Genomic DNA, 72,089 nt, shown 5'->3' with positions numbered 1-72,089 from the left:
TATCGAGGTATCACCTCAAGCTGAACCCAGAAAAGTGCGTCTTTGGTGTGGAGGCAGGAAAATTCTTAGGATTCATGCTCACAGAGAGGGGGATAGAAGCAAATCCTGACAAATGTGCGGCCATCATCGCCATGAAGAGCCCAACCTCAGTAAAAGAAGTTCAACAACTGACGGGACGAATGGCAGCATTATCAAGATTCGTATCTGCGGGAGGAGAGAAGGGCCACCCTTACTTCCAATGCCTCAAAAGGAATAGCCGTTTTGCATGGACAGACAAGTGTGAAGCAGCGTTTCTTAAGTTGAAGGAGTACTTGGCGACGCCACCTGTGCTTTGTAAGCCACAAGTGGACGTCCCCCTCCGCTTGTACTTTGCGGTGACTGAGTGGGCCATCAGTTCTGTACTTGTCTAGGAACAAGACCAGGTGCAGAAGCCCATCTATTTCGTAAGCAAGGCCTTACAAGGCCCAGAATTGAGGTACCAGTCACTAGAGAAAGCGGCGCTAGCAGTGGTATTCTCAACACGGAGGCTCCGCCACTATTTCCACAGCTTCATAGTGGTGGTAATGACAAACCTCCCTATCCAAAAGGTACTGCAAAAGCCAGATGTAGCAGGGCGGTCGAGTTGTCAGAGTTCGATATCCAATATGAACCCAGGGGGTCCATTAAAGGGCAAGTCTATGCTGACTTCGTGGCAGAACTTTCACCAGGAGGGGACTCAAAAGATATGGAGTTAGGGGCACAGTGGATGCTCTCAGTGGATGGTTCCTCCAACCAGCAAGAGAGCGGTGCTGGAATTATCTTGGAGGGGCCTAATGGAGTATTGATCGAGCAGGCTTTACGCTTCGCCTTCAAGGCAAGCAACAACCAGGCGGAGTACGAGGCGTTGATTGCTGGCATGCTTTTGGCTAAAGAAATGGGTGCTCGGAGCCTCTTGGCAAAGAGTGACTCACAATTAGTCACAGGGCAAGTAACGGGGGAATATCAAGCAAAGGATCCACAGATGGCTGCATACTTGAGGTACGTCGAGGTATTGAAAAGAGCCTTCACTGCTTTTGAGCTGGTGCATGTCCCCAAGGAACAAAATGCCAGAGCTGACCTGCTTGCCAAACTGGCCAGCTCAGGCAAGGGGGGAAGGCAGAGGACCGTGATACAGGAGACACTCAAGACGCCGCGGAAGTTCGTTGCAGACAACAGGGTGGATGTCCTTCATATTAGTATAATGAAAGGAAAATCAAGGAGTCATCGCTCCCTGAGTCAAGACACGGCGAGGGCACCCTGCATCAGTACTTACGCAGCCTCGCCAGATGAAGAAAGGAGTGTACATGTGTATGCTGTGGAGGAAGGCGACACGTGGATGACCCCTTATAGGCGATACCTAGCGGATGAAATCCTCCCAGCGGAGCCAGAAGAGGGCAAAAAGGTTAAGAGGAACGCCACCAGGTACACCCTGGTAGACGGGATATTGTTCAGGCATGGGTTTACGCACCCTATCTTGACCTGCGTAAGCAGCGACGAGTGCACCAGGATAATGGCCGAACTTCACGAAGGTATTTGTGGGAGCCACGTGGGAGGAAGATCCTTGGCGTCCAAGGTAATACGTGCAGGTTTCTTCTGGCCGACAGTAAGAGAAGATTGTGTACGATAGGCCCAGCGTTGCAAGCAGTGCCAGAGGCATGCCGATTGGCACAAGACGCCGCCAGAGGAGTTAAGATCCATATACAGCCCATGGCCTTTCCACACCAAGCAACAGGCAGACTTGGTAGTTTTTGGCTAAGGCAAGACTTGGTATTTAAGCAGTCCATTGTGACTCACCTCTCTTACCTGGAAAACTACCTTCTTTAACTTCCCTCATTTTTCTCAAAGTAAAACATTTCTAGACACAAAGCTCTAGTCATGTCTTCTCATTCTTCAAAGTGTATGGAAAGTGATATGAAATCCATCAAATCCCTTTTGAAACAACTTTCCAAGGATATTCAATCAATTTCATCTAAACAATTGGAGAATGAGGCCAAAACTAATAAATTGACTAAAGGAAAGGATGAGAAGTCTCAAATTTCAAAAAAATTACATTCTCATGCATATAACTCTCAAGTTTATGAATCTTTTGGGGAAAAAAGTCTTGGGATAAATGAATATCATCAACCACCCCCTAGGAGAGCTAGAAAAGAGAGACAAGAAAACCTAAAGGAGGTTAAGGTAGAGCTACCTCATTTTTATGGAAAAGAAGATGTAGAAACATATCTATATTGGGAGATGAGGGTAGAGCAATTGTTTGCTTACAACCATGTGAGTGAAGAAAAGAAAGTATCCTTAGCTACCTTAAGTTTTCAATGTGATGCTATGTATTGGTGGAATGCCCTAAAAAGAGAGAGACATATCCACAAGGACCCTCCCATTATATCTTGGAATGACCTTAGGGGAGCCTTGAGATGTCGCCATATTCCCTCACATTACAATAGGAAGTTGATGGACAAGCTCCAAGGATTTCATCAAAAAGATATGAATGTAGAAGAATATTGGCAAAAGATGATATCATATATTGAGAGGGCAAGGATTAACGAAGACAACCATATCACCATAGCTAGGTTTCTAAGTGGTCTCAAACTTGAGATAAGAAACAAAGTTGAACTTTTACCTTATAGAGATTTAAATGACTTGATTCAACTTAGCATTAAAGTTGAAAAACAAATTTTTAGAAAAAAATCAAGTCAAAAACAAAGTTCATACTATGTATCTTATGACAAGGATGAGTTCCATAGAGGGGAAGAACATATACAAGAAACATCTCTAGGACTTTCCCAAAACCTAACCAAGCATACCTCTCACACTCAAGCTAGAGAAATTCCATGTTTAGAATACCTTGGCAATGATCAATTAGCATCTCAATGTTTCAATGAAAGATCTATGATCTTAAGGGACAAAGATGAGAATAGTTTATGAGAATCAAGTAAAGAAGGCTTTTATTGATGAAGGAAGAGGTCATTCGCCTTCACATCTAAAGTTCTTCCTTCTAGTCTTCTCAAAATTAAAAGAAGACATAAAATAAAGATGAGGCCCAAGCCCAAAGCCCAAGCCCAAGCCCAAGAAGGCCAAAGCCCAAAGAGCCCAAGTCCATCCCATGAAGGGCAAGGCCAAGTTTTAAATAATAAAGAATATTGTTTAGAAAGGTGCTTAGAGGGAAACATAAGACACCTCTTTTGTAAAAGCATCTTTAGGTCTTTAGTTTAGGGAAATAATAGGAAGCTTAGGGGGTGTGAGCTTAGTAGAGTGGTGTAGACATAATAGGGAGGTGCCAAAGTAAGAGAGGAAGTCACACCTTCCTCATGACTATAGTTGGCGCCACTTTCATTTAAATTTGAGGGGAATTTTGAATTCATTTAGCTTTGCATTTCAGCACCTCTAGGTTATAAATTAAGGTGCTGCCCTTGTATTTTTCAGATTTGGAATTTGTAGTATCAAAACTCTCCCAAATTGGTGATTGAGTGTAGTGAGAACTTGTCTTCTCCTCTTCCTAGTCTCATCTTGAGTGCCTTGGTTCTCTCAAGTGGCGGCATTGCACACTTATCTTGGAGCATTCACACTTCAAGTGGCGTGTTCATCAACCAAGAACTACAACCACATAAGTCCTCTTTCTTCTCCATCTTCTCATTCCATTTCTGTGCCTATTTGAATTCCTAAACATGTCTTAGGTTCCTTTCTTGCTTTCTATTCGGTGTTCTTGCTTATTTTCATGTTTCAATCGGTTCATCTTCTTTCTCCTTGGATTTGTTCGGTGCATTTCAGTTTTGAAGCATTTTAATCGGTTCATTTCATTTGTTATGCAATTTAATCGGTTCATTTGCCTTTTCTTCCAATTTAATCGCTTCAATTTGACAATACATGGAACTTCCTGTAAGAAATTATGTAAATTAATTTCTATAAAGTGACTCACATGACTTAGAGTTTGGGCTTTGGGCCCAAATATGATTTAATAATAATAATAGAATAAAGGCCCATTGGTTAATGTGAGAAATATATATCTGATGATATACCTAATGGAAAACCTACATCTGATGGAGATTGGGTACTAAAGGCTATAGGGTTCTGTCTCTGCAAATAATAGTTGTCTCACTATTAACCATCACGAAAGTGTGTGACAAGAACGGAATTGCAAGAGATAGATTGGGATAAAGGAGATAAAGTAACTGCTCAATTAGGATCACTCATGGATCAAGGTAAGTGCCTATTCCTTCTTGATTATATGATTGTGTGAGAATCATGATATGATAAGATTCATTTGTGAACATAAATTGTATGTGTTCAATTTACGTTTATTCATGTTTTGACTTACATGTGGTATCAGAGCCTTGTTGCTCATGTTGTGATTCTCCATTAATGCTTTTCCAAAATAAAAGAACCCTAATTTTAAAATATTTTCAATTTAAGAACTCTAATTTTAAAATTAGGATTTATAGATTAAGGTTTTCATTCCTCTATAATAGATCCCTAATTGTCCTAAACCATCAAAATTAAAGAACCCTAATTTTAATTAATCCCAAATTAAAGAACCCTAATTTTAATTAATCCCAATTGAAGAACCCTAATTTTTAAAATTAGGGTTTATGGATCAACGCCATTAACGACGTAAAACCTTTTGAACCCAAACGCAAGAAAGTGGCTGCTGCTGCTGCAGCACGGTGACTCATTGTGAGAGGGGTGGTTAACGGCATCCCTGCAGCTTAAGAAATTTTGCTTCATGAAAAAGAAGCAAATTTGATTTAGTGTGCCTTAGGTTATCAATTTTATTAATATTAGTGAACCTATGTATGAATTATTCTCTGCCATCATGAAATGCATGAATTATTTGTTGCACCCCATATTAAAGTTTAATCAATTATTACTTTTCTGTAATTTAGGTTATGTTATAATGTAATTAAATTTACATTTAAATTAAACTTTAATTAATTAATTAAAAGTGAGTAACGAAAAATTATTTTCTGTTTTATGTATCATGTTTTAATGTAATTTTATTTGCATTAAATTAAAGTTTAATTAAAGTTTTAATGAAATTTTATTATGTTTTAATGTAATTTTATTTGCATTAAATTAAAGTTTAATTAAATTTTTAATGAAATTTTATTATGTTCATTAAATTAAAGTTTAATTAATTGATTGAAAGTGAGGAATGGAAAATTATTTTTCCGCTTTATGTATTTAATTTTAAATTGAAATTTTGGAATTATTTGTATGATGGATTTGTAATCACCAAAGTGATCAAATCTTTAAGTTTTATTTAATTCCAAATTATGCATGATGAAATTTTATTTCAATTAATGATATTGTTTATGGAATTATTTGTATGATAGATTTGTAATCACCAAAGTGATCAAATCTTTATGTTTTATTTAATTCCAAATTATGGATGATGAAATTTTATTTCAATTAATGATATTATTTATGGAATTATTTGTATGATAGATTTGTAATCACCAAAGTGATCAAATCTTTATGTTTTATTTAATTCCAAATTATGGATGATGAAATTTTATTTCAATTAATGATATTATTTATGGAATTATTTGTATGATAGATTTGTAATCACCAAAGTGATCAAATCTTTATGTTTTATTTAATTCCAAATTATGGATGATGAAATTTTATTTCAATTAATGATATTATTTATGGAATTATTTGTATGATAGATTTGTAATCACCAAAGTGATCAAATCTTTAAGTTTTATTTAATTCCATATTACTGATAAATTTTATTCCAATTACCTATAGAATGGATGCTAAATTATTTATATATATGGGTAAATGGAAAATCATTATTATAGGGCATTATGAATCACCCAAAGGTTGATTAGTTGTCCTTATAATTAATGGATATGATTGTTGGTAGTGAGTATGTGTTATTAGTTTTGCTTGTATATCCAAAGATAACAAGTGTTTCTAGTTAATGCATACATCTTGCCAAATAAAGTTAATACTATTAGCATCATTATGTTTTGTGTATTAATGAATCTCCCAAAGGAGAACATTAGTATACATAGAATGTTTTCTGAATCTGTATAGTATGTTTAGTTTATGACTCAAAGTATTAATGTTAAGCATGTGTGATCAAGTATTGTTCCTGTATCTTTATGCGAATGAGCATAGCAAGTAATATTAAGTTTGATCTTCCCAAAACTGATGGTGCAAAAGAATTTATGAAATTTGTGGAAGAGCGCTCCCAAACTACTGATAAGTCTCTTGTTGGGACATTAATGAGTATATTAACCACCATGGAATTTGATGGTTCTCGTACTATGCACGAACATGTCATTGAAATGACTAATATTGCGGCAAGACTTAAGTCTATTGGATCTGGTACTCTTTATGATGGATTATATAGATTGAATCTCGATAAACTATATGCTGAAACTCTTGTGACCTCGCATCATAATGTTGGCACTAAACGAAGTTTGGTGAATGAATGTTCTGCTTTCTTATGGCACAAACGTTTGGGACATATTTCTAAAGAAAGGATGGAGAGATTGGTAAAGAATGAAATACTTCCAAGTTTGGATTTTACTGATCTAAATGTATGTGTGGATTGTATTAAAGGCAAACAAACAAAACACACAAGGAAGGGAGCCACAAGAAGTACTCAGCTTCTTGAAATTATACACACTAATATATGTTGACCTTTTGATGCAAGTTCTTTCAATAAAGAAAGGTATTTTATCACCTTCATTGATGATTTTTCACGTTATGGTTATGTCTATTTACTGCATGAAAAATCGCAAGCGGTGAATGCCTTGGAAGTTTATATAAATGAAGTGGAAAGGCAATTAGACAGAAAGGTGAAAATTGTCAGGTCAGATAGAGGTGGTGAATATTATGGAAAATATGATGAAAGTGGACAACACCCTGGTCCGTTTGCTAAGTTCCTTGAGAGACGTGGTATTTGTGCTCAATACACAATGCCAGGTACACCACAACAAAATGGTGTTTCAGAAAGGCGTAATCGAACCTTAATGGATATGGTTAGGAGCATGTTAAGTAAGTCAACTGTACCTGTTTCATTGTGGATGTATGCTTTAAAAACTGTCATGTATCTGTTGAACAGGGTTCCTAGTCAGGCAGTTCAAAAGACACCTTTTGAATTATGGACAGGAAGGAAACCCAGTTTGAGACACCTGCATGTTTGGGGATGTCAGGCAGAAGTCAGAATATACAATCCGCAAGAGAAGAAATTGGATGCAAGAACAATCAGTGGATATTTCATTGGTTATCCAGCAAAGTCAAAAGGGTATATGTTTTACTGTCCTACCCATAACACAAGAATTGTTGAATTTGGAAATGCACGGTTCATTGAAAATGGTGAAACCAGTGGGAGTAATACTTCACAAAATGTGGAGATTAAGGAAGTTAGAGTACAAGTTCCTTTAACTAGTACCTTTACTTCAAGTATTGTTGTTCCTAATGTAGTTGAGTCACGCAACGATGAAGAAGAACAACAAATTAAGGATCATGAAGAAAACAATGAACCTGTAGTAGAACAACCACAAGAAATAGTATAAAGAAGATCTACTATTTCGAATGATTATGTGGTTTATCTACAAGAGTCAGAAAATGACTTAAGTATTGATAATGATCCAGTTTCATTTTCAGACGCCATCAATGATGATAATTCTGATAATGGTTAGATGCTATGAAAGATGAGCTTAAATCAATGGCATAGAATGATGTATGGGGCCTTATAGAATTGCCAGAAGGATGCAAGAGAGTCGGGTGTAAATGGGTCTTTAAGACTATATGTGACTCTCATGGCAACTAATGATCTTGGTCTATTAAGTGAGACTAAGAAGTTTCTCTCTAATAACTTTGAGATGAAATATATGGGTGAGGCATACTATGTGATAGGAATTGAAATATTCCGTGACAGATCACAAGGACTGTTAGGTTTGTCTCAAAAAGCATATATTAATAAAGTTTTAGAGAGATTCAGAATGGATAAATGTTCGACATCTCCTGTTCCAATACAGAAAGGAGACAAATTTAGTCTCATGCAATGTCCAAAGAATGACTTGGAACAGAAACAGATGGAGAATATACCTTATGCATCTATTGTTGGGAGTTTAATGTATGCTCAAACTTGTACACGACCAGATATTAGTTTTTGCAGTTGGTATGCTTGGTAGATACCAGAGTAATCCAGGATTGGATCATTGGAAAGCTGCAAAGAAAGTTTTAAGATACTTGCAAGGAACGAAGGATCACATGCTTACTTATAAAAGATCTGATCATCTCGAGGTGATTGGATATACAGATTCAGATTTTGCTGGCTGTGTGGATACACGAAAGTCTACATTTGGTTATGTGTATCTTTTAGCCGGAGGAGCGATTTCATGGAAAAGTGCGAAGCAGTCAGTCATCGCTGCGTCCACTATGGAGGCTGAATTTGTGGCATGCTTTGAGGCCACAGTTCAGGCTAATTGGTTGCGGAATTTTATTTCAGGACTTGGAATTGTTGACAGTATTGCCAAGCCGCTGAAAATTTATTGTGATAACTCCGCAGCAGTCTTCTTTTCTAAAAACGACAAGTATTCCAAAGGTGCTAAACATATGGAATTGGAATACTTTGCCGTTAAAGAAGAAGTTCAGAAACATAAAGTGTCAATAGAACATATTAGCACTGATCTTATGATTGTTGACCCTTTAACAAAAGGGTTACCGCCCAAAACATTTACTAGTCATGTTGTAAATATGGGCATTATGTTTACTAGTGAATTATGAATGTTGTTAATGCTTATTTGACACTCTGAGCTCATTGATAAATAAAGTTTCTGAAATTTATGTTGTTTTCTACTTTATGTATATGCATGCAAATTATGTTATTATGGTGTGGAAAACAAATTATGTTGTTATTGATGACAATGACATTATGTTTGAACCTATTATGGATTTCTCACTATAAAGTCATATTAAGGAGAAAGAATGATATAGTAGTACATGGAAGGAAATGTGTTGATTCAAATGACATGTAACCGCTATGACTCTTATTATTTCTGTATTCTTGATTATGAATAATGATAGAACCAATTTATGTAAGGCCTTTTAAATGCGCATTTATGTCATTATTAAATCATGAAAGTATTATAACTCATATGAGTCAAGTGGGAGAATGTAAGAAATTATGTAAATTAATTTCTATAAAGTGACTCACATGACTTAGAGTTTGGGCTTTGGGCCCAAATATGATTTAATAATAATAATAGAATAAAGGCCCATTGGTTAATGTGAGAAATATATATCTGATGATATACCTAATGGAAAACCTACATCTGATGGAGATTGGGTACTAAAGGCTATAGGGTTCTGTCTCTGCAAATAATAGTTGTCTCACTATTAACCATCACGAAAGTGTGTGACAAGAACGGAATTGCAAGAGATAGATTGGGATAAAGGAGATAAAGTAACTGCTCAATTAGGATCACTCATGGATCAAGGTAAGTGCCTATTCCTTCTTGATTATATGATTGTGTGAGAATCATGATATGATAAGATCTATTTGTGAACATAAATTGTATGTGTTCAATTTACGTTTATTCATGTTTTGACTTACACTTCCATGTGAGTTTGGGTTTTGGTACTAGTTTTGGTGAGTTCTTGATTATAGAACATTGATCCAATTCTATCTTAAAGTGCCTATCTCATATCCAACTCAAGATGATTCCTAAGAATGTCAAGAATCATTCTCTTCCTTGCTATTGGAATCACATCAATAGTAGCAAAGAAAAAGAAGCTACTGAGAGTGATGAAAATGTAAAAATAGAAAAGCAAGAGAAAACCCTTGGGAAACAAAAGGCGTGGGAGAAGAGTGTTCCTTCCCACAAGGTCATTCAACAAGACAAGCAAATTAAAAATACCTTTGAAAATATGCTTCTTGTTGAACAACCTAGCCTTACCTGATGTGATTCCAATAGCACAATATGAATGATTCTTAACATTCTTAGGAATCATCTTGAGTTGGATATGAGATAGGCACTTTAAGATAGAATTGGATCAAGGTTCTATAATCAAGAACTCACCAAAACTAGTACCAAAACCCAAACTCATATGGAAGTTCCATGTATTGTCAAATTGAACCGAACAAATGGAGTGAAAAAGCAAAGGCACCGAATAAAAAAGCTAGAAAATGAAGAAGAAGCAAAGATGAACGGTAGAAACAAAATGACCGAAGCAAAACAGCAAGGAATTGAAAAGTGCAGAACAAAAAAAGCTAAGAAGCAAGCTAAGACATGAATATAACAAGAGAAGGAAGGAAGGAGAAGAGAAAACTCATGAAGATGGAGGAATGGTTGGATGATCACGCCACTTAGAGGATGGTGACTCCAAGATGAGTGTGCAAGCCGCCACTTGAGGTAACCATGGGACTCTCAAGATAAGACTAGTGAGGAAGGCACAAAGCTCTCCAATGCTCTCTCAAAAATTGAGTATAGTTTCTCTAATCAAAATTCAAATCTGAATTGTACAAGCTAAGCACCTTCATTTATAGCCTAGAGGTGCTGAAAAATAGGTGGGAAAATTCAAATAAACTCATTTGAAATTCCCACCAAAAACAAGTCACATGGGAGGTGTGACCTTTTTCTACTATGACACCTCCTAAAAACTACACCTACACCTACTCTCCTAAGTCACATGGATAATGTGACTTTACTTTACATTTTCACACTTCCTTATTTAATATCCACACCTCCTACAAGAGTAAATAAAATGATGCTCTTTTATTTAATGTTTGGCCTTGCCCCTCATGGGATGGACTTGGGATTTTTGGGCTTTGGCCTTCTTGGGCTTGGGCTTGGGCCTCATCTTTATTTTATGTCTTCTTTTAATTTTGAGAAGACTAGAAGGAAGAACTTCAAATGTGAAGGCGAATGTCCTCTTCCTTCATTAATAAAAGCCTCCTTTATTTGATTCTCATCATTACCTCTTGTAAAGGAACACTTGCAAGCATAATAAAAAAAGAAGAGTCTTTAAAAGAAGCTTGCATAGATGAAGTGGACTATTTCTCATATGTGCTAGGATATCACCAAGTGAATGTCAAGTTATCTATAAGCATCTACAAAAACAAATTTTTATGTGAGGTAGTGCCTAAAGAAGCTTGTCATGTCTTATTGAGGCAACCATTGCCAAGTGTACAAATTTTCATAAACAATGGTTGTAACAACGAGACTATCTTTACACATAAGAGAAAAATTCTTCATGAAGGAGAACTCATGGGCCAAATTGGAGTTAATAAAACTCTAAATCTTTTAAAAGGAAAACTTTTGTCACCCATGAGAAAAGAGGTTCAAAGACATTACCTTAGGTACAATTCTTGTTTTCAAACTACACCTAAGGCAATGTCTCAAGAACTCTATACTCCTTCCCCTTTTGCAAATGATCCTTGGGAAGACACAAATTTCATATTAGAGCTTCCTAGGATAACAAAAGGTTTTAATTCAATATTCATGGATATGGATAAACTCTTCTCTAGAGAAGTGCTACATCTTCATGGTTTATCCTCAAGCATAGTGTTGGATAGAGCTCCAAATTTCGCCAACCATGATTTGAGGATTCTCTTTGGAAAACTTGCAACTAAGTTGTACACTTTAAATTCTTATCATCCTCAAAGGCATGGTCAAAATACAATTGAAAATCTAGCTCTTTCTACTATGCCTAGTGTACCGCCCTGGTAGTCGGAAGTGATGACGTGGCAGCAAGCTATTATGAAGGCGTGCTGGGCGGGGCCCATGGCTGGCAGAAGGGAAGGAGGTCGGGGGGCTCGAGCGGTCGCCAGGTATTAAGTTGGCGTGCTCTGATCTCTATCGTACCTAACCCGGCGGTCACCGAGTTTGAGACGAAGTCGCCGGATGCGAACCCAGGCGACCTGATGGTTAGAGATTGCCGAGAGAAGGACATCGCTGAAGGATCAGGGAAGCTTGTTCTAGGCCCTCGACGCAAAGGATAAAGTTGTCAGATAGTCATTTCTTAGCTAACCAGAGGATGAGGTCGGGAGACAGCTTACTTGAACATACACGGTGAAGCAGGTAGAGCAGATCATGAAGGCGGCTGGCGAGACCACAGGGAAGGTGTATATGAAGGCACCCGAACTCGCCACTCAGAAGAGATCACACTCCGAGGCAGCTTTGCGCTCCATGCGTAAGTAACTTAGCCAAAAGCCTGAAGAGTAAGAAGTGGCGCCCAAGTCAAGGATGCTCCAGATGATGACACGTGTACAGCTGGATGCGAGCCACGTGTCCAGATGTGTAACTGCCAGGAGAGAGAAAGTGCCCAGGTATATAAGAGTTTCCAACGAACTTTGAGGTACGCACGCGTTTAGATTACTTTTTTACAACTGCGAGAACGAGAGTACGCTGAGAGAGAACTTTGCACGGTTCCTTAGAGTTCTTGATTTTTTCTCTTAGTAATTGGTGGTTCAGTCGCTGACTTGGGCGTCGGAGCGTGATCGGCCGCAGCGGCGCCGTTCTGTCTTTTGCAGGTTCTTGAGGTGGATCGCGGTGAAGGACGGAGGCTAACACGGCACAGAAGTCGATCCAGGTTTGACGAGGCAAGGCTCCAGCGTTTTGGTCAACAGGCAGGCAGGTTCAAAGACATTACCTTAGGTACAATTCTTGTTTTCAAACTACACCTAAGGCAATGTCTCAAGAACTCTATACTCCTTCCCCTTTTGCAAATGATCCTTGGGAAGACATAAATTTCATATTAGAGCTTCCTAGGATAACAAAAGGTTTTAATTCAATATTCATGGATATGGATAAACTCTTCTCTAGAGAAGTGCTACATCTTCATGGTTTATCCTCAAGCATAGTGTTGGATAGAGCTCCAAATTTCGCCAACCATGATTTGAGGATTCTCTTTGGAAAACTTGCAACTAGGTTGTACACTTTAAATTCTTATCATCCTCAAAGGCATGGTCAAAATACAATTGAAAATCTAGCTCTTTCTACTATGCCTAGAATAATCATAAAGGACAAACACAACTCTAGAGATGAGCATACATACCATAAAGTAGTTCACAAAACTACTTGTATTTCTACTTTTGAGGTTATATGTGGGCTAAATCATCTTTCTCCTTTTAAGTTGTTACCATCTCCTATAGGATTTATGCCTAAAAAGAAAGTAACCACAAATGCACATTTCAAAATGCATAAGATGATTAGAGAACACATACAACAATCAAAAGAGAAACATTGTCCAAAGTTGCCAAAACCAAAAGAAAAACAAAAATGGCAGCATAGTAAAATTGATTTTCAAACTAACACCTATGCTTTATTTGATGATTTCTATAGGTGGACATTTGATCCAGGAGGACAAGCTTTGGCGAAGCAAGAGGCTGCTATCCGAGATCAAGTCTGTAGATCTGAGGATAGATCTTCTCAAGAAGGAGGAGATGATGGACACCATCCAGCCACACTCATCCCCCTAGTTGAAGAAAAAGCTTTGGATTTGAGGACAAATCCTTTTCAAGAGGGAGGGGATGATGGAAGAGGGCCAAGCACAACCTCATAAGAAAGACAAAAGCCAAGACATGAGCATCCAAAGCCAAACCAAGAGCGTCTAGGGCTAAGGGAGGAGCGTCTAGGCCAAAGGGGAGGAGCGTCTAGCTCAAGGTGGAGAGCGTCTAGGCCAATGAAAGGAGCGTCTAGGACCAAATTGCTAAGCCCATGGCCAAGCGAATCCATGCAGATTTGATTATGCTACATGAAGGCCCATTAGGGGTAGCTTAGTATTAGTGTAGTGTGAATAGCATAAACTTGTTTCCATGTGATTTACCCTAGATTTGCTCACGTTCTAGAATGTTTCTCCACATGGCTGGCCATGTGCTCCATGTGATGTAATTTGCATTTCATTATGATTAGCATTAGGGTTGCATTATGGTCCTCCTTAGCCTATAAAAGGAGGAGCCTACACCTTATATTTTCAAGATTGAATAGAGTATTGTTATGTTGCCAATTTAGTGCCATACATTACTCCTTGCCTAGCTTCTAGGTTTTAATCTTCATTTCACCACCTTCAAAGGGGCTGGTCGAACCTCCCCATTTCCACACTCTTCATGCACCTTCAAGGTCACCACACCTTCTAGGAGGACCTTGTCCATCTCCTCCATTAAGCTTCCGCACCATCATCAACAAAAATCCAAGAAGAGCTCATAGGAAATGCCATCACAAGGGGGGCTCACCCATGGAGAAGATAGCGGAGGAGGCTTCGCCTGAAGAAGCCGGTGAGGTGACGACTATGAGTAAAGGTAGCGAGCCGGTAGACAATGTGTTAGAAAGATAGATTGGCGGCAGGATGTTCAAGCTAGGGCGTTTGTTGAGCCAGGAGGAGCAGGATGAAGTGGCAGATGTGATTGTGTGCCACCTAGATGCGTTCGCATGGTCCGCCTCAGACATGCCAGGCATCGACCCAGACTTTTTGTGCCACCATGTCACCATGGACGCCAAGGTTCGCCCCTACGACAGAGGAGGAGGAAGTTCAACGAGGAAAGGCGCCTCGTAGTAAAGGAAGAAACATAGAAGTTGTTAAGCGTTGGGCACATCAGGGAGATACAATACCCTGAGTGGCTGGCTAACGTCGTCCTGGTGAAGAAAGCGAATGGGAAGTGGAGAATGTGCGTCGACTTCACAGATTTGAACAAGGCGTGCCCCAAAGATTCATACCCACTGCCCAGCATCGACGCATTGGTGGACAGTGCCTCAAGCTGCAAGATGCTGAGTTTCTTGGATGCATTCTCAGGTTACAATCAGATCAAGATGCATCCCAATGATGAAAGCAAAACGGCGTTCATGACAGAGACATGCAGTTACTGTTACAGGGTGATGCCATTTGGGCTAAAGAACGCGGGCGCCACCTACCAGCGGCTAATGGACAAGGTCCTTGCACCCATGTTGGGGAGGAACGTGCAGGCCTACGTAGATGACATGGTGGTGACCTCGCGAGAGAGAGGGCAGCACGCAGCGGATCTGGAAGAGTTGTTTGCCACCATATCGAAGTATCGCCTCAAGCTGAACCCCGAGAAATGCGTCATCGGGGTCGAGGCGGGTAAGTTCTTAGGTTTTATGCTAACAGAGAGAGGGATAGAGGCGAACCTTGATAAGTGTGCAGCTATTATTGCCATGAGAAGCCCAACCTCAGTGAAGGAAGTACAACAGCTGACTGGGCGGATGGCAGCCTTGTCAAAATTCGTATCTGCTGGAGGTGAGAAGGGTCACCCCTACTTTCAGTGCCTCAAGAGGAACAGCCGGTTTGCATGGACAGATGAGTGTGAGGCAACGTTACTCAAGCTAAAGGAGTACTTGGCGACGCCACCAGTGCTCTGCAAGCCACGGGTAGGCGTCCCCCTTCGTTTGTACTTCGTCGTGACTGAGTGGGCTATCAGTTCTGTGCTGGTCCAGGAGCAGGACCAAGTGCAGAGGCCCATCTACTTTGTCAGTAAGGCTCTGCAGGGCCCAGAGTCGAGGTACCAGTCGTTGGAGAAGGCGACGTTGGCGGTGGTGTTCTCCGCCAGGAGGCTACGCCACTATTTTCACAGTGGTGGTGATGACGAACCTCCCCATTCAGAAAGTACTTCAGAAGCCAGATGTAGCTGGGAGGATGGTTCGTTGGGCAGTGGAGTTGTCAGGATTTGATATTCAATACGAACCCAGGGGATCCATCAAAGGACAAGTCTATGCAGATTTCGTCGCAGAACTCTCACCCGGAGGCGCCCCCGAGTTGGAGTTAGGATCACAGTTAGGATCACAGTGGTTGCTCTCAGTGGATGGGTCCTCCAACCAACAGGGGAGTGGCACGGGAATAGTTTTGGAGGGGCCTAACGGGGTGCTGATCGAGCAGGCCCTACGCTTCGCCTTCAAAGCAAGCAATAACCAAGCTGAATACGAGGCGCTGATAGCTGGAATGCTTTTGGCCAAAGAGATGGGCACACAGAGTCTCGTGGTAAAGAGCGATTCACAGTTGGTCATAGGGCAGGTGATTGGGGGGTACCAGGCAAAGGACCCGCAGATGACGGCCTATCTGAAGTATGTTCAGGTGTTGAAAGGAGTGTTCGTCGCTTTTGAGCTGGTGCATGTCCCAAGAGAACATAATGCCAGAGTTGACCTGCTTGCCAAGCTGGCCAGCTCAGGCAAGGGGGGAAGGCAGAGGACAGTCATCCAGGAAACGCTCAAAGCGCCACGAAGGTTCGTGGAAGATAATAGGGTAGATGTTCTTCATATTAGCACAGCGAGAGGAAAGCTAAGGACCCATCGCTCTTTGACCCAAGACACGGCAAGGACACCCCGCATTAGCACATATGCGGCCTCGCCCGAAGAAGAAAAGCAGGCGCAGGTATGTGTTTTGGAAGAGGGAGACACGTGGATGACGCCTTATAAGCGGTATATTGCAAATGGGATCCTCCCAGCAGAGCCTGGAGAGGGAAAGAGGATAAAAAAGAATTTTGTAAGGTACACTTTTGTGGATGGAGTGCTATTTAGGCATGGGTTCACGCACCCAATTCTGACATGTGTGAGTGGTGACGAGTGTACGAGGATCATGTCGAAACTCCATGAGGGAATTTGTGGAAGTCATGTGGGAGGAAGGTCATTAGCTTCGAAGGTGATTCGCGCAAGATTTTATTGGCCCTCGATGAGGGAAGACTATGTAAGATACGCCCAGCGATGCAAGCAGTGCCAGATGCATGCCGACTGGCATAAGGCGCCTCCAGAGGAATTGAGATCGATTCACAGCCCATGGCCCTTCCACACATGGGGAATCGACATTCTGGGACCATTCCCCCTGGCGATAAGGCAGATGAAGTACTTGATAGTAGCCATTGAGTACTTCACGAAGTGGATAGAAGCAGAACCGGTGGCCCAGATCACAGCACATAAGGTACAACACTTCGTGTGGAAGAACATTGTGTGTTGTTTCGGGGTGCCAAGGCGTCTCGTTTCAGATAATGGCACTCAGTTTGTGAGCCAACAGTTGGGGAAGCTGTGTGCAGAGGTAGGAATCAAACAAGTGTTTGCTTCAGTCGAACACCCCCAGACGAATGGGCAGGTAGAATCATCAAATAGAGTTTTGCTGAGGGGGTTGAAGAGGAGATTAGAGAAAGCCAAAGGAGCATGGGCAGAAGAAGTGCCAAGAATTGTGTGGGCTTACCGCACCACGCCTCAATCTTCCACCATGGAGACACCTGACAGCCTAGTATACGGGTCAGACGCTATGATCCCAGTAGAGATCCACGAGAGTTCTCCGCGTTTCCTAGGGTTTGTGGCAGAAGAATCCAATGAAGAAAGAAAGGTGAACCTAGACCTGTTAGACGAGGTCAGAGAAGAGGCGAGAATAAAGGCTGAGGTCGTGAAGAGGAGAGTGGAGCATCAATACAGCTCTAAGGTGAAGCGGCGACTGATAGCTGTCGTTTTGCTGTCAAATTAATATGATTCTAGCGTAGACTTGTCTAACACTAGAGAGATGATAGTATAATCGTGGACAAATGTCCCCAAGTCGTCTCCCAACGAATCCAATAGTAAAATCAGTTGATCAGGGTTTAAAATCTATCTGCAAGCAATAAAAGTTAACAATAACAATAAAGATGAAAAGGGGGTTTGAGATAGTTGTGCAAAAAATATAAAAGATATTAAAATAGCAAATAAAAAGCGGTTGATCCCAAGTTCTTCCACCATTGAATTCTTCACAGGTTCTCTAAAGATTAATCTTTTCTCAATCCTCCAACATAGCTAAACCAGATTGAACATGCGCCGATCTAATTCAACTGAAACTCACCAGTAAAGCATGCGTCTACTAGTTTAATCAATACCCACTTTGTTCCATGCGTATACTCCATGGGAATGCTTACCTCCTCTCTCTTGAATCATGCGCCCAAGAAATTAATTAGAACGATGCGAACTAACTAAGAAACCAAAGTTTAAGATAAGGAAGACTCTCAATCATGCGTTCAAGTACAACCTCTCACAAAAACTAGTTTTCCAGGAGATTAGACAATAAAAACAACTGCTATAGAGAATTAAAAATAGAAACTTTTATTGAACGAAACCTCAGAGCTCAATGGGAAATTACAGAGGAATCAACCAAAATGGTTTAGCCTTCCATGCGGAGGCAAAACAAAAGAATTACAAAGAAGAAAATAAACTAAGAAAACCCTACGAAGCTCTCTCTTTTCTCCTTGATGCTTGTGTCCTTTTATAGGCTTTTCTGCTCCAAAGATCTTGTGAAAATATTGCAGTTTAGATTTTCTAAAAAGTTTTACTTTCCATAATTCTTTTTATTTTGCAGAAGATTTGCTTCCAATTCTGTTTCTGGAATCTTGTAGCTTTTATTTTCTCTTTCTTCTCCTCAGAATATTTTTTCTGTTTTGGTTCAAGAAGCAACTTGGACTTTTGCATATTTGGCCCATTCACAAAGGTAGATGCTTCCTCTAGATAATTTACTCTAAAAAGACAAAATTAACAATAATAATAGTTAAGGCCCAAATAAACCCAATTATAAGAATATTAATTAAAACAATGGATTTATTTATTATTATAGTCCAATAATCTATGAATAAGGTTAGTGAGTGTGAATAAATATATGCTCATCAGCGACATTTCCAAGTTGGTGACCTGGTCATGAGGAAGGCCCATCCGTATGAATTGGAGAATAAGTTGTCTCCCAAGTGGACCGGGCCCTTCAGAGTGACCGAAGCCAAGGGAAATGGTTCGTACAATCTAGAGACTCTAGAAGGAAGCACCATCCTACGCAGTTGGAATGCAACAAATTTAAAGTTTTATTTCAGTTGAGTTGTAAAGGGGACACTCTTTTTTCCCTCCGGGGGGATTTTAATGAGGTCACCCAAAAATAAAGGAAAGAGGTTCAAGAAAACTATGTCTCAGCTTTTCCCTTTCACACAATGTAAGATCAAAGATTAAAGAAACTAAAGATAAAGGATCAAGGCGTCGCCAGGCGTGGGCGTCGCCTAGATAAGGCGCCACCAAGATGATGCGTCGCCAAGAAGAGACGTCGCCAAGATGAGGCGTCACCAAACTGAGGAATCGCCCAGTGTAAGCGTCGCCAGATAAGGAAGCAAACGTCAAATTCAGAGCAAGTAGCTGGAGCACATGCTCATACCCATAGATCAAGACGACAGGTATGTTCAGTATAAGTTAAAAATCGGGTGCCTAGTCCTTGAGCAGGGGTTAAGGGATTCCTTCGGGACGCCCCCTCCTAAGGTATGAATAGCTAGCCCTAGTAACAGATGTTAGCCATAAGTTAAAAACCGGGCGCTTAGTCCTTGAGCAGGGGTTAAGGGATTCCTTCGGGACGCCCCCTCCTCAGGTATGAATAACTAGATCCGGTGTCAGATGTTAGACATAAGTTAAAATCCGGGCGCCTAGTCCTCGAGCAGGGATTAAGGGATTCCTTCGGGACGCCCCCTCCTCGGGTATGAATAGCTAGCCCCGGTGTCTGATGCTTAGACACCTCGCAAGGAAGTGGCAGGGGCGTTTCCTTCGAGCGTGGGCATTAGACAGTAAGAAGTTTCGGAGCAGTGGAGAACCAGGTCGCCTCGGTGTTTTCAGACACCCTGAGGACGATACGGCGCTGTTGTAGCAGGCCCCTCCTTAGGTGTGGGCATCAAGCACGGAGAGATAAGGGCCAAGTTGCATTGGTGTTTATACACTCCATGGATGATACGACGCTATTGTATAGGCCTCTCCATGGGCGTGGGCACCGAAGCTCGACTTTTGTCCCAAGTGTTTAGACACGCTGAGGACACCCAGAGCAGGTCTCTCCTCGAGCGTGGACACCCAGTGCAGGTGAGATAAGTCCTCCTCGCCCTCGAGCGACGTCAAAGCCCCAGATGAACAGATAAGCCTTCCTCGCCCTCGAGCGATGTTGAGGCCGTAGAAGAGATCAAGTCCTCCTTCGCCTTTGAGCGATGTCGAGGCCAGAAAAGAGAAGAGACCCTTTTTCTTCTTGAGGCGATGAAAAGGCCAGTAATGCCCTTGGCAGCAAGTGCCTCGGGACTCAAGTCAAGTAAGTAAAGAGCAAGAAGAAGAAGAAGCATGAAAACACGAGTTACCAAAGATAAGAAGAACGCGCAAAGTTAAATCCTCCTTTAATGACGAGGCAGGCGACGCCTTCATGAGGAAGATTCCTAGCAAATATGAAGGCTGAGTGAAGTTCTAGGTTAAGAGAGCAGTAGAAGGGTAGGCACCGCGACTCAGAAGGGAAGAGTAAAGAGAGAAGGTCGCGTGCTGGCTAAAGAGTTATAATCAAAGCATTGAAGAGATGTAGGGGAGATAACACACTCAATGTAGTAAAGAAAGTAGAAACATACGAAAGAACAAGAGAAGTTAAAAGCACACGAGTAGAGTATGTAAAGACGGAATTCAACAAATGGCATTTAAATAGGTGAGATTAAGTGTGAGAATTACAGATGAAGTTCAAAATATTGTAAAAGGTTGGAAAATACATATTTACAAAAAGAAGGTTAATCAAGAGCAGTTCATTCCCCAAGGTCGAGGGGCACTACCTTCCCCTCGACGATCTGGTGGCCGGGATCGCAGTTTGAGGTGTTGATCTCCGGGTTTTCGCACGTGGCTTGGGCCAGAGCCTCCTTGAATCCCTCCTCAAAGGTGTTATCCATATCCTCGAGCAGTTCTTTGTTGGACGTCCCCAACTCTTCAATCCTGGAGTCGTTGGTGGCTAGCTGCTTGTCTAGAAACTCCTTCTCCACCTGAAGCTTGCTTACATCAGCTTGGAGCTTACCATTCTCAGCTTGGAGAAGAAGGAATGCTTCGGTCTTTGCGGCTAGCTCCCCCTTAGTTTTCCCAAGTTTTTGCTCTCGGTCAACGCATTGGGCTTCAAGTTTTTTCTGATGTGCTTCAGAAGCCTTCGCTGCGTCTTCCAGATCTGCAACCTTAACACGAAGGGGCACCACTTGATCGAGGAGTTCGGCGTTAGCTTGCGCCACCTCGTGCAGTCGTTTACTAGCCTCCTCTTTTGCTTCTTGTGCCACCCTCAGAGAGGTCTTATATGCGTCTTCTTGACGCTCCCAGTGGCATGCCAACTTCTCTTTCTTCTCTATCAGGGAGGCGACCTTTTTCTCCAGCGCTTGAAGAGTGGAGACTTCAATAGCTTTGGCCCTGGCCTGCTCACGCCATTGTTGGGCGCAAGCCATGAAGGCACCCATGTAGTAATATATGCCCTCTTGTTTGGGCGCTTCAGGTTGGCCACGCGGAGACACTCTCTCCAGGTAGCCTCTCAGTGAGTCTCGAATGGGCGAGGGGAACTCTGGAGCGGGTGGGGGAACAGATGCAGCCTTCGCTTCGGCCCCACCCTCCAAAGCTCTAGATTGAGGAGGTGAGGAGGCGCTTGGGGGGTCATCCCTCATAGATTCTGCCCCATGAGAGGAGGAAGTGGCAGAGACGGCAGGCTGAGGGGCAGGTTGGGTTGTCCTTTGTCGCTTGAAGACTTTCCCCTCAGTGGAGTCTTCATCATCATCAAAGGGCACTATTACCACCCTTTTCCCTTTGTCAAGGGGGGCTGATGGAGCATCAGCCTCGGCTAAAGCAAGAGGCATGGCCTCGATGGGAGGTGATGAGTTTGGAGGTTGGTTAGGAAAAGGAAGGGCTGGTGGAGTTGATGCAGTCGTTGAGGGTTGGGGGCAAGGGTTGGGAGAGGAGGGGGTTGTCTCAGAGGCTGGAGTTAGGGACTACCCAACTCCCTTCGCCGAAGCCCCTCCTTTGGACTTCAAAATCTGAGCAACCTGGTCGTCTCCACACACAGGCTCGCTTGGGATGTAGGGGAGCACAGTAATATCTTCGTCGTGCCTCCTCGCGAAGGCACGATGCTGATAGACCCTTGACCCTTCGATATGGTCCCGCTAGGCCTTCATGGTGGTGAGACTAGAGCACTCTTCGAGCAACTCGTCGGGAGCCCGTGAATAAAGGGCCTTATAGTTGACCTGTGGGGGGGGATTGGACGTCGTTTTTGTACGCGCCATGATTTGAAGAAAAGTTGAAGAAGGAAGAAAGGAAAAGGGTTCAGTGAATAGGGTTAATACAGAAAGGGGAAGAAAGAAACCCTAAGAAAACCCCTACCCACACGAGCAGTTCAGAAAGGGGAAAACAGAGAAGTGGAGGAGAAGAACACAGAAATGTATGAATATAAATAGTCCCAGGCAGTCGTAATAGCAGTGTTGTAAAGCATAAAGGCGATCAGAGTAGAAAAACCATACCTTTATGGTTTAAGGTTGAAAAAATGTAAGCTTTCACGAAGAGGAAGAGTGCAAGAGTCGCGAGGATCGCAGGGAAGATGAACAGTGCAGAGAGTATTAAAAATGATGGAACAGTGCCTTGAGCGCGCGTTTTTGAAAGATATAAAGTTAACTCAAGAAGCGCTAACGACACGCATCCTCAGCCATAAGATCGTGCCACGTGTTGAAAGATTAAAGCGCAACTTAAGGCGTCACATCTCTGGCGCAGAGAATGTAACGTCATCAGAGTGCCACGTGGACAGTAGGACGAGGCCTTAGTCTTTTAGCTGAGAACAAGTATCAGCTCCAGACTGGGGGGCTTGTGTACCGTCCCGTTCCCGGGCGTTGACAAAAGTCAAAGTCAAAGTCAACGCTAAGTCAAATGTCAATATACAGGTTGACCGCTTGAGGCGTCGCCAGGCATGGGCATCGCCAGGCATGGGCGTCGCCACGGTGAGGCATCGCCAAGGAGAGGCGTCGCCAGGTTTAGGCGTCGCCGGGTTAAGGCGTCGCCAGGATAAGACATTGACGGTGTCATCCCCTGATACCCACAGGTAGGAAAGACCGTGGAGGGGGCGACACCTCGAGAGGCCTCAATGCCTCGGAACAATAATAAAGAAAAGAGACAGGTGGTTTCAAGGCCATAGTTCTAGTACCAGAGAAGAGTAACCTGACTTGTGAAGTACCCACGCCACCTTTGGGAGACCCCTGGGACAAATACGACCCATGAGAGGGCCACGCCCAGGGGCAAACCACGTGCATGGTACGAGAGAAAGGTAGATACACTCCCAGGGCAAGTGACTAGAGGTTGGGGCGCATGAGTTGGCACCCAAAAAGTCACCCCTTGCGCCAGATTCACTTCGAAGAAGGAGAACTTACACGATGGATTATCCCTAAGTTGGGCTACGACGCTGTAAGGCCCTCCACGGAGAATATCGATCAAGTCAGAAGAACACATGGCAGTAAGTACTGAATCATCAGGGTGTACACGTTGCCCTGAAGGTTTGCTAAGGTACGCGCTTTAATTTAGTTTACGTTCCGAACGCTTTAAAGCACTTTAAACGCTTTAAATGCTTTGAACGTTTTAGGCGTGTTGAACGTTTTAAGCGACGTAAATGCGCTTTAAGACGCTTTAAATGCGCTTTAAGACACTTTAAATGCTTTAGACGTTAAAAGGGGCTTGAGACGTTCGGGACGAGGGGATTCAGTTCTCAGTTTTACACATACACTCTCTAGTTGCTTGCTCCCGCACCCACTGTACGCACTGGCAATTAGGGAAGCACAGTATTAGTTACTCAGTGATTAGACCACCTTCAGAACATCCAGTCACGGAGTTCCGATACGGAGGTGTGTCGCATTTGATGTTTCTCGCCAGCTGACTTGAGCGTCGGAGTGCAAACGGCCACGAGGGCGCCCCTTTGTCCACTTCTTTTCAGGTACTCACAGACGGTGCAGAACGAAGGTGCCCTAGCTCACGAGGACAAGCCATGCACGAAGACGCATCCGGTCAACCGGCGGGAACATTTGGCCCCCAAGGGTCAACTATAAGGCCCTCTACCCTTGGGCCTCTGACGAACTCTTAGCTGAGTGCACATCCTTAACCACCGTTGAAGACGTGGAGGACCACCAGGGTGACCCATGACTATACAATTTCAATGCCTTCTGCAGTAGCCACGATTCCCACATCTTCGTTCGCCACGGGACCCCTAGGGAGCCGGTCTGCGTGGACGGGATGTCCAACGGTGGGAAACTCTTTTTCTTTCTTTACCAAACGGTGTTCAAACGCGTCGGTCTGTGCCTTCCTTTTACAGCCTTTGAGAGGGAGCTGCTTACCGAAATCAACACAGCCCCTACCCAGCTACACCCCAACAGCTGGGCATTCATCAAGACCTTCGAGATTCTGTGCGGGTACTTGGGCCTCCTACCCTCAGTGGACGTCTTCCTCCACTTCTTTGAGGTGAAGAAACAAGGGAAAAGCCTCTGGGTGAGCTTTTCTGGAGTCGCTGGTAGGATACTCCTCACCCTTTTCCAGAACTCATACAAGGGATGGAAGGGCCAATTCTTCAGGGTGTGTGCAAACAAACACAACCCCACAACCCTGGATGGCTTTCCCCTGTATTGGGTGGAAAAGCCCAAGCTGATCAAGCCCAAATCTTTGGACGAACTATCCTCTGCTGATAAAGAGGTATGCGTGGCCTTAGCCGGCCTGAGAGTCGTCTTTAGCACCTTGAAGCTCATAGCTTGCGAGTTTAACGCGAACGCCCTTTCTGAGTACTTCGGTAGGGAAATCTACGCCTTTACTTATCTTCTTTATATTCGCCTCTTAATGTGCTTTCTATGATTGTTGTATGTGCTGTTTGTCTGGTCCAAATTCCTGTATGTGCTGTATGTGCCTTTGACTGGTATTAGTTCTAACCCTTTGCTCTTTCGTTTGTTTGGTGCAGCATCAGTGATGGACTCATCGAGGCGTATCGCACTGGCCAAGACCTTGAAGGCTCGCCCCAAGGCAATATCTGTTGGCGCCTCCGTCACCCCAATGGTTGACCCGCAAAGTCCAACTTCACCACATACCACCCAAACAACCAACTCACCTCACACCACCCAAACAACCAACTCATCTCCACCCCTTGCCGCAGTCCCACTGGCTGTGGCCCGTACCTCTACCCCAGCCCCCCTTGACAAGGGAAAGGGTGTTCTTGTGGCCCCCTCTGATGACGAAGACTCCGGCGAGGGGCAAGTCTTCAAGAGGAGGAGGACCAACAAGGTCATCTCCTTACGATCTGCCTCCCCCCAACATGGAGAGTCGCTGAGGGACAACCCTCCCAGCGCCACATCTCCCCCACCACAAGTAGCCCAAGAGGAGGGGGCAGAATCCACACCCCCACCAACACAAACTGTTGCACGAGCTCTCGCCCCAGAGGTCTTGACGATTCCCCCCACAATCATGCAACTGATGAGGGGATTCAACGAGAGGTCGCCTGGAAGCTCTTCTGGCGAAGCTAAGAAGGAAGGTATGCCCTACTACATGGGGGCCTTCCTGGCTATTGCACTCGATTGCCGCGCACAAGCAAAAACCAAGGCCATCGAGATGCAAACCCTTCAGGCTCTCAAGCGAGAGGTGGCCACCCTGAAGGAAGAAAAGCTGATGCTGGAGGATGCATACCGAGCCTCCCTAGCGGAGACCTGAAAAGTGGAGGAAGCGGCCACCCTGAGGCTGCGCGAGGCTGACCAGAAGCACGCCGACCTTCTGGGCTCCATGGCCCCTCTGCAGGCGGAGGTGGCTAATCTGAGGGAGGTGGCTGAATCCTCCAAGGCCCTTGGGGTGAAGCTGAACGAAGTTGAGGGGGAGCTAGCTTCAAAGACAGAAGCTCTCAGCCTTCTCCAAGCTGAACATGACAAATCTCAAGCTGAAGCGAACAAGCTTCAGGTGGAGAAGGAATTCTTGGAAAAGCAGCTAGCGACCAAGGACTCCAAGATCGAGGAGTTGGAGAAAGCCAACCGAGGCCTCCTCGACGATATGGTCGGAACCTTTGATGAGGGTTTCAAAGAGGCTCTGGCCCAAGCCACATGTGAGAACCCAGGGATCAATACTTCCAACTGCGACCCTGGCAATCATATCGTTGACGGGAAGGTGGTGCCCCTCGACCTTGGAGAATGAACTGCCCTCAATAGACTTCTATCTTGCTTGTAAATTTGTATTTACAATACTTTAAACTATACTTGTAATTCTGACACTTAACTTTATTTGCTTGAATGTTATTCGAACGTCGCCTTTAAATTCTCGTGCGATCTCAACCTTCCTTGCACTTTTATCTGCTTCTGTTTTCTTTACCATATCGAATGTGTTACCCTCGATACATCTCTTCATCGCTTTTGGCTTTAACTCTTTAGGTAGCACGTGACCTTCTTCCTTACTCTTAGAATTTCTCTTGCCTTCTGAACTTGGAAAAAATTTTCAACTCGACCTTTACTTACTTGTCTTGAGTCCCCAGGTACTTACTGCGGAAAAGGCATTGCTAGCTTTATCATCGCTTAAGATTAAGAAGGGGGTCTCATCTCTTTTCTGGCCTCGCCATCGCTCCTAGGTGGGGAGGACTTTACCTGTTCGTCTCTAGGGCCTCAACATCGCTCGAGGGCGAGGGAGGACTTATCTGTTCTATGGCCTCAACATTGCTTGAGGGCGTGGAGGACTTATCTTACCTGTACTGGGTGTCCACGCTCGAGGAGAGACCTGCTCTGGGTGTTCTCAGCGTGTCTAAACCCTCGGGACAAAAGTCACGCTTTTGGTGCCCACGCCCATGGAGAGGCCTATACAACAGCGTCGTATCGTCCATGAGGTGTCTAAAACACCAAGGCAACTTAGCCCTTATCTCTGTGCGCTTGGTGCCCACGCCTGCGGAGAGGCCTGGCACAGCAGCGCCGTATCGTCCTCAGGGTGTCTAAAAACACCAAGTGACCTGGTTCTCCACTGCTCCGTAACTTCTTACTGTCTGATGCCCACGCTCGAAGGAAACGCCCCCCGCCACTTCCTCGCGAGGTGTCTAAACATCAGACACCGGGGCTAGCTATTCATACCCGAGGAGGGGGCGTCTCGAAGGAATCCCTTAACCCCTGCTCAAGGACTAGGCGCCCGGATTATAACTTATGTCTAACATCTGACACCGGGGCTAGCTATTCATACCTGAGGAGGGGGCGTCCCGAAGGAATCCCTTAACCCTTACTCAGGGACCAGGTCACCAACTTGGAATTGTCGCCGCTTCACCTTAGAGTTGTACTGGCGCTCCACTCTTCTCTTCACGACCTCAGCCTTTATTCTCGCCTCTTCTCTGACCTCGTCTAACAGGTCTAGGTTTACCTTTCTTTCTTCATTGGATTCTTCTACCACAAAACCTAGGAAACGCGGAAAACTCTCGTGGATCTCTACTGGGATCATAGCGCCTGACCCGTATACTAGGCTGTCAGGTGTCTCCATGGTGGAAGATTGAGGAGTGGTGTGGTAAGCCCACACGATCCTTGGCACTTCTTCTGCCCACGGCCCTTTGGCTTTCTCTAATCTTCTCTTCAACCCCCTCAGCAAAACTCTATTTGCTGATTCTACCTACCCATTCGTCTGGGGGTATTCGATTGATGCAAACACTTGCTTGATTCCTACCTCTGCACACAGCTTCCCCAACTGTTGGCTCGCAAACTGAGTGCCATTATCTGAAATGAGACGCCTTGGCACTCCGAAATGATACACAATATTCTTCCACACAAAGTGTTGTACCTTATGTGCAGTGATTTGGGCCACCAGTTCTGCTTCTATCCACTTCGTGAAGTACTCGATGGCTACTATCAAGTACTTCATCTGCCTTATCGCCAGGGGGAAAGGTCCCAGAATGTCGATTCCCCATGTGTGGAAGGGCCATGGGCTGTGAATCGATCCCAACTCCTCTGGAGGCGCCTTATGCCAGTCAGCATGCATCTGGCACTACTTGCATCGTTGGGCGTATCTTACAAATCTTCCCTTATCGAGGGCCAATAAAACCCTGTGCGAATCACCTTCGAAGCTAATGATCTTCCTCCCACATGACTTCCGCAAATTCCCTCATGGAGTTCTGACATGATCCTCATACACTCCTCGCCACTCACACATGTCAGAATTGGGTGCGTGAACCCGTGCCTGAACAGCACTCCATCCACGAGAGTATACCTTACAAAATTCTTTTTTATCCTCTTTCCCTCTCCAGGCTCTACTGGGAGGATCCCATCTGCAATATATCGCCTATAGGGTGTCATCCATGTGTCTCCCTCTTCCAAGGCACATACCTGCGTCTGCTTTTCTTCTCCGGGCGAGGCCACATATGTGCTAATGCGGGGTGTCCTTGCCGTATCTTGGGTCAAGGAGCGATGGCTCCTTAGCTTTCCTCTTGCTGTGCTAATGTGGAGAACATCCACCCTGTTATCTTCCACGAACCTTCGCGGCGCTTTGAGCGTTTCCTGGATGACTGTCCTCTGCCTCCCCCCTTGCCTGAGTTGGCCAGCTTGGCTAGCAGGTCAGCTCTGGCATTCTGTTCTCTTGGGACATGCACCAGCCAAAGGCGACGAGCGCTCCTTTCAACACCTGGACATACTTCAGATATGCCGCCATCTGCGGGTCCTTTGCATGGTACTCCCCAGTCACCTTTCCTGTGACCAACTGTGGATCACTCTTCACCACGAGACTCTGCGTGCCCATCTCTTTGGTCAAGAGCATTCCAGCTATCAGCGCCTCGTATTCAGCTTGGTTATTGCTTGCTTTGAAGGCGAAGCGTAGGGCCTACTCGATCAGCACCCCGTTAGGTCCTTCCAAAACTATCCTCGCGCCACTCCCCTGTTGATTGGAGGACCCATCCACTGAGAGGGACCACTGTGATCCTAACTCCATCTCTTGGGCGCCTCCTGGTGAGAGTTCTGCGTAGACTTGCCCTTTGATGGATCCCCTAGGCTCGTACTGAATATCAAACTCGGACAACTCCACCGCCCAGCGAACCATCCTTCCAGCTACATCTGGCTTCTGAAGTACCTTCTGAATGGGGAGGTTTGTCATCACCACCACTGTGAAGCTGTGAAAATAGTGGCGGAGCCTCCTGGCCGAGAACACTACTACCAGCGCCGCCTTCTCCAACTACTGGTACCTCGACTCTGGGCCCTGCAAAGCCTTACTGACAAAGTAGATGGGCCTCTACACTTGGTCCTGCTCCTGGACCAGCACAGAACTGATAGCCCACTCAGTCACGGCGAAGTACAAACGAAGGGGGACGCCTACCCGTAGCTTGCAGAGCACCGGTGGCGTCGCCAAGTACTCCTTTAACTTGAGGAACGCTGCCTCGCACTCATCTGTCCATGCAAACCGGCTGTTCCTCTTGAGGCACTGAAAGTAGGGGTGGCCCTTCTCACCTCCAGCAGATACGAACCTTGACAAAGCTGCCATCTGCCCAGTCAGCTGCTGTACTTCTTTCACTGAGGTTGGGCTCCTCATGGCAGTAATAGCTGCACACTTATCAGGGTTCACCTCTATCCCTCTCTCTGTCAGTATAAAACCTAAGAACTTACCCGCCTCAACCCCGAAGACACACTTCTCGGGGTTCAGCTTGAGGCGATACTTCGATATGGTAGCAAATAGCTCTTCCAGATCCGCTGCGTGCTGCCCTCTCTCTCGTGAGGTCACCACCCTGTCATCTACGTAGGCCTTCACGTTCCTCCCCAGCATGGAAGCAAGGACCTTGTCCATTAGCCTCTGGTAGGTGGCGCTTGCGTTCTTTAGCCCAAATGGCATCACCTTGTAACAGTAACTGCATGTCTCTGTCATGAACGTCGTTTTGCTTTCATCCCTGGGATGCATCTTGATCTGATTGTAACCTAAGAATGCATCCAAGAAACTCAGCATCTTGCAGCCTGAGGTGTTGTCCACCAATGCGTCGATGCTGGGCAGTGGGTATGAATCTTTGGGGCACGCTTTGTTCAAATCTGTGAAGTCGACGCACATTCTCCACTTCCCATTCGCTTTCTTCACCAGGACGACGTTGGCCAGCCACTCAGGGTATTGTATCTCCTGGATGTGCCCAGCACTTAACAACTTCTGCGTTTCTTCCTTTACTACGAGGCACCTTTCCTCGTTGAACTTCCTCCTCCTCTGTCGTATGGGGCGAACCTTGGCGTACATGGTGAGATGGTGGCACAAAAAGTCTGGGTCGATGCCTGGCATGTCTGAGGCGGACCATGCGAACGCATCTAGGTGGCGTGCAATCACTGCTGCCACTTCATCCTGCTCCTCCTGGCTCAACAAGCGCCCTAGCTTGAATATCCTGCCGCCAATTTGTCTCTCTACCACATTGTCTACCGGTTCGCTACCTTCACTCATAGTCGTCGCCTCATTGGCTTCTTCAAACGAAGCCTCCTCCGCTATTTTCTCCATGGGTGAGCCCCCCTTGGATACCTCTTCCATCGGCGTATCTGAAATGAGTGGTCGTTCAACCATCATGACCGCGCCTAATGTTCCCAGAATTGGCTGTGAGAACAGTGTGAGAAACCCCCCTTGGTGGAGTAAACTGCTCAGGCTCCTCTATGTCGCGCCATCCGCGGCGCAACTCCTCATTTGTGCGGTGGAGCTCTTCATTCCTCGCCTGAGATGTCGCGAGCTCCGCTTGCATGCGTTCTTGCTCCACTTTTGACGCAACCATCGCTTCCTGCAACCCCTGCACCATGTCCATGACCTGCTGCATGGTTAGGTCATCACTCCCTGCGCGTTTTGAACCTTGCCTTGTGGGTCTCATCTTTTGCGGTTTCTGGAAATCTTTCTGACTGTCGTGTAACTCCAAAGGAAATGAACTGAACCCAGAGCACTTGGTGCAACTGCCCCAGGTTCGCGACGAACGGTGGGTCTTGGATAAGTCTTAGAGAAAGTGTCTTGAGAACTGGAAACTGAAAACTGAACTTGTGATGGGACTGACGTTTTAAATCGGCCCCACGGTGGGCGCCAAATGTTCCCGCCGGTTGACCGGATGCGTCTTCGTGCATGGCTTGTCCTCGTGAGCTAGGGCACCTTCGTTCTGCACCGTCTGTGAGTACCTGAAAAGAAGTGGACAAAGGGGCGCCCTCGCGGCCGTTTGCACTCCGACGATCAAGTCAGTTGGCGAGAAACATCAAGTGTGACACACCTCCATATCGGAACACCGTGACTGGATGCTCTGAAGGTGGTCAAAATAACTGCGTAACTAAATAACTGATGCCTTTTTCCCTAATTGCCAGTGTGTACAGTGGGTGTGCGAGCAAGCAACTAGAGAGTGTCTGTGTAAATCTGAGTCTCTCACTTTCCTCCCCTTGTCTCAAACGCCTAAAGCTCCTTTTAAACGTCTAAAGCATTTAAAGCGTCTTAAAGCGCATTTAAGGCGCTTAAAAACGTTCAACGCGTTTAAAACGTTCAAATCATTTAAAGCGTTTAAAGTGCTTTAAAGTGTTCAAAGCGTAAGCTAAATAAACGCGTACCTTAGCAAACTTTCAGGGCAACGTGTACACCCTGATGATTCGGTACTTACTGTCATGTGTTCTTCTGACTTGATCGATATTCTCTATGGAGGGCCTTACAGTGTCGTAACCCAACTTAAAGATAATCCATCGTGTAAGTCCTCCTTCCTCGAAGTGCATCTGGCGCAAGGGGAGACTTTTTGGGTGCCAACTCATGCGCCCCAACCTCTAGTCACTTGCCCTAAGAGTGTATCTATCTTTCTCTCGTACCATGCACATGGTTCACCCCTGGGCGTGGCCCTCTCATGGGTCGTATCTGTCCCAGGGGTCTCCCAGAGGTGGCGTGGGTACTTCACAAGTCAGGTTACTCCTTATTGGTACTAGAACTATGGCCTTGAAGCCACCTGTCTCTTTTCTTTATTACTGTTCTGAAGTACTGAGGCCTCTCGTGGTGTCGCCCCCTCCACGGTCTTTCCTACCCATGGGTATCGGGGGGTAACACTGTCGATGTCTCAATCTTGGCGACGCCTCAGCTTGGCAACGCCCCAGCTTGGCGACGCCTTAAGCGATCAATCTGTTGACTTTCTTTCTTAAGGGGTCCCACCATATGTTGACTTTGACTTAGCATTGACTTTGACTTTGACTTTGGTCAACGCCCGGGGACGGGACGGTACAGTTACATTCTGTTTTAATATCTAAAAGCTCTTGTATTTGTTTTGGTATCTAGTGTTATATAGGTTATTGATCATGATCTTTCTTCAAAGCTATGCAAAGCAAAGGGTATTTGTCTCCATCAAACAGGGGGAGATTGTTGAAGAAGGATGAAGCTTCTTCTCTACCTAGTTTTAGTGGGTGTTTGATGTAGAAAATAGCTAGTTTGCTTTGAAGTTTGTAATGGGTTTAGATGATCTTGTATTTAGGCTTGTGTATGTGTAAGGTTGCCTTTTGGTACATGACATGCCCTAGATGCCTAGTCAAGGTTAGATCAAGCACTTGAAGTGGTTAAAGGTTTTTCCAAAAGCTTTTTAGAGTTTTTCTCAAAAATCAAGATATTGCACAAAAATAAATTTGTTTCTCTATAAAAGAATAGGTTTATTTTTGGTTTGCTGAAAGGATTTTCGAAAGTTGGTTAGGGCACCAAAGGTACAACTCAGTCAATTATTTCAGTTAGCTGAGTTGACAGTTTTCCTAAAATAAATTTGTTTCTCTGTAAAAGAATAGGTTTATTTTTGGTTTGCTGAAAGGATTTTGGAAAGTTGGTTAGGGCACCAAAGGTACAACTCAGTCAGTTATTTCAGTTAGCTGAGTTGGCAGTTTTCCTAAAATAAATTTGTTTAGTTTTAAACTGAATCTTTTGTTTTCATAACAGATTTTCAACTGTTTTTTGAAAAGTAGTTAAGAACTGTTTTCTATATAGAGAAAAGTTATTTTTTTTCACATGGAAGGGTGCTGAGCAATCACAGTTTAACAGAGATAAAACATTCCTTGTGTGAAAAAGAGAATTGAAAAGGTTTTGCAAAGGTTTTTCAATAGGAAAATACATGTGTGCTTGTTCTTAAAGAACCTTGTGCTGGATGAAGGTGTTGGTGTTGTCTTGAAGCAAATAGAACAACTGGTTTATGTTCTTGCATCATACTTTCAGGTGTAATCTTTCCCTTATTCATTCTTGAAATAGGTGTAAGTGTTAGTCACTCTTTGATAGTGTTTCTTGGAGTGCAAGGTGTGTTGAAATAGTGTTTTTCAGCCTTGCTTGTTGAAGTTCTTGTAGGGTTCAAGAACTGTTGTCTATGTTGTAATTGATTGCATATGTTTAGTGGATTCCACCTTGGAGTAAGTTGAACTGGACGTAGCTCTTGATGAGTGAACCAGTATAAAAATTCTCTCGTACTTTTCTTCTCATCCCTACACTTGTTTTTGGTTTTTGCTTAATTTTGTCAAGAACGAAATCTGTTCATTTGAAATCAAATTTGTTAATTTTGGGCTTAGTAAAAACTGTTCATCTTAATCTGGAAAAATTCTCTAATCATAAACAAATCTTTTGAATATAAGTTTGTAATTGAATTAAGAACTAACAGTTTTCTTCATAAAATTCATGTTAAAGATTCATTGCCTTTAAAGCTTTGTGTTGAATAATTTGATTGTTCTTTTGGTATAGTGTGTTCTTCAAAACTGTTAAAAGTGAACCAATCTGATTTAGCTATCTTTCACTATTTGATCTTAATCCCAATCTGGTGCAGTTCTGTTTGTGTCAGTCTGTTTTGAAGAATCAATCTATTCATTCTAAAATCAATCTGTTCTTTTACCTCTGATATACTGAAAACAGTTTGTGTTTGCGAAAATTTTATATGTTCAATTCACCCCTCCCCTCTTGAACTTAGACATTAATAGACCCAACACAGTCTATATCACATCTAGGTAACAAACAATTACAATGACACTAGACTCAAGCTTCAAAGCCTAATGTAATGTTTATTTTGAATCAGGGTATTGACAGCATGGTGCCAGCTTCCACAAATTTTGGAGTTGCAATCGCTGAATCACTTGGGTTTTTCTAAAAGATATGTGAGATGTTTGCAGGTATGATATTAAATACTACCTGAAAGTGTATGTACAGTGTTCAGTGCTATAGACAAAACCTCTTATTTGTTATGCTATGTATTTTCTCAACCAATATATTACTTACTACAAAGCTTGACAGATTTCAGAGGTTGTCAATAGCATGAAAGACATAATACATATCTGTGCACAACACAAAGTTGGGGTAATAAGTAATTTGCATGTAGTTTTTATGATGAGGTTACCCTATCGTGTTCTTGTTTTCAATTAATCTAGTTGTACGAAGCTGTTTGGAATTATATTCTTACATTGGCCATTGGCCTTGCCTGCAAAGTGTTTCAAACAATTATCCTCTACTAACAATAGCTTCAAAGCTCAAGATGCAATACATGCAGGAAATGGAGCACATGGCAAATGTTCATGGTCTACCAACTTATACAATCACACTCAATAACTTGATGGACTCTAACCACCCCAACCATATATTCATACTAAACCCTAAACCAACAAATACAAAACTCGTTTGTTCAACGATTAGACCATACAATTTATATGCTCTAACTTCATCACTGTGAAAAACATTTATCAATTTTATATCAGTGTGTCTACTAATAAAAAAAATACCAACAGTTCAGCATTCAAGGAAGAAAAGCTTCAAGAAACTCAAACTAAAATTGAATCATCAAACCATACTATTGTCACTCTAACAAATGTTGTAATATGACAATCCTAGTCAACCCTCTAGAACAACATCAAAATCACACAACATCATCAAAATCACACAACAACAATGTTTCACTTCATAATCCATTGAATAAAAAATATATTACCTTTATCACCTAACCACCATGAAAAGATATGGAGGGCGTCCACCAAGCTCACACCGAATGACGACGACGACGAACAACACCACGAAACCACGGGACACGAAACCAATACAACAAAAAACTAAAAGAGGGAACAGTGCACTGGAGAACCACGACACCTTTGTGAAGAAGAAATTCAAAGAGGGAACAGTGCACTGCTGAACCACGACACCAAAGGAAGAAGAAATTGAAAAAGGGAGACTTCGGGTAAATGTAAATCCTAACCGTAATGGAAATTTGAACCAAATATTAAACATTTAAAAAAAATAGTTGGCCCCGCACAACATTTTAATATTAGTTTCTTTGCCACCTGGGCAGTTGTACACTGGAGCAATTAGATAATCGATTTTTCAACCAACATTTTCCATAACTCAAACACATCAAATTTCAATCAAAACATGCTAAACCATACTAGGCTCCCCAGACAGATGATTGCAGTCAAAAGGTTGTCAAGGGGATCCAGCAAAGGAGGCACAAAATTTAAGAATGAAGTGCTTTTAGTGGCCAAGCTTCAGCACACAAATTTAGTTATGCTACTTGTTTATGCTTGGAAGGGAGAGAAAGGCTACTTGTCTATAAATTTGTTCCTAACAAAAAAATTGATTATTTCATATTTGGTAGGTCTTAATGACTAATATATATATACCACTAGAACTATTGGTTGTATGGGAAATGTGATACAAAATCACTAGAGCTCCAAATTTTCATACCAGATTAGCATTCTAGAATTTAAAGTTTTTACTTGAATATCCCAGTCCAAATGTTTCAAACTGATTCGGACGGACTTGTATACTAAATTATACAAACTGATTTGTTTGGATTATATAAATCGATTTGTAAATAATAATATACAAACTAATATTCAAAATAAAATAAAAATTATTCTCAAGGATGTGTTTGATATGTCAAAATTATATGGAGGTGCAGGAAGGAGGCAATGGAGGTGCAGGGAGAATTTGTCTAATAGAAGGATAAAGTACCAAAAGGTATTCAAATAACAGAACTTGGATAGAAAAGTAAAACAGAATTGAAAAAGTGAAATAACTAATTGCCAGCAGTTTAAACAGTCAAGAGCAACAAATGACAAGATTTGGTAACTAGTGAGTTTTAAAATATATCAGAGGTTGATGGAAAAATTATGGTTAACTGAAAATGACAGTAGAAAGCTTAAGGGATAAAATAGATTAATAAAATGTAAAATAATATTACATATTCATCCAATGACAATATTATATATATATATATATATATATATATATATATATATATATATTTTAATTTTACTGACATTTGCAATAAATGTCTTAAAAATCATTACAACAGTGAATTGAATTAGATAGTAGTGTAAAATTATCATAGATAAGGATTTAGTACGATTAAGAAACAGAATTTTGTACATTTAAAATGAAAAACAACTTGAACCAAAAGAGAAAGTGATGTACAGAAGTAATTATCTGTAAAATAAAAAAATCCTATGCAAAATGTTGTCCGGCATACTTAATGAAACAGTATAGAACATTCTTCCTCAAAACATTACAATTTCGAAACTTGAGACTTGTGGTTCCAAAAAGAGAAGGAAAACACTCTTCTAACTGATACCAAAAGAAAAGACAGAAAAAACAAAGCAACATTAGAAATTCCATTCCATGATCCCAAGTCTTTCCAATTCATGCTTGATAGATTCTACGGAGGAATTCCCAATAATAGTTCAACATGTGATCTGTAGGTCTCACTCTATCCCACTTCCCTGTAACAAATATAGCATATGCATCTGCTGCATACCTGATTGAAAAAGAATCAGAGTATCATCAACAACAGAGGCAAGAAAAGACATAAATATATATACACACAGAGCCAATAAAAGACACACATAAATATATATATACACACACGGAAAGGGATCAAATCACAAATTTAAGTTACACACACCTACTATGGCACATTCATACAACCTCACCATGGATTGAATGTTCTTGTCACTAAGAAAATGACTACAAAAATTATATAATTCTAAATTACTTAATACTCAATTTATATTAATTAAGATAGTCATAATATATAATTCTTAAAGTGTATATTTTACTGATAAAGTCGAAATCATCCTCCGCAAGCGAGGCCGCTATATCTAGATGACATAAACATACAACACGCTCCCGACATACTTAATGACGCATGCTCCTCCCAATAATTAAACGCAGTTAGCAACAACATTACATTACTCCAAAACATACTTGAAACTACAGTTAAGGAGTACTTGGGCCTTCCTCAGAAATATAGCCCATAAAAATTGAGTATAAACAGGGAGGTACCCCAAGGTAAGGACTTCTGAACGTTTTTATTTTGAACATTCATCATTGTATAACACTAATTTGAGCATGGAGTGTTTTGAACGTTTTCATTTTGAACATCCATCATTGTATAACACTAACTTGAGCATGGAGTGTCATTGTAGGTACCCCGCTCCAAGGTCGAGAACCAAACGAATCCAAAACCGAGACAATAGAGGAGATCATCAGTTAGACTAGGAATTTCAGTTAACCAGTTGTTTTATAGGGTCAACCGGCCTTGTAAAGATATATATAATTTATGAACTACTTGATTACTGTCTTATTGCTAATTTTTTTCTAAAATTTGACACAATCAAGGTAATATGTATTATTAGTATATATAGCAGACAAAATGACTTACTTCCCAACCCCATGCAATTGAGTTACGTGAGTCCAGCTTTCGTCCAAGTATTCCTCAGAGAGACGCTTTAACATTTTTGCTCTTTTGTGTTGAAAACCTAATGTCTTTATTGTTTCTTCAATTTCCTCGCGTGAAACTTCTGTGCAAGATTTTGCATCTGGGCATAACTTGAAAAAGTCTGACACAATATTTTTTGTCTGCATTTTGCAAAAATAATCCATTAGTACATATAGATATAATTTCAACATTTAAACTACACCTAGTTGCCCATCTTAATTGAAAGGAAACTTCAAAATGCATTAGAGTTTTCAACAAAAGCAGAAGTTCAACTCTGCCAATAACCAACCACCGGTTCTAATGGTACAATTTTAATTGTAGAATAACAAATATGGAATGGTTTCATCAAGAGGGATTGACTAGGCTTCATGATTCCTTAATTTAACACATTCTCAAACAGTCACCTACCTACCTAATTGACACTATTCACCATATATACCATAAATGACAGCATGTTTGGTTTCGCATTAGATCAAGTCAAACTCAGATTTATGAACCACATTCAAGTTGAGGCTACTTTGGATAAGTTTCATTTTTCACTTCAGAAACGTGGATCTAAGGCTGCAAATGTCAAACCAAACACACTAAATTGATGGATTCAATATCCAATTTCAGCAACCAATGTTAAAACACGAATCGGAAGAATACATGACCAGCACTCTTGAAGTATTCACCAGAAGAAAAGTACCTAAAATCTGCAGAAAGTGATATGTGACAATCCTGTTACGTGTAGACATCCAAACAAAACACTGGAAGAAAGCTTAGGACTTCGAATGAGTTTGGAAAGGAGGAAACTCTGAAGATTAGAGTAGGTAAGAAATTAAAACAAAGATTTCCAAGAAAAAACCGGCAGAAGAAGCCATGGTCTAAACTGCATAGTTTAGCTGAAAGAGATATACTAAAGTAAACACGCAAGACTGTAATTCGCTAGCACCTCTATGATTGAAATGAAACCCAATTTGAAGAATAAACTGGGATATAATAGAATTGATTGAGTAAATAATTAAAAGTTGACACAGTAAAAATGTGACTTAAAAGAACTCGTAGATTAAATGGAACATTTCCCATTCAAATGTCTTCCCCATAATATTGAAAATTCTTCGTTGACAGCAATCAAGCAAAAGGCCCTCAAGATATGAAAAGGATGGCATCTATATTCCTCTATACTCTATACACAGATCCATAAACTATTTTTTCTCTTTTGAAACACGTCAAGAACTTGACACCTGAATGATGATTTCATTCATTTGTTCAATGATCACCTATTTATTCAAGGCAACATGGCATCACTCATAAGAAATGGTGAATAGAATACAAGCACGGTTAGCAAATCTACAAGGTAGGAAGAGTGAAGAACTTATTAACAACCTAGCATCACCTTTTCACTTACAAAACTAATCCTTGTAAATTTATAAAGAAAATAGTACACACTCTTTTAAACACAATCTCTACTATTAACTAAAATTTATTGCAATTACAATTTTGGTCTTGCTGCTTATTTTATGAATATTTCCTAATTTTGTAGTTTCCAATAAATTTTATCAAATAGTGGGGTGTATTAGGAGTGTTAGAGAGAGTTGTTAGCACTCCTCTTTCAAGAAAGATGACTATGTAGGCTTAATTGTTCTTACTTAGATACAAAGATATTGGAAATATTAAGGAAGAAAATAATGGCTGACTCACCAAAACTACAATCACAATATTATTCAGCTAAGAATTATGATCTACGTATTGCAATAACAAGAACCACGTGTCTGCATTAAGAGGCTCTGTAAAAAAGGCCTAAAGAATCACTTGGGGAAAGTTATGATATGCTACTTGTCGAGCATATAATTGCAGAAGGGTGTTGAGATTTTATTAGGCCAGATTACAAGGAGATTTAACAGATTGACTGGGGTCCCCAAATTCAACATTAACTATACACAATCATATTATAAATATGGAATGTTAGCTAACTTCAAAGAGGAAAAATAATGCAACAGAACTCCATACTATATTGTGCATCAATAGATTTTAAATATTCCTTTCATGTGATAGGTATATACAAGTCACCAAAACTTGTGCAAATCTAGCAAGTCGCTAATAAGATGACAGGGGAGAACTAAATATTAATTTCAATGAGATTAGCATTGCTGAGAACTTTGAACTAACATGACTATCACTATAAAATTAGTCATCAGGCTTTTATTAGAAGCAACAATTCTACCACTCACCGCAAGATAAACCCTAATTTTCTTAGACCAAGTGAGAATAAAATATAATTCCCTAAGACCAAAGAGATAAAACATTAACGTCTAATCTTTCATTTCAAAGATGGCAATAGTAACCCCACATAAAATCATTTTAGAAAGGAAATAACAAGAACTATAGCCCTTTTTTTACCGTGTCTTTTATTGCAGATAAACAGATGAACTCACTGATGCCATATAACAGCTACAAATACAAGAGCTGGAAACATTTATGTTCCTCCAAATAGATGGACATAAAAGCATATTATATGATGCCAGCTTTGGGCCAAGAGTAAAACAAAGGGCTAAAATGCAAAATAAACTATGCAAAAAATGTAAGATTACAGATGCTGTGAAATTATTATGCAAATAATTGATACCTGTCTACCAGAAGTCCGATTGAGAAGCATACAAATGACCAACACCCTCCAAGGGTCATGAGCATGATCCTCTTGAATGAGAACAGTCGCAGAGCGGGGAGGCTTCCATGTAATATCAGGAGTTTTTCTTTTGTAAGCCTCGTCCCACTTCTCAGAAGCAGAAAGATTTTTTTTAATTTCAATAGATTTTTCACTGCAACTAGATTTATTTTCCTCTGGTTTATCCTCCACGAAATTTTCAGTGGCATGTAAAGCAATAGATTCAAACTTGCTTCCCTCATCCAAAGGTTTCACGTCAATGTTCTTCCCACTATCATTATGAAAATAAGGGGAAACATATCTAATAGCATGGGCAACATTTTTCTGAACTAGAGGTTTTGATTTCACGCTCATCTTCCCACTATCATTATGAAAATAAGGGGAAACATATCTAATACCATGAGCAGCATTCTTCTGAACTAGAGGTTTTGTCTTCTTGGGTTTAACTTTACTAGTGGTATCTTTTCCATTCCCCTGCAGTTTATTGGAAATTGTTTTCTTCTTGATATTAATCAATCCATTTTCAATTACATTTCCATCCCCTAGCAGCTTATGTTCAAGGAGCATACCGCCAGTACAACATGATTCAGCACCAACCTTCTTCACATTGTTGCTTTGAAAGAAAGGAGAAACCTTTTGAATTTGAGCAAGCTCAGTTGTCCCTTCCGTATTAGATGTTCTCTTGCTTTCATATTTAAACATTTCAATTGGAATTTTATTTCCCAAAGTACAAGCACCCATTAAAGGTACAGAATCAATGTCACTTTCAAGCCCTTGGACTTTTACATTAACTGCCTTCTCCTTGTAATTCTGAAAATACGGAGAAACCTTCCGTACCTTGGCATGCCCCTCGGCTCTTTTCGTGCTGTTGGATTTTCTCTTCAATGATTCAATTTTAATGGTTTCAATTTCATTTCCAATTATTTGAGGTTCAACCTCAGAGAAATCTCCAGAACTAAACGCAACAGAATCAGCATGAACATGCTGTTTAACATTCTTCCCTCCATTATTTTCCATCAGTTTATCCTCCATGAAATTTCCAAAGATAGGTAAACCCATGGATTCAGACTTTATTTCCTTTTTCAGTGGTTGAACACTAAACTTCTTCCCACTGTCATTCTGAAAATAAGGGGAAACATATCTAACACCAACTTGGACTACATTTTCTGGAGCCATGGATTTCATATTCTTGGAATTAACATAACAAGCATTAGTGTCATTTCCATTCACTTGCAGATTATTTGCAATTACATCTCCATCCTCTGGCAGCTTATCTTCATGGAAATCACCACCAGTACTTGATAAGGCACTGAATCCAATCACACTGTCATAACAACATGATCCATAATCAACCTTCTTCCCATTGTTACTTTGAAGAAAAGGAGAAACCTTTAGATTTTGAGCATGCTTCACTATCTTGTTCTTTGCACATGTTCTATTACCTTGGAATTTAAAATTTTCAATTGCAATTTTATCACCAGAGTTGGCAATAGAATCAAAATCATTTTCATGATCAAGCGCTTCAACATTGACTGTTTTCTTGTCATTCTGAGAAAAAGGAGAAACCTTCCGAACCCTGCCCTGCTCCTCAGCAGTTTTTTTATTACTGGATTTTCTCTTTTTCTTGGATTCAACTTTAAGGGTTTCAATTTCATTTTCATTTTCATGCCATTCCACAAAGTCTCCAGAAGCAACTGGAAACACAAGAGGGTCAATACAACTATCAAGTACGCGTTCTTTAATTTTCTCCACCCCATGTTTTCCCTCCAGTTGATTCTCAATGGAATGTCCATAGATGGGTAAAGCAATGGAATCAGAACTGCTTTTCATATTCAACGAATTGCCTGTAATCTTCTCCACACTGTCACTATGGAATAAAGGGGAAACGTATTCAAAACAAAGGGCTGTATTTTTCTGAATCACAGACTCTGTCTTCATGAATTTAACATTTCTAGTTTCAGCATCATTTCCATTCTCTTGCAACTTATTTCTGAAATCTTTGATCTTCTTGAATTTAGTTGTTCCATTTTCCATTTCATTTCTATCAGCCCGCATCTTATCTCCAAAGAAGCTTCTACCAATACCCGGTGAAGCAAGGGATTCAATCTCACACCAACATGAATCAGCATCAACCTTCTTCTCAATGTCACTTTGAATGAAAGGTGAATTTTTTTGAATTGGATCATGCTCAACAATTTCAAGCTTCTCGTAACTTCCCATGCATTTGGATTTATTTTTTCCAATTGCAAATTTATCTTCATTCACTTCCTCCTTGTCTTGAACCATGCATCCACAAGTACCCATTGAAGCGACAATGTTATTATCACCATTATTAGGTGCTTCTAATTCAACAGTCTTCTTCACATTGTCATTCTGAAAGTAAGGAGAAACCTTTCTAGCATTGTCACTCTCAAAAAAAGTTTTCTGGCTATTAGATTTTTTCTTCTCGGATTTAATACCAATGGATTTGAATTCATTTCCATTTTCTTTCAGCTGATCCTCAAAGAAGTCTCTAGAAGCAGCAGATAAATAAACAGAATCAACATAACCTTCATGTCCCAGCTGATCAATCTGTACAGCACAACCATCTTCCTCCAGTTTATCCCCCAACAACTCTACAGAAGTAGGTAATGCAATAGGATTAGACTTGCTTTCCTTATCCAACGATTTGGCATTAATCTTCTCTGCACTATCATCATGAAAATATGGTGAAACATATTGAACACCAACTGGAACTGTATGTTTGTGAACTTCAGGTCCCATTTTCTCGGGGTTGAATTTACTGGTTGCAGCGCCATCACTATTCTCCCCCAGCTCCTCCTCAACTGAATTAACCTTTTCATCTACCAGCAACTTATCTTCAACAAATCCAATGTCACAGCCATAACAGCACAACTCAGGATCAATCTTCTCCCTGATGTCACCCTGACACTCACGCTTCTTGAGTATGTATTTACTGGTTTCATCATCACCACCTTTCTTCTTCTTCTTCTTTTTCTTGGATTTAATCTTTCCGTCTTTCAGCAGGTTATCTTCAATAAATCCAATGTCACAGCAATAAGACCACGATTCAGGATCAATCTTCTCCTTAATGCCACCTTGAGACTCACGCTTCATGAGTACAGATTTACTGGTTTCAGCATCATCACCACTCTCCCTCAGCTTATCCTTGACAACTTTTTTCTTCTTATTCTTTTCCTTGGATTTAATCTTTCCATCTACCAGCAAATTATCTTCAACAAATCCAATGTCAAAGCAATAAAAACACGAATCAGGATCAATCTTCTCCATGTTGTCACCTTGAGCCTCATGTTTAATTAACATGAAGTTACTGGTTTCGGTATCATCACCATTCTTCTGCAGCTTATTGTCAACCAATTTCTTCTTCCTCTTTTCCTTGGATTTAATCTTTCCATCTACCAACAGCTTATCTTCAACAAATCCAACGGCAAAGTCATCCTCCTGCAACTTATGGTCGACCACTTTCTTCTTCTTCTTGTCCTTGGATTCAATATTTCCGTCTACCACCAGCTTATCTTCAACAAATCCAATGTCACAGCCATCACAGCATAATTCCGTATCAATCTTCTCCCTGTTGTCATACTGAGGCTCACGCTTCTTGAGTATGAATTCACTGGTTTCAGCATCATCCCCATTCTCCCTCAGCTCCTCCTCGCCTGCTCTATTCTTCTTTACCTTGGAGTTTACCTCTCTGTCTACCAGCAACTTATCTTCAAGAAATCCAATGTCACAGCCATAACAGCACAATTCAGGATCAATCTTCTCCTTATTGACACCTTGAGGCTCACGCTTCTTGAGTATGAATTTACTGGTTTCAGCATCATCACCATTCTCCTTCACCTTATCCTTCACAGCTTTTCTCTTCTTATTCTTTTCCTTGGATTTAATCTTTCCATCTACCAGCAAATTATCTTCAACAAATCCAATGTCAAAGCCATAAAAACAAGAATCAGGATCAATCTTCTTCCTGTTGTCACCTTCAGGCTCGTGCTTTCTAAGTAGGAAGTTACTAGTTTCGGTATTACCACCATTCTTCTGCAGCTTATTGTCAACCAATTTCTTCTTCCTCTTTTCCTTGGATTTAATTTTTCCATCTACCAACAACTTATCTTCAACAAATCCAATGGCAAAGTCATCCTCTTGCAGCTTATGGTCAACCACTTTCTTCTTCTTCTTGTCCTTGGATTTAATCTTTCCATCTACCAGCAGTGTATCTTCAACAAATCCAATGTCACGGACAGAACAGAACAATTCTGGATCAATCTTCTCCCTGTTGTCATACTGTGGTTCACGTCTCTTGAGTATGAATTTACTGGTTTCAGTGTCATCACCGTTCTCCCGCTGCTCATCTTCAACTGTTTTCTTCTTCTTTTGCTTGGATTTAATCTTTCCATCTGACAGCAGCTTATCTCCAACAAAACGAATGTCACAACTACAAGAACACAAATCAGGACCAATCTTCTGCTCGTTGTCACCTTGATGAGGCTCACGCTTCTTGGACATTCTCTTCATTTCCGATTCGATCTTTTCAGTTGCAATTTCATGTCCATTCTCTTCACTGCCATAACTACAGGATTCAGCATCAACCTTCCGCTCAGAGGCACCAAGAGGCTCATGGTTCTTTGACCTTCTCTTATGTTTTGATTTGATCCTTCCACTCACAGTTTCGTCACCCTTCCCTTCATTGCCATAACAACAGAATCCAGTATCAACCTTCTTCTGGTCATCTCCTTGAGGCTCGTGCACATGCTTCTTCAGCCTTTTTATATCCCTTTTGGATGTGATCTTTTCAACTGCAATCTCATCTCCATTCTCTTCCCAATTGACCTGCATAAATTTTTCACGTGCCTTCATAAAAGTAAGGAAAAAGAGGGGGAAAAACACATTTTTTAAGAAGTCTCCCCCATTCCATAGCCGTTTTCAGATAAACAAAAGTTGTTCCTTTTTATTTAGCATTACAAAAGAAGGTATCGTATTAATTAAGGTCACTTACTCCCTTCTTCCCATAGTCGTTCTTATTAAAGTTTGGAACTTTTTGATGCATTTTAGATGTCTTCTTCCTCTCGTTACTGCTTTTGTAACTTCCAATTCCCCTTTCTTCTTTAATCTTCCCACTTACTTCAATCACATGTCCTTCTTTCTGGGCAGGCAGCGCTAAAACGCACTCCATTCTCCTAAAATTCTCCTGCTATAACTAAAGACAAACCAAAGTCTGGGAAAAAATGTAAGAGTGTTAAGCACAATTTGCATCAAAGAATGCTTAACTAGGTCTAGGGAAATATGTGATGATCAGTTTCTTTAACTCACTCCACTGGTAAGCCTCTTCAGACTGTGAGGTAGGATTGGAGAGAGCCAAAATGAGAGGTTTCTGCAAGTCAGGCATGACAGAGTAGTTAATATGTAAAATTTAACTTGACATAAGAAATTACTATAAGCTAAAATCATTTAATATTGAATACCCAGAACCCAAAATCACGCATTCAATCAATATATCAGATAGAAAGCATGTAATGTTAAATAGCCAGAACCCAAAATTTAGTTTTGAAAAAGGAAAAAGGAAGTAACCCTGGAAAAGGGTTTCTGGTGTTGTTGGATTCAAGGTTGTGTATTTCTCCATTCTGCAACTACTCATATTCTCAAGAGCAACCAAAACGACCGCGCCACTGTTTCCCTCTTTCTACTCATAAAAAATATTTTAATGTATTTTTTGTCAATCACATTCATAATTCCTTTTTAATTGTTTTTCATACATTACTGTTAAAACGTAATATGAATTATATTTTAATAATAATATACCAGGGCTAAATTTTATGTATTTTTATTTTTTATTTTATTTTATATATGTGTAAATAAAATATATTTTATATTATATTATTTTAATTTATTATAAATTTATTTATATTTGTATTTTTTACATATCAACATATGTACAAAAAACAATTATACAACAGACCTTTCAAATTACTCATCAGTTTTAATTTTATATCTATATCTTAATATCTTAACTATCATAATATATTTATTAAATTATAATCATATACTATAAAAATGTGATTACGCGAACTGTATAATAATATATTTAGAAAACATAAATACATATGAATTTTTAAAAAATTAAAATATTACAGGAAAAATTTATATTAATATTTAAAATATATATATATAACTAAATTTATGATAAATTAAAGATTATGTCCTAAGGTCATATATAATTTTTTTTATAAAACAAAGGAAATCTCAAACTAATGGATGCATCTTGCTGAATCGAGTCTTTCAGTATTAGGAGAGAATATTAAAGTATGTATCTTTAATTGAACCGGATATTTTAGGTGTTAGTATGAATATTGGTTAAGATATGTGTTTTTGGTCAAACCGAGGCTATAGGTGTCGGAAAGAAATACCGATTAAGGTATGCGTTCTTAGCCGAACCGAGTTTATAAGTATTAGGGGAATATTGATTAAGGTATGCATCCTTGGCCGAACCGAATCTTTAGGTATCGGGAGGGAATACCGGTTAAGATATGCGTCCTTGGCCAAACTGAGTCTTTATGTATCAGGAGAAAATACCATTTAAGGTATGCGTCCTTGGCCGAACCGAGTCTTTAGGTATCGGGAGGGAATACCGATTAAAGTATGTGTCCTTGGCCGAACTGAATCTTTAGGTATCGGGAGGGAATACCGGTTAAGGTATGCATCCTTAGCCAAACTGAGTGTTGCGAAAGAGTGTAAATTTAAAATGTACGTTTAGATACACATATTTGAAAAGAAATGTCTCATTAAAACCTTCCTGACCGAAAACCTTCCTTAAGGAAAAAACGGTTAGGCGAGGAAAGAATGTATAATTTTATTGATTTCAAATGTAATAGAATTTGAGGTGTGTGACATTTCACGTCATCAATACAATTTTTCCTAATAACCACTTTAGGTGGTATGCCCCTCCCAGCTACAACATCTCGAATCCCAGTTGGACGAGAACTTGCCATCTATCTTCCTAGCCTCACTTCGCATTCTCCACACAAGATCTCCCTTCTGAAAGCTTCTCGACTGAACCTTCGCATTGTATCGCTTGGTCGCCCAGAGCTTGCATGTGGTTTCGCGAATCTTGCTTCTGTCTCAGAGCTCTTTTATGAGGTCGAGTCCAACTGACAAACTCTCATGATTAAGGGACAAATCAAAGATTTGCCTTCTAAGGGATGGCTCCCCTACCTCAACCGGAATCATGGCCTCGGTGCCATAGGTCAGGCTATAGGGTGTCTCCTTCGTCGAAGTTTGGGGCGTGCAACGGTATGCCCATAAGACTTCTACCAACTTTTCAGTCCACCGCCCTTTCGTCGTGCCAAGCCACTTCTTTTACTCATTAAGTATGACCTTATTCGCTACTTCGACCTGCCTATTGGTCTGAGGGTGCTCGACTAAGCTCATCACTGAGTTGATGTCAAGGTCTTCGTAAAAAGATTGAAGCCCTCGGTCAATGAACTGTCAGCCATTATCAGTTATGATTGTGCGGGGAACTTCGAACCAGCATACTATGCACCTCCACACGAAGTTTTGGACGTTCTTGGTCGAAATGGAGGCGAGGGGCTCGACCTCGATCCATTTGGTGAAGTAATCCACCCCGACCAAGAGGAATTTCGTTTGCCCTTTGCTCGGGCTGAAGGGATCGATGATGTTCATTCCCCATATGGCGAACAACCATGGAGACACCATGTTGTGGAGTGTCTCGGGCTTGAGATGGGACAAGGGGCCATACTCCTGACACTCAGTGCACTTCATATATTTTGAACAGTCGCTCTGGACGGTCGACCATAAGTATCCGACCCTGAGCACTTTTGCGACCATAATTCTCGCGCCCGAGTGGCTTTCACACCCCCCTCTTGGATCTCTTGAAGAACACACTCTGCCTGCTCCTTAGTGATACACTTCAGTAGTGGCATGGAGTATCCTCTTCTATAGAGGTCCTGATCGAATCATGGTATACCTGGCGCATTGCTGCCTCATCGTCTTCTCTTCATCCGGCTTGGATATGCCGAGCTCCAGGTATTTAATGATTGAGGTCATCCAGGTGTCGTCCTTAGTTATGGCCAAGAATTCAGCCTCTCCCACACTGGGACTCCGTAAGCAAATTTGTACCACAGATCTATGGTGGTTCTTCTTCTTAGTCGTGGCCAACCGAGACAATGCGTCGACCCTCATGTTATCCTCTTTGGGGACGTGCTCCACCGTTACCCTTTTGAACCGAGTGATGTGATACCTGTTAGAATATATGGCTTTAAACTAGAGGGAAGGTGAATTATTTAAAGAGGGTTTTCGAAAACTTTTAAGCCTTGAATGAGATTACTTCGAGAATATCTTGATTAAGGAATCAATTTTTCAAAACACAAAGCTAAAAGTACAGCACCAGCAAAACAATCGGTTGTTTCACAGAAACAATCGGTTGTTTATACCAATTAGCAAATATTAAAACTGAATTTAAAGAGTTAAGGGATAGAGAAAATGTACACAGAGATTTATACTAGTTCACTCTAAACCCAGAGCTACATCCAATCTTCTCAAAAGCCACTGAGGAATTCCAGTAAGCAATCAAACCTATATCACTTACAACACAACCAAGAAAGTGACCTTGATCCCCTCAAGAAACACACTTCTCTTGGCCAACACACCAACACTAAGAATGCTAATCTTGATCCCCTCAAGAACACACAACACTTCTCAGCAAACACACAAAGATTCTTGTTCAACAGATACAAGGATTACACTTGTTACAGAAGCAAATCTGAAATTAATACAAGCAGAAATCCTATCTCACACACTTTGATCAATCTCAATTTCTAAGCAATCTCAACTTTTCAAAATCTCAAAAACTTGTGTTCATTGAAAAATTCAAATCCATTTTTCTAAATATATTCAAATTTGTTGTTTGTTATCAAATCTTAACAAACTATTCATTGCATTTAAAGATTGGTCAAAGCATTAAAAACTATAGCGTAATCAGTTAGAAAATCATTTAAAGCTCAGTCAAAGCAAAAACCATTTTTATGTTATGGTACCAAAACAAACAATCGGCTGTTTCCTCAAATCAATCGGTTGTTTTGGTTTTAACAGCTCAACCATTTGAAAAACAATTTTCAATCTTTTCTAAAAACACCTAAGAATAAAACAATCGGTTGTTTCGACAAAACAACAGGTTGTTTTTCACTTAGCTTGAAAAACACTTTTTCTTTTTAAAAAGATTGAGAATGCCTATGCTTTGGATGCAATCAAGAGTGGATTACAAAACTCAATCTACCCCAGATCCTATCTAAGACAACTCAGCAACAACAAGCACAACCTAGCCTTCAACATCCTTCAAAGGGTTTTGGATTCTTCAAAGCTTGAACACCACTTGGTTCAACAATGTCCCCCTATTTGATGAAGACAAATCCCCGGTGCTTGTGTTTGACTTGATTGAATCTGAAGCAGTACCTGCAAAAATAGCATATCTACCATCCAATGCTTCTTACAACAGCAGGTTAGTTTTTCACACATTTAAAACATAAAACCTGATAAACAATCGGTTGTTTACTCGAAACAATCGGTTGTTTACTCGAAACAATCGGTTGTTTCTATCAGCAACAGCAGAAACCAGTTTTATATAAGAGATTAAATAGATTTAAACAGATTCAGATAAGGATACACATGACCAAATAATTCTCCCCATATTTGTCTTCACAAATAGACTTTAACATGTAATTAAAACAGATTTAAGAGAGATTATTAAGATCAAGGATACCTAACTCATTTCTTAGAAAGAAGAACCTTTCCTTTGGTAGTGGTTTAGTGAAGATGTCAGCTAACTGCAGTTTGGTCTCCACAAACTTCACTTCACAGTTCCATTGTTTACATGATCCCTAATGAAATGATGTCTTATCTCAATATGTTTGGTCCTTGAGTGCTGAATTTGATTTTTGGTAAAGAGAGTCTTGTCTACCATTCCCCTTTCATAACCATGTGATCCTGCCGGTTCACTTAGCGCTAAAGCGTTGCCTCGTCACGAACTCCTCACTAGCTTGACTCCACGTGCCCTTCAAGTCCCCACCACAAAAAGCTTCTCTGAGAACCTGAAAACACAAGGTGGCGCCTCTGCGGCCGGTGGCGCTCCGACGCTCAAGTCAGTAACAAGAACACCCAAAAACTGAGAGAAAATATGCTCTGTAGGACCGTACTAAAGGCACACAACCCTAGCAACGAGCCGTAATGAAAACGTACCCCTGCAAATTCTGTTAAGGTTACCTTTATAGCTAGGTTTCTTCTCTCTCCAGGCCGTTATGCTTTTGGACACGTGGCTCGCATCCAACCCTGCACGTGTTGCCATCTGGGCTGGGATAGCAGGTAGCGCCCAGCCCTACACGTGTCATCATCTGAGTCAGGATAACTCGAGCGTCATTTCTCTATTGCTCCCAACCCTACACGTGTCATCATCTGGGTTGGAGTAACTGGTAACATCCAACCCTACACGTGTCGTCATCTGGGTTGGGGCAACTTGAATGTTATTTAGGAGTAAGCTAGAACGCGACACGCGGCTAAGTCCTCTACTCAAGGAGTAAGCTAGCACGCGACATGCTCTGGAACACCACCTGACAAGGCGAGTATCGGGTGCAGCAAAGTGCACCATCTCTGTGATATCGCTTGTCGCTTAATGGCACCCTCCTTATCGCAGCGCCATGCATGTTCTGGCTGAGGAAACCTTCCCTTCAACGAATGTCCACTCTGGGAATCCTGTCGCTAATAGGCAAGATGTTCCCCTTCAACCCACACACCCTTCACGCCCCATGCTGGCGCAATAATCACCTTACTGAAATTATACGCTTGAACTTACTCTTCCGAGCCTTCAATAGCTTCTACTGAGTTTACTGGCGATGTGCTCCTCGCGGCGGTGTCAGACCACCTGATCTCCCATTGCCAAACACGTCGATGACAGATAAACCCGGCGACAACCGACCATGTTCACTACAGAACGCCAGTTCCATGAACCGGCGACTACGCTCACCTCTGAACCATCCATCTTTCTCTTGCTCACGTGTTCCGCTGAGCACACCCCACATAGTCACGGCAAGACACGTCATCACACCCGATGACCTGGTCGGTACACAAGCCCCCAGTCTCGAGCTGCGACTTGTTCAGCGAGGAGACTAAAGAGGTTTAAATCCGGCGGCTTTCGTGGCTTTGTGCGTTGGCGCTAACACTGTTCACTGACTTGACATTTCACCAACTTCTTCGATCATTCGACACGTGGACTCATCAACGACCATTATTCACTGTCGTTTGCGCTTCTCGCAACGTTCGAAACTCTTCGAAACTCTTAAACACTTCGCGCACATTTCACTGTTTCATTATCTTCTACCTCTCTTCATACTCTCGAAACGCTCCAGCGAACGCTCCGATTCTCCCAACCTCCATCTTTCTGACTACTCTTCTGATCATCTAAAGGTAACTTTTTTATCACTTCTACTGATATTTGCTGCATTTTAATCGGTTTGCATAATCCATTACCTGTCTGGAGCATACGTTGTGGGATGTTTCTCTGCTTTGTTTTTCTCTTCTCTGCGTTTAGGGTTTCTGAACCTTTCTCTGCGAGCCCCTCTTGTTCTTCCCTCTTCTCTTCTTCTGTCGAGTCTTTCTGTTTACGAACACTCATACCTTTTCGTCTTCTTGCAGCTTCCTCGATGACTCGTTCAAAAATCACACCAAACCCTCCTCCATCTCCTCGCAACCCTCCGGCGAAAACCCGTAGGGCAAACCCCTCTTCTTCCCGCGACCCCCCAAGGGGTCCCAACGTCCCTTCCGACCGAGTCGCGAGACCCGCGTCCTCTCATCCTAGCCAACCACAACCAAACCCACCACAAACCAGCGCGATGGCGAAGCCTCTTCCAGATTACAAACGGCTATACCCGTGGGCTTCCGCGACCTTGCTGGGTGAGACCTCATCCGTCAACTCCGATCGCGACCTCCTTCGCCTCAAGAAAGGTGATAAGGAACACCTATCTTTCAGTAAAGAGCACGATGACAAAGTAATTGTGCGGCCTTGTCCTCCCGGTGAGCCAATCTGCATCGACAATCAGGGGAGCAACAACGCCTCCTTCTGCTTCATATACACTATTATGTTCAAGAAGGTCAAGCTCCGGTTTCCCTTCACACGCTTTGAGAGGGAGCTCCTGACCGAGCTCGACATAGCCCCCGCCCAGCTCCATCCCAACAGCTGGGCATTCGTACGGGCTTACCAAATTATCTGCGCGCATTTGGGACACCCGACCTCTGTGGATGTATTCCTCTACTTGTTCGAGGCGAAGAACCCGGGCGATCGTTTGCGGGTCAGCCTAAATGGGGTCGCTGGGAGGTCTATCCTCTCCATCTTCCAACAATCCTATAAGGATTGGAAGGGGAAGTTTGTACGCGTATGCTGCAGCGATCAAGACCCTTCCCTCCTCGACGGGTTCCCCTTGTACTGGGTGAACAAGGGAAGGAAAGAGTCAAGCTTTAGGAAGGCTAGGGAGCCAGAAAAAATGGGGGAGCTCGACAAGGACTTGTGCAGTTTCTGGAAGAAAGTCGCTTCTTCCAACGTGACCCTGTCGACTGCCTCCATCGTCTCCTTCGAGTTCTATGAAAGCCAATTGGACTTTCACATAGGTCTGTCCTTAAGCCTTCTAGCTCCCTTAGCTTGACTTTGCATTTTCTCGTTTCTACTCTGATGTTGTTGTTCTCATTTCGCATATGGTTTCAACCTCCTCCATGCATTATTACCTGTCGATTTTCTGTGTTGGTTGATAACTGTTGGCCCCCCTTTGCAGATACAATGTTGGGACAAGACAGGATGGTTGAGCTACGCGCCATAGCCAGGTCCCATAAGCTTGCGACGGGCTCTCAAACGATCCCGAACTCTGTTGCGGAGATCGCCGCCGCCCAGGGCCAATCCCCACTAGTTGGTCCACCCGTTGCTGCCGCTCTTCCAGCCCCCCAACGCAAGAAACTACCTCTCAAGAAGGCCAAAAGGAAAGCCCCCAGGGTAGTATCTGACGAAGAGGCGGATAAAAGCACCGAGGACGGGCTAATCTGCAAAAGGAAAAGGGTGGCGGTGACCGAGCCCCCAGCAATTGAGAGCGCCGCCCCAAACTTCATCGAGAACCCCCCAGCGCCTCCACACCATTCGAGTCCGCTGGGGACGTTCTCGTTTCAAACGCCTCAGTTGCTGAAGGCGCTCCTAAGCAACTTGCTGATACGCAAGCCTCCAATCCAGCCGCCGAAGAACTCCCTGCCTCACCACCACGCCTCGAAGCTCCCCCCGCAATTCAACCTTCTGAGGGTGGTGGTGAGCACCAACCTCCGCCTCCTCCAACAACCTTAGGCCTCCCAGCCGCTCTTCAAGAAGCATTGAAGTCCTTCACCGTGCGCCTAAGTGCCATGGTTGACGATTGTCTTCCCCAAATCGTCAGCGAAGGGCTCAAGGACTCTTTGGAGAAGTTTGAGCTCGATAACCGGATCAACCAAGAGGTGGCAAGCATCGCGAAAGCTGCAGCCGAGAAGACCAAATGCGACATGCTGATGCAAGGCCTCGAGTTTTCGCGGGTCGAAAATGCCCTCAAGGACGAGCTCCAGAGCGTGCGCAAAGACAGCAAAGAACTGCGCAAGAAACTTCATGATAAACTCCAGGACGCCGTCGAGCTGGAGAGCAGGATCGTCCCTCTGAGGGAGAAAATTGCCACGCTGGAGGAGGCAAAGAAAACTGACGCCGAAAAGATGGCCAACTTAGAGAAGAGATCCATCGAGAGGGAGACTCCTCTGGGAAAGGTTGAGCAAGATCGGGATAAGGCTTCCCAAGAACTTAGCGAAACTGCTACTGAGCTTGCCCGAGTTCGCGAGGAGAACAGCGGGCTCAAGAAGAAGGCCGACGAGCTCGAGCTTGAAGTCACCCAGGTTCGTGAAGAGAATAGTGGGTTCAAGACGAAGATCGATGAGCTTCAGCTTGAGGCTGCCCAAGTTCTCACTTCCGGCTTTGGCACTGCTTTGGAGCAGTTTGCTTGCAAATATCCCGACCTTGATCTCTCCTAGTTCTCAGTATACAACGAGGTGGTGGACGGCAAGATCGTACCCCCAATTGATTTATCGCCTTGAAAACTCTTATGTTTTACCTTGGTCTGTAATAATTTTCATTCTGTTTGAACTGTTTGGTACTCATGTGCACATATATATATATATATATATATATATAATCTTATGACTTATCTGTCGTGCAATCAACTGGTTTAGCTGTATGGTTTTTTCTCAACTCAACGTGCCTTGTACCAACCGGTACTTAACTTTCTGCAACACACCTTAACTTAAACAAACGGTTAATTTGAACAATAACGTTTAACACGAAATCACTTACTCGGCAAAAAGGGCTTAGGTCGATCTTAGCATCTGAAACCTCTCTTGCCCGATTTACTAAGGGCCAAAGGCATTTCTACGTCGTCGCCCAGAACTTTGCTGACGCGGCCCTTGCCATGCGATTCTCTTTCTGTTTCAATCTCACACAATGGGCTTCTGGCGACATCACCTTCTTCTTAACTGGGAACGTCCCCTGCGGGACCGCCCTCTGATTCCATCTTTGCATAGCTGGGAGGAGAGCCGTCTCTTGGATCGCTCTCTACCTTCTCCGAGCCTTTATCCTGAGATAACTTACATCATTGTTCCCTCACCTGGGGGTAGAGTCGCCTTTCAGATCCTTCTCTACCTCCCTGAGTTTTAGAACAATGATTTGGGTGGTGGGGTGCCCTCTGCGAACCTCCCCAGCCGCCCTTAAACTTCTAATTTAACTGGTCTTACTAGGTCAATATTGGTGTCTCACTTAAGGGGGAAAAAGTTCTTCTCCAACCCTCCTTTCCCATACTTAAGATTGTTGACACCCCTGACTTTTCAGTTTCATCTTGCCTGAACTCACTTGAGGGTGAGAAGGACCTTTCCTGATGCCTCAACTTGCCTAGGGGCTACATCTCCTCCTCCCCCGGATGCATTGAGGGCTTTCAACTTGCCTCAATTTGCTCACGCAAAGAGGTCTTGTGATCTGTTCTTGCCTGTGCTCGCTCATGGCGAGGAGGACTTCAATCTTTTCTCGCCTACGCTCGCTCGAGGCGAGGAGGTCTTTCAAATCTCTTTCTCGCCTACACTCGCCCAAGGCGAGGAGGTCTTTTGCATCTCTTTCTCGCCTGCACTCGCTCGAGGCGAGGAGGTCTTTTAAATCTCTTTCTCGCCTGCACTCGCTCGAGGCGAGGAGGTCTTTTAAATCTCTTTCTCGCCTGGTGGCGGTCAGAAAAACTTCAATACTTGTGCCTCCGATCGCCGAGTGGCGGTGAGGACTTAAAAACTTTGTTTTTGTGCCTCCGATCGCCATATGGCGATGAGGACTTAAAACTTAAACTTGCACCTCCGGTCGCCGAGTGGCGATGAGGGTTTAAAATTTCATGTTTCGAAGGTTTTGTACTGGATGCATGCGATTTGGATTTACCATTTTTAATCTTACCCCACAAACTTGAAAAACAAACAGCATGCAAACTTAATAACTGAGAAACTTTGATAAACTTTGAAACCTTCTTTATTGGGTGGCCTCATTAAAAACCCTTCTCAGGGAAAAAAGAGTGCCCCCTTGAAAAATTGTTTAAACTGATACATCTTAAACTGTTGGAGTTTATTGCTACTTACAATGCCTTAACTGTAGCAAAACTTGAGGTGGGTGGCGTTCCAAGTGCGAGGAATCGCCCCTCCCTCCAGCGTCTCCAAGCGGTAGGCGCCGTTCCCGAGTGCTTCGGTTATTCTGAATGGACCTGTCCACTTGGGTGACAATTTGTTTTTCATCTCGTACTGGTGGGCCTTCCTCATCACCAGGTCGCCATCTCTGAACTGCCTCGGCTTTACCTTGGAGTTGTATTTACGCTCGACCCTTCTCTTTACTGCTTCGGCCTTCACCCGCGCTTCCTCCCTGACCTCGTCCAGCAAATCCAAGTTCATCCTCCTTTCTTCGTTCGAATCTTCCGACACGAAGTTCAGGAATCTCGGCGAGCTTTCCTGGATTTCAATTGGAATCATCGCATCGCATCCATACACTAAGCTAAACGGGGTTTCGTGGGTTCCCGATTGCTCAGTAGTATGATATGCCCACACTATGCGGGGAACCTCCTCAACCCAAGACCCCTTGGCCTTTTCCAACCTCCTCTTCAATCCTCTCAGCAGAACCCGATTAGCGGATTCAACTTACCCATTCGTTTGCGGGTGTTCCACGGAAGCAAACACCTGTTGTGTCCCGATGTCCTCGCACAGCTTCTTCAACAGGCGGCTTGCGAATTGGGTCCCATTGTCTGATACTAGACGCTTGGGCACGCCAAAACGACACACAATATTCTTCCATACGAAACTTTGGATTTTGTGCACGGTGATTTGGGCTACTGGTTCTACTTCAATCCATTTCGTGAAGTATTCGATCGCCACAACCAAATACTTCATTTGTCTGATTGCCAACGGGAAGGGTCCCAGGATGTCGATTCCCCACGTGTGAAACAGCCAAGGGCTGTAGATTGACTTTAACTCTTCTGGGGGCGCCTTGTGCCAGTCGGCGTGCTGCTGGCATTGCTTGCAACACTGGGCATATCTCTTGCAATCTTCCCTCATTGTGGGCCAGTAGTAGCCTGCACGGATAGCCCTTGTTGCCAGAGATCGACCTCCAATGTGGCTCCCGCAAATCCCCTCATGGAGCTCAGCCATAATCCTCGTGCACTTCTCTCCATGTACGCATACAAGAAGAGGGTGTGTAAATCCGAAACTGTACAGCTCGCCGTCAATAAGGGTAAACTTGCTGGAGCTCTTCTTTATCTTTCTGGCCTCTGTTGAGTCCACTGGGAGCACGCCATCCGCTAAATAGCGTTGGTATGGCGTTATCCACGTGTCTGGTTTGTGGATAGCGCAAACTTGCATCGTTCTCACCTCTTCCGCTGGGCGCGCTCTGACCCTCGGCGTCCTCAAAGTTTCATGCGTTAGGGATCTATGGCTTCTCGTCGTTCTTTCCGTCGATCTGCAAACATGAAGAACCTGGTGGTCTGCCACGAATGCTCGAGGCGCTTTCAAGGTTTCTTGAATGACAGTCCTCTGTCTGCCCCCCTTGCCCGAACTGGCGAGCTTGGCTAGCAAGTCAGCTCGGGCATTCTGCTCTCCTGGCACGTGCACCACTTCAAATAAAGCGAAAGATCTCCTTAGCTCTTGCACGTACTCCAGGTAGGCTGCCATCTGCGGGTCCTTGGCTTGGAACTCGCCAGTTACCTGTCCAATGACCAGCAGTGAGTCGCTTTTGGCCATTAGCACCTTCGCTCCCATCTCCTTTGCCAACAGGATACCGGCGATCAAGGCCTCATATTCTGCTTGATTGTTGCTTGCTTTGAAAGCAAACCTCAGTGATTGCTCTATCAACACACCGTTGGGTCCCTCCAAAATGACCCCAGCCCCGCTGCCCAGCTGGTTGGACGACCCATCCACCAAGAGTACCCAACGAAAGTCATCCTTAGCGTTTTGCGCCGTTTCAGAAGACATCTCGACCACGAAATCAGTGAAAATTTGCCCCTTGATCGATCCCCGGGGCTCATATTTGATGTCGAATTCCGACAGCTCAACCGCCCACTTCACCATCCTTCCAGCTACATCTGGTTTCTTCAAAACCTTCTGGATTGGCAAGTCAGTCATTACCAACACCGTAAAGCTCTGGAAGTAATGGCGCAGCCTTCTCGCCGAAAATACAACCGCTAACGCTGCCTTTTCTAAGGCCTGGTACCTCACTTCTGGGCCTTGCAACACCTTGTTAACAAAATATATGGGTTTTTGGACCTGATCTTGATCCTGGACGAGCACTGCGCTTATTGCCCTCTCAGTTATGGCGAAATACAGCCTGAGTGGCATTGTGGCTTGGGGTTTGCATAGAACTGGTGGGCTTGCCAAATATTCTTTGAGCTTTATGAAGGCCTCCTCACACTCCTTCGTCCAGACAAACCTGTTGTTCCTCTTCAAACACTGGAAGTATGGGTGGCTCTTCTCTCCACTTGCCGATACGAATCGGGACAGAGCGGTCATCCGCCCCGTGAGCTGCTGCACCTCCTTCACAGTGGCAGGGCTTCTCATCACCAAAATGGCGGCACACTTCTCGGGGTTAGCCTCGATTCCCCTCTTCGACAGGAGAAATCCCAGAAATTTCCCTGCCTCTACACCAAAAACACACTTCTCAGGATTCAGTTTCACCTTGTACCTGGCTATTGTGATGAACAACTCTTCCAAATCGGCGACGTGCTTGTTTTTCTCCAGGGACGTCACGACCATGTCGTCAACGTATGCCTGCACATTCCTTCTGAGCATAGGTGCGAGCACCTTATCCATCAGCCTTTGGTACGTGGCCCCCACATTCTTCAACCCGAAGGGCATCACCTTGTAGCAGTAGCATGACCTTTCCGTCATGAAGGCAGTTTTCTCTTCGTCCATGGGGTGCATTTTGATTTGGTTGTACCCTGAGAAGGCATCCAGAAAACTGAGCAGCTTGCACCCTGATGCACTGTCTACCAGGACGTCTATGCTCCGCAAAGGATAAGAATCCTTAGGACAGGCCTTGTTCAGGTCTGTGAAGTTGACACACATCCGCCATTTTCCGCTACTCTTCTTGACCAGAACGACATTGGCGAGCCATTCTGGATATTGGATCTCCCTGATGTGGGCTGCTGCAAGGAGTTTTTGTGTTTCGTCTTTGATCGCCTGTCTTTTCTCCTCGTTGAACTTTCTCCTTCTTTGGCGGATGGGCCTGACTTGGGGGTCCATTGCTAAGCGATGGCACAAGAAATCGGGGTCGATCCCCGGCATATCTGAAGCAACCCATGCAAATGCATCCAGGTGTCTACTTATCACCTTGGCGATTTGGTCTTGCGTCTCGCTGTCCAAGGTTCTCCCCAGCTTAAACATTTTGTCGTTGATCTCCTTCTCGAGCCATTCCTCCACTGGCTGAGGCTTCTTTTCGTTGGCGATCAGCGCCCTCGCGATACCTGTTTTCCTGGCGGTCTCTGAGCAGTTTCTTTCTCCCTCCAACCGAGCGGCGCTCTCGGTCCTCGCCTCCATATCTTCCATAGGCACATCGCCCTCGGCGGCCACCTCCAACGCCGTATCCGAAACTCGCCGGGTTTCCTGCGCAGATCCCACACCAGGGGGAGGCGTTGTGGTTACGTGGCACACAAACCTCTTGTTCTTGAGGCTGTTCTCGTAACACTTCTTCGCCTCCTTTTGGTCAGAGCAAATGGTGAAGATCAAACCTTCCATAGACGGTAGTTTGACCTTCATGTGCCTTGTCGAAGGCACAACTCCCGTTCTGTTGAGCGTTGGCCTTCCCAACAGTATGTTGTATGCCGACGGGGCGTTTACGACAAGATACCTGATCTTCTTTGTTCGTGAGGCCAAACCATTTGTGAAGGTTGTCCTCAACTCGATATACCCCCTTACCTCCACTTGATCGCCGACGAAACTGTACAAGCAGTCCCCATATGGCCTCAGTTGATCGGGGGACAGTTGTAGCTTTTCAAAAGTCGGCCAAAACATTACATCTGCCGAACTTCCCTGGTCGACCAGCACCCGGTGGACGGTCCTTCCCGCCGTGACTAGAGAGATCACAATAGGGTCGTTGTCGTGAGGTACAACGTCCCTAAGGTCCCCTTTGGTGAACATGATGTCCACGTCAGGTGAGTGATCCTCAAAAACTTCCACTGACATCATTGACCTCGCGTACTTCTTGCGTTGCGACGAGCCGGAGAATCCACCAGCTATGGTGTGGATCTCACCGTGAATGGGCACCTCGTGCTGCTGTCCTTCGCTGCCCGCTGGTTGGGACCCTGACGCTTGGCCCGCTTGCTTCTCCAACAAGTAATCTTTCAAAAAACCACATTTGACCAACTCGGCGAGTTGGTGTCCCAAAGCCAAACACGAGTTGATAGAGTGGCCAACCCCATCACAAACTCGTACCTTAGAGGGCGATTAGCCTCCCTGGGCCGCCCTGGCCCCTTGTTCTTATTCTTCTTAGGGTCATAAGGATGGCGCATCCTTTGGTTCCTCTTCCCCGCTGCCGCCTCCATTACCCTCTGCAGCTGGACCCTTGCTTGGGCGCGCGATTTAGCTGGGGCCACGTTTCCCCTCTTCTCGGAGACTTCGCTCGGCGACGATGTGAGCCACAGCACGTCGACGAATTTCAGCAAACGTGGCGGGGTGACTCCTGATAAGCGACTCACTAAAGGGCCCAGGTAACACACCCTTTTTGAAAGCGTGTACAAACATCTCTTCGTCTTTCCCTGGCAAACGGACTATCTGAGCTCCGAATCTGTTCAGGAAATCCTTCAAGGACTCCCCTTGGTACTGCCTCACGTCAAACAGGTCGTAAGACACCAATGGTGGTGCTTTGTTCACTATATACTGCTCGACAAACATCTTGGAAAACTGTTGAAACGTGGTAATGTGGCCAGTAGGTATACTGACGAACCAATCCAACGCTGTTCCACTAAGGGTGCTCATGAACACTGATGGAGATCAAGCTCAAGTGGACATGGAGGCCAATCAACAAGATCAAGAAGAGGTAGAGGCGCAAATAGAGGACGCCCATGGAGGTCAAAGCCCACCTCAAAGGCTTACAAGAAGCATGTTCAAAGCTTTAGGAGCTAGGGGACAATTATTTTCTCTTTTTGTAATTTCTTTGGTTGAAGGTGCTTAGAGGGAAACATTAGAAACCTCTATTGTTATAGCATCTTTTAGTCTTTAGTTAGGAACTTTAGGAGGGGTGTGTGTTAGTAGATAGGTGTAGAAGTAAATAAGGAGGTGCCAAAGTGAGAGAAGGGATCACACCTTCCTCATGTTTTGTTTAGGCGCCGGTTGTAGCTTCTTTTAGGAGGGAATTTTGAATTCTCTTAGTTTGATTTTTCAGCACCTTAGGCTATAAATATAGGTGCTGCCCTTGTACATTTCAGATTTGAATTTTAATTAGAGAAACTATACTCAAATTTTGAGAGAGCATTGGAGAGCTTTGTGCCTTCTTCTCTAGTCTTATCTTGATGGTTCCATGGTTACCTCAAGTGGCGGCTTGCACACTCATTTAGGAGTCTCCATCCTTCTAGTGGCGTGATCATCCAACCATACATCCATCTTCATGAGCTTTCTCCTCTCCTTCCTTCCTTCTCTTTTGATATTCATGTTTTGAGCTTTTGTTCTTGTTTTGGTTCGGCTATTTCTGTTTCCAGCAGCTGTTCTTCTTCTTTTCCATGTTTTGGTTCGGTGCTTTTATAATTCCAGCACTCCTTTTCAGTTTTCTTGCCTTTTAATTCATTTTAATCGGTTCAATTCTGTTCTTATTCATTTCTATTCGGTGCATTTGCTTTTTCCTCTCTTTTTGTTAGTTCAATTTGACAATATGTGGAACTTCCATATGAGTTTGGATTTGGTGCTAGTTTTGGTGAGTTCTTGACTTAGAACATTGATCCAATTCTAAGAAAAAGTGTCTAACTATTGTCCAACTCAAGTTGATTCCTAAGAATGTCAAGAATCATTCTCTTCTTTGCTATTGGAATCACATCAAACACCTTACAGTAAACCGCGTCAGACCCTCCCGAGAGCATCATCTGAGTATGAAACGCCGTGAGATGGGCCTCAGGGTCCTCCACCCCAGTGAAAGACGCTTTCACCGCCACAGTGTTAGCCGGGACCACCGAGTCCATGATCTCTTGGGAGAATGGCATGGGGAAGCTGCGCGGTGGGGATGGGGGTGCAGATCTGTCCCCGACCGCACGCTCCTGAAGGGCTTTGCGCAGCTCCTCGTTAATCCTGTTGAGCTCTTCATTCCTAGCTTGCGAGGCCACCAATGCCTCGTGCATCCTTTCCTGTTCAGAACGTGACGCGGCCACGTTCTCCTGCAGCGTCCTCATCATGTCCATCACTTGTGTCATGGACACATCATCTTCATCTGTCGACGACGCGACTGAACTAGACCGCGTTGTCCTCATCTTTTCTCAGCAAACTTAGCAACTCAAAGAAACTCCAAACTAGACATTTACAAAATATAATGTATTGGTGTATGAAAACCACTAAAAGTAGTTATGGAAGTTCACCTTATAGTTCTGTAGTAACTATCAATGTTACTCAATGCTCAGCCTTAACTATGAGGTAACTGCCTAGTCAACTAAATAATAGGGTACACGTAAGGAAGAACGTGGCCTAAACGGTTACTACAAAGTAGCCACTTTATTTTGGTCCCTACTTAAGTCCATGAGCCTATAAATACTTCAATTCTCTCACAAAGTAGATCTATCTTATTATTCGTTGACTTATACACAAAATCATACATTCTTACTGACTTGAGTATTAGAGATTCTTCCATAGGTACACCACCACTCATTGGAACAACTAGAAAATTCTTGTCATACTCATATACTATACACCTTGAAATAAGGATAACTCATCATACAAGAACAATTTCCATTTGGGATATGGAGGAATGTGCATGATGCAAAAAGGGTATTCTAGATATGCATGCACTTGGGAGTTCAATATTGATGCAAAGACTATGAAGCTATGTGGAGGCACCGCTTCCACACTTCACATTCAGCTTTTTTTCCAAAATTGAAAATGTTGGTTGCACATGTCCCACGGTGCCAGCCTTTTTGTTTTTAAGTTTTTCAATCTAAATTTAAATATGATTTATTATAATTATATAATATTATGTATTTTTATAATTTAAATATTATATTTTTATTTTATTTTTCAATTGAAAACTTAAAATTATATTTTTATAATTTAAATCTATTTTAAAATAGTAAATTAAAGTTTTATTAAAGATTAATATTTTAAAAAGATAAACTAAACTTTTACTTAAGAAATAATCATAGGAACACCATTTGCTTTGTTTTTTTACGCTTTTAGTTTATTCCAATTGGCCAATTTTGTTGGGCTCTACGTGCCAATTTTGCTGTAAGTTGCAATCTTTCTTTGCCAAATTACCTCATAAATCCAGCAACTTCTTCCTGCATCACATCAATTTAAACTTGCACCCTATTGTTTTTCAAATTTTCTAAAATTACTCTTTTTTTCGAATTTGAAAATCCAAAAATCAAAATCTCACTCTAAAATAAATCAAAAATGTAAAAAATACATTATGAAAAAAAATTAAAATTTAGAAATATGTTCCAAAAATCCAAATAAAAAAGTATTCTAAAAAAGGATTCTGACCACCAAAACTTTGCCCATAAATCCATGTGCAAGCTAGTACTGGTCGGGTCCTATTGTATGCGAACCTTATTTATGTGGGGGCCACTCATTTTTTTTTCATATTGGTTTAATTTTTACACCTCGGATGTGTTCCAAAATTATGGGCCTTTGTTTCTAGCCCCTCTTTTTGTTATTGGTAAGTTCTTTCTACACCCAATCATTTTTAACCTGCACCCAACATAATTTTTTTGTTTCCAAAAATGCCCTTCACAACGGAAATGAAAATCCAAAACTGAAAATAATACATTCTGGAAAAATATATCTAGAATTCAAAATTCAAAATCTCATTCCAGATAAAAAAAATTCATAATACATAAAATTCATTCTGAAAAAGAATATTCGGAATGTATAACCCTATTTATTTAAGGGTATTTTTGTCTTTTAATTTAAAATTGGGTGCAGTGATATGGTGCAGGAAGTAATTGCCTTTGTTATTTTGACCACCAGCTATGCTTGTTTTTTTACAAAAATCTGGGTCTATTCACTTAGTCCAGCAATTTTGCTAGCCACCACTAGTTGTTTATAGTCTCACCCCCCCAGTCTCTTAAAAGATCTGGGTCCATTCGGCTAGCGCTCCTTTTCAAAAGACTGGGCACATTCCACTGGGCTTGCAGCATTGCTATTTGCAGCCCATGTTTCAATATCTGCACCGTGCTTTTCAGAACTGTGCCATTCCACTGGCCCAGAAGCATTTATATTTGCATTCCATGTTTGGCAGTTTCTTCTTGCACCCCCACAATGTTTTGCAAAGATCAAATTGTCCCTATTAATCCTAAAATGCACTTGAACTGTATTTATTTTTTGCATTATGGATTATGGAATCCAAAAAAATTTCGGATTGACACTTCCGATAAAATTTCGAATCCACCAATTCGTAATTCAAAATATTCATTTCACATTCAAAAATCCAACATTCAAAAAACGTATTCCGGATCCACCAATCCATAATAGAAGTATGCATTTGGATTCAGAAATCTGTAATTAAAAAAAAAAAACATTCTGGATCCACGAATCCATAACAGAATTAGACTTCTGGGTTCAGCAATCCGGGAATCAATAATTTATGCAAAAATTGCTTCCGGAATATCCCCTCATCCGGAAAAAAAAATATTCAGTTCTGGATTGATGAATATGTAGCACACTTCCAGATCTCTATTTCCGGTAACCACAGTGTCCTTTTTCAAATAAAAGATTAAGATCAGTTTCTGGATTTAGAAAATTTTGGGGGAACAGGAAGAAAAATGTAGGGGTGCAGGAAGAAGAAGCTTCCATGTTTTTATATTCGTACCACCTTCCCTTAAGATTCGGCTGGCCCAGAAGTTTTGCTATTGCTACTCGTGTTTTTTATATTAGGATGTTTCTTTGCACCCATCAAATAGGTAAAATGACCAAATGCACCATCTAATGCGTCTTTATTCTGGAAAACACACTCCAAAAAAATTATTCCAATAAATATATTATGGAACATATTATATACATTCTGGAAAGTTTATTTCAGAAATTTTGTACCGAAAAACATTTTCCAAAATTTAATGAATTCTGGAAAGTATCTTCTGAAAAAAATCTTCCAAAAAAGTCATTTAAATTTGGGTAAAATACTAAAACTGTTTTTTTAAAAATTGATTTGGTGCAGGAAGAATTTTGACAGGTACAGGAATACCGTTGTGTTTTTAATATCCGCACCACTTTTTTTGAAAAGCTTCCGTTCACTCGGTTGGCTGCCACTATTTTTTATTGATATACCTATAAGGTTTGGTAGATTCTCCTTACACCATATTAGTTTTGATTGACACCCAACATGTTCGTGTGAAATGATAATAAAATCCTCAATAAAGTGAAAATTAGCTTACACTTAAAGTGCACCCAGCAATCAACACAGTGTCGTTCATTTTTTTTTTTTGGACATTCTCTTTCGGAAATCTTACACACATGCAGGCACGTTTAAGCGTCATTTAGGCAACATTTTTGAGCCACTACGGCAACGACAGAGAGCAAAGGCACCAGAGAAGGAGAAGCATCGCAAAACGGTGAGTTTTCACATTCCTTGTGGGTTCTGGATATTTTTGTTCGTAACTGTGTTATGAGTTCCAGATGTGTATATCCGGTTGAGCTCTGGATATTAATATCCGTATGCACCGCGAATGAGCAGATCCAAAAGTATTTTTTGTTAGGTCGGAATTTTGAAATCCAGAATGTGTTTATTAGATGCGTTTTTTTTCTGCCCTCAATGATGTTCCTGCTATCTCTATCCTCAATGAAGTCTCTTTCTAGTATGTTGTTGAAGTGGACATGACATCTTGGTGGTTAAACTATATAGTACTGTATGACTAATAACTGAATCACGTGATTATATTTTCTTTCATAATTAATGCATTTTGAAGTATATAAATGATAATATAAATATTTTAGAATAAAAAGCAAGTGTTCTAGTTTTATGGAAAAGGTCGTAATTTTTGTTTCTATCAACTTGTTTCATTAACGTTTTAGTATTTTATTTTGTATTTAGTATATGACTAAGTTGAAAGTAAGTGAAGTTTAATGAAAGGTTGTTTTAGCCAAAAAAAAAAAAAAAAAAAAATAACTTTGAACTTGGATTCTTAAATTGTAATAACTTGATTTGGTTTAGAAGAATTTTGGTTTGACACATAGAAGGTTGATTAAGAACATTGGTTTACATTATTTCCTCATGGAATGGTTGTGGAATATTCCAATACATTTCAATTTTTTTTTACAAAATTTAGAAATTTCTTTTACCTTTGTGACTCAGATGTATGCATGCACTTACATCTTTATGACTGAACAAGTGTTTTATTTGGTCTTTAGTTTTGGAGGACCAATTTATTTTTTATTTGATGGTATTTTATGAATAGTAAGATGGTGAGGACTAGAGGAAGAGGATCTTCTAATTCGAACCGTGTGCGACCAACTGCATCTGTGAGAAGAAGGCGTGGTGGTCCTAATACTTCAATTCCAAATGAGGACTTTGAAGATTATATTGAACAAGAGGAAGTTGAAATTGATGACGAAGGTTATCCATGAGGGCCAGTGCATAAGTCATTACTGATTAATTATGAAGATCATGTGGCCAGACATTTATGGGATGGTTTGGTAAGTAATGAACATTAATCGAGTGTCTTATAATTGAGTGTCTTATGTATGTATTTATTGATGTTATATGTTGATTATTATAGGATCGTGGTGAGTTGAAGGTCGTTTCTCATGGGAAAAAAATAAATAAGTTAGGAGCACCTCATGAGCACATAGAGGTTGCAATAGACATGTGTGGCTTAGGTGGTCTGGTTCATGCAAGTTACGAGAGTTTAGACCGAGGATTGCTTTGTGCATTTGTAGAGAGGTGGCATCCAGAGACAAACACATTTCATTTGCCTATTGGGGAGATGACCATCACTCTAGATGATGTGTCAAATTTGTTGTATATGCCCATTGTCGCCCAATTTTACCTGCACCAGGCGTTAGATGCAGATGCAACGAATGATTTGTTGGTAGAATCCCTACGTGTTGACCGTGGAGTTGCATCTGAAGAGACACGACGTTGTCGGGGAGCTCATGTGCGCCTTAATTGGTTGAGAGATGTGTACAAGGACGCATGCTCAAGGAGGTAGTGGATTGTAGCTACTAAAGCTTAATTACTTCACCTTGTTGGTTGCACTAAGTTTGTCGACAAGAGTGCTCGTTGGTGAGTGTGATATATCTTGGATTTTTTGTCGATCTGAAGCTGATTGGGGGATATGCTTGGGCGGCAGCTGCGCTAGCCCACATGTATGAGCAATTAGGAGATTATAGCTACGCAAATATTAGGCAACTAGTTGGTTATGCAACATTATTGCGAGGTTGGATTTATGAGCATTTCCCTTTTATAGGTATTAGACGTGTGCAATCCCAATATTCTGAAGAGGAACCCCGGTGTAGGAAGTATGAACCAGGGAAAGTTACTTCAATTGTTGTTGTACGATTGCAGCTAGATACATTGCCACCAACTTCCATTCATTTTTCCCCATACGACGGGAACAGGGAAGAACGTCCATTTGAGCAAATATCGTTATGTTGAACATAGGCTTTGATGTCTCAAAATCCAAGAAGATTGCTTGAAGACTTTGTTGTTGCTTGTGTGTGTGGGTTTTATGTAGTTTGGGTTTGTAAATCCACTCATAGATTTGATCCAAGGTTGCTTGATTCAAGTTCTTTTGAAACAAGATGTTTTCTAAAGAAAGTGGAAAATCAACCTGTTGAATTCTCGTTTCAACTGATTGTATTACTCTTAGTAATTTTGAAAAGAATTTGAAAAAGCTTGAAATTGGTTGACTTTGTTATCAAGCCAATTCAACCGATTATTTCGTGTTTTCAATCGATTGATTTTTGAAAATTCTTAACATAATTCAGTTGGACTAATTTAATCTATTTTGTTTGTTTTAAAACTGATTTGGCTTTTGCATTAAATGCTTTTAACAACTAATTGGAGTATATATAATTTGTTTTACGCTCCTAGTTGTTATTGATTCATGAGAATACATTCAAATAAACTTTTTCCAAGATTGCTTCAAGCTTTGGATTCTTTCTAAGAGTGGAATAGGATTGCTTTGTACTTCTTCTATTCAATTTGTGCTTGTATCAGATGTTATCATTCAGTTTCTCTCTTGATTATTGTATTTCTATAAGAACTATTGGTGTGCAGATTCAAAGGGTGTTCTAAATTTTGTGGTGTGATTGTCAAAGGTGGTGTGTGTTCTTGAAGGGTTCAAGATCACCACTTTGGTGTTTGTGTTGTAATCAAGGTGTTTTATTACTTAGTGGAATACTCAGAGGTTTTTTGGGGACTGGATGTAGCTCTTGGCTAAGAATGAACTAGTATAAATTTCCTATGTGGATCTTTTTATCCTTTATCTCTTTAAATCTGTTTTAGCTTGAAGTTTATAATTACTGTTATAAACAACTGATTGTTTCGCAAAAACAACCGATTGATTTTTTGTTGTTAAGTGAAAATTATTTTTAAATCAGCTGAACAGATTTCTAATTAATTGATTCTCATTGGCCTACACTATACCTTCAATATTTGCGAAAATCTTTGATAAACAATTCACTTCCCCTCTTGTTTAAGGCCTCCATTTCTAACAATTGGTATTAGAGCTAGGTTCTTGAAAGTCGTTCAAGTTTTTTATCCTAAAATATTTTTTCATTGTTGAAAAACTACCCTTTGGAGATGGTGCATCTATTAACAAACCACCTCTGTTTTGTGGTTTAAATTACCAGTTTTGGAAGGTAAGGATGAAAATCATTGTAGAATCAATTGATAAAGGAATTTGGGATGCAATTGAAAATTTTCATTTTGTTCCTATGCTTAGAAAATGATAAAGTAATTTCTGAAAAGCCTTGGTCACAATGGACTGCGCATGAAAGCAAACATGCTCAATATGATTGTATTGCAAATAATATCATTACATCTACCTTAAATTCTGATGAGTTTTTCAGGGTATCACAATGTGCCTCCGCAAAGGAAGTGTGGGATACTCTTGAAGTCACTCATGAAGGAACAAATGACGTGACAAGAGCAAGGGAGCATGCTCTTATCCAAAAATATGAGATGTTTAGAATGCAAAAAGGGGAGACAATTGCAGAAGTACAAAAGAGGTTTGCTCATATTGTCAACCACCTCATGAGTCTTGGAAAAATGTTTGAAAAATAGGAACTCAACATCAAGATACTCAAGTGCCTAGACAGATCTTGGCAGCCCAAGGTCACAACCATCTTTGAATCTAAAGGTTTAACATCCTTGACAATAACTTCACTGTTTGGGAATCTTAGAGAACGTGAATTGGAGATGAATAGGCTGAATGTTAAAGAAAATGAAGATAAGCATGTGAGAAACATTGCCATGAAGGTTGTTGGTCATAAAAACTGTCAAGTCTCAAGTGATGATAGTGATGGAGATCAAGATCAAGAAGAAATAGAGGTCGAAGATCAAGGACAAAAGGAGGTAGAATCCGAAGTTGAAGAAGCTCAAGAAGTCATTAGCTTACCTCGTAGGCTTACAAGGAGCAAGTTTAAGGAATTAGGAAGTAGTGGTAGATTGTTTTCTCTTTTTATAATGTCTTTTGTATAAAAAGTATAATGTTTAAATACTTAGTCTTTAGGAAGGTGCTTAGAGGGAAACATTAGATACCTCTTTTGTAAAGCATCTTTAGGCTTTAGTTTAGAATTTTCTAGAAGGTGACTCTTCATAAGTCACTAGAGGCGTTAGCTTAGGAGACTCTTGGGTAGCTTATGGTACAAGCTTTGTAAAGCTCATGACCGGCCCTTGCTCCTATAAAAGGAGGGCTTGGGTCCTTCTAAATTCAGATTGGAAATTTGTAGTAACAAAACTCTCCCAAATTGGTGATTGAGTGTAGTGAGAACTTGTCTTCTCCTCTTCCTAGTCTCATCTTGAGTACCTTGGTTCCCTCAAGTGGCAGCAATTCACACTTATCTTGGAGCATTCACATTTCAAGTGGCGTGTTCATCAACCAAGAACTACAACCACATAAGTCTTCTTTCTTCTCTATCTATTTCTTCCATTTCCATGCTCATATGAACTCCTAAACATGTCTTAGGTTCCTTTCTTGCAATTCTATTCGATGCTTTTGTTTTAAATCATATTTTGTTCGGTTCATCTTCTCCCTTGTTGGAAATAATCGGTTCTTCTTCATTTTTTGTTGATTTGTTCGGTGCAATTCACTTGTTATGCAATTTAATTGGTTCATTTGCATTCTTACATCTTTTAATCGGTTCAATTGACAAGAAATGGGTCTTCCATGTGAGCTTTGGTGTTTGGCGCAAGTTTTGGCGAGTTCTTGAAACATAGAACATTGATCCATTTCTATAAAAGTGCCTATTCAATCTCCAACTCAAGTTGATTCCATAAAATGTTAAATAATCTTCTATATCTTGCTATTGGAATCATATCAGATAGTGGTGGAGAAACCCTTAGCTTGCTGACCAGGAAATTCATCAAATTCTTGAAGAAAAACAACAACAAGAATCAACCATCTTATAGGTATAACAACAAGATTGCTTGCCCTCATTGTGACTTGGATTCTAACTCCAAGGGGGAGTAATCTTTCAGTGCTTACTGAGGAAGATCTGGTGTATATCTTCTGCATCATGAAGAAGATCAAAATCAATTGGATCCACATCATCAAAGAGCACATGCAAAAGGCTATGAGGTTAAGTGACTATCACTATCCGTATGTTGTTTTGGTATCTAATTTTCTACTCTATTTTGAAGTGAACCTTGAAGATGAAACATATGAGTTGGTCAAGTCAACTCAAGAGTTGAACAATGGATCACTCAGCAAAATGGGTTTTACCAAAGTAGGTGGCAAATGGATTAGCAAAGATGGTGATCTTGGTGCCTCATCTAGTGCTGCTGCTGATCTTGAACAAGATGAACCTGTTGATATAGATGTTCAACATGAAGATCCTCCTGAAGATTATCAAGATGTTGGACCTAGTGCTGGGGCTGGAAATCAAGAAGAAAGGATGCAAACCATGTCTCCTTTTGAGAGACTCATGGTAAATAGGCTTGATAGCTTTGCGGAGAATCAAAGAAATCTCCATGATCTCTGTGTCAGTAATTTCCAGAGGTTTGACAACAGGTTTGACAACATGGATGCACACTTCATGACTCTAGATGAACAGATTGAAGCTGTCCATAATCAAATCTATGATCTTCAATATGGTGATGATGATGAATGAAGAAAAACAACCGGTTGATGTATCGAAACAACCGATTGTTTTTTGTGGTTATATCTGGTTTTCAAATTTTCTTTCTTTCTGATGTTGCTGCTTTAATTCTGATGTAATCAAAACAATTATCTTGTTTTATCTCTTCTTTTTTTTCTATTTGTGAAGACAAATAGGGGGAGATTTATGCTGTTTGTGTTTGATTTCGGTTTTTATGTTTTCCTGCAAAACAGTTTGCTGTTTTTTTAATGTTGTTTACTCTGATATTATGCTCTGATTTTCTGTATTTGTTTCTGTGCTAACCAAATATCATAAGTTCTATGTTTTGCTTAAAATTGTATCTTGCAGGAACTGCTTCAGATTCAATCAAGTACAACACAAGCATCAGGGATTTGTCTTCATCAAATAGGGGGAGATTGTTGAACCAAGTGGTGTTCAAGCTTTGAAGAATCCAAACCCTTTGAAGGATGTTGAAGCCTTGGCTGAGCTTGTTGTTGCTGTGCTGTTTTAGTTAGGATCTGGGGTAGTTTGAGTATTGTAATCCACCCTTTGATTGGATCCAAAGCATAGGCATTCTCAATCTTTTTGAAAGAAAAATATTTTTCAAACTAAGTTAAAAAAAACCAATTGTTTTGTCGAAACAACCGATTGTTTTGTTGAAACAAACGATTGTTTATACTTAGATGTTTTTAGAAAAGATTGAAAACTGTTTTTCAAATGGTTGAACTGTTAGAACCAAAACAACCGATTGATTCGAGGAAACAACCGATTGTTTGTTTTGGTACCATAACAGAAAAAGTATTTTATCTTTGGCTGAGCTTTAAATGATTTAACTGCTTACGCTCCAGTCTTTAAATGCTTTGACCAATCATTAAATGCAATTAAATAGTTTGTTAAGATTTGATAACAAACAACATCTTTGAATAAATTCAGAAAAACATATTTG

At 41.9% G+C, this 72,089-nt stretch overlaps 1 protein-coding gene across 3 annotated transcripts; it reads right to left on the bottom strand.

Moving 5' to 3' along the window:
• Positions 1-35,998: 35,998 nt before the first annotated feature.
• Positions 35,999-45,789, bottom strand: LOC150026254 (uncharacterized). Of its 3 annotated transcripts, none has more exons than XM_090303271.1 (6): positions 45,650-45,789; positions 45,392-45,452; positions 45,078-45,296; positions 40,025-44,911; positions 37,360-37,556; positions 35,999-36,453 (listed from the first exon to the last, which is right to left on the bottom strand). In XM_090303271.1, exons 3-6 carry the CDS (start codon positions 45,252-45,254, stop codon positions 36,339-36,341), a joined length of 5,376 nt encoding a protein of 1,791 aa, XP_090159397.1. In that variant the 5' UTR covers positions 45,255-45,296; positions 45,392-45,452; positions 45,650-45,789; the 3' UTR covers positions 35,999-36,338. The 3 variants fall into 3 exon arrangements, with proteins under 3 accessions (XP_090159397.1, XP_090159399.1, XP_090159398.1); XM_090303273.1 differs by having other exon boundaries at positions 45,544-45,689; XM_090303272.1 differs by having other exon boundaries at positions 45,078-45,452.
• Between the last annotated feature and the right edge of the window lie 26,300 nt (positions 45,790-72,089).

This window comes from Phaseolus vulgaris, chromosome 6, assembly GCF_051622355.1.
Source record: "Phaseolus vulgaris cultivar YP4 chromosome 6, ASM5162235v1, whole genome shotgun sequence".
In the NCBI taxonomy this organism is placed as follows: domain Eukaryota; kingdom Viridiplantae; phylum Streptophyta; class Magnoliopsida; order Fabales; family Fabaceae; genus Phaseolus; species Phaseolus vulgaris.
The sequence above is the reverse complement of the archived record's forward strand: the minus strand, read 5'-3'. Positions and strand labels throughout refer to the sequence as shown.

What these genes read in the sequence shown, in the direction of transcription:
- LOC150026254 (XM_090303272.1), bottom strand. Translation starts at nt 45,254, where the DNA reads ATGGAGTGCGTTTTAGCGCTGCCTGCCCAGAAAGAAGGACATGTGATT. An exon ending in ACGACTATGGGAAGAAGGGA is followed by an intron (nt 44,912 to 45,077) that starts GTAAGTGACCTT and finishes AAATTTATGCAG; the next exon opens with GTCAATTGGGAAGAGAATGG. An exon ending in ATCGGACTTCTGGTAGACAG is followed by an intron (nt 37,557 to 40,024) that starts GTATCAATTATT and finishes TGCAAAATGCAG; the next exon opens with ACAAAAAATATTGTGTCAGA.